The sequence below is a fragment of the Rattus norvegicus genome, chromosome 4 (assembly GCF_036323735.1).
Source record: "Rattus norvegicus strain BN/NHsdMcwi chromosome 4, GRCr8, whole genome shotgun sequence".
NCBI classification, from domain to species: domain Eukaryota; kingdom Metazoa; phylum Chordata; class Mammalia; order Rodentia; family Muridae; genus Rattus; species Rattus norvegicus.
Genome location: NC_086022.1, coordinates 170,975,735 through 171,046,105, shown reverse-complemented (window position 1 = coordinate 171,046,105; position 70,371 = coordinate 170,975,735). Strand labels below are relative to the sequence as shown.

At 46.0% G+C, this 70,371-nt stretch overlaps 1 protein-coding gene, 2 long non-coding RNA genes and 1 pseudogene across 10 annotated transcripts; 1 reads left to right on the top strand and 3 right to left on the bottom strand.

The window, feature by feature from the left end:
* Window positions 1–20,742: 20,742 nt before the first annotated feature.
* Window positions 20,743–23,308, bottom strand: LOC103692246 (uncharacterized). 4 transcript variants are annotated; one of them, XR_005504019.2, is made up of 3 exons: window positions 22,550–22,794; window positions 21,804–22,028; window positions 20,743–21,123 (listed from the first exon to the last, which is right to left on the bottom strand). It is a non-coding gene; the product is annotated as an uncharacterized LOC103692246 (long non-coding RNA). The 4 variants fall into 4 exon arrangements; XR_005504018.2 differs by having other exon boundaries at window positions 21,799–22,028; window positions 22,550–22,793; XR_005504020.2 differs by lacking the exons at window positions 20,743–21,123; window positions 22,550–22,794 and adding an exon at window positions 23,146–23,308 and having other exon boundaries at window positions 21,668–22,028.
* Window positions 22,780–26,817, top strand: LOC102546865 (uncharacterized). Of its 5 annotated transcripts, XR_005504016.2 has the most exons (5): window positions 22,784–23,019; window positions 23,114–23,210; window positions 24,171–24,402; window positions 24,824–25,268; window positions 26,618–26,817. It is a non-coding gene; the product is annotated as an uncharacterized LOC102546865 (long non-coding RNA). The 5 variants fall into 5 exon arrangements; XR_010066289.1 differs by having other exon boundaries at window positions 22,780–23,019; window positions 24,168–25,268; window positions 26,615–26,817; XR_010066288.1 differs by having other exon boundaries at window positions 22,786–23,210; window positions 25,034–25,268; window positions 26,615–26,817.
* A 9,823-nt stretch (window positions 26,818–36,640) lies between these two features.
* LOC134486894 (ATP synthase subunit d, mitochondrial-like) lies at window positions 36,641–44,930 on the bottom strand. The gene is made up of 3 exons (XM_063287015.1): window positions 44,882–44,930; window positions 39,793–39,935; window positions 36,641–37,149 (listed from the first exon to the last, which is right to left on the bottom strand). Exons 1-3 carry the CDS (start codon window positions 44,928–44,930, stop codon window positions 36,790–36,792), a joined length of 552 nt encoding a protein of 183 aa, XP_063143085.1. The 3' UTR covers window positions 36,641–36,789.
* Window positions 44,931–45,111: 181 nt separating this feature from the next.
* LOC134486893 (zinc finger protein 84-like) lies at window positions 45,112–61,220 on the bottom strand (annotated as a pseudogene).
* Between the last annotated feature and the right edge of the window lie 9,151 nt (window positions 61,221–70,371).

Here is a 70,371-nt window from a genome sequence, read left to right as displayed (position 1 = left end):
CTTCCCCTATTCGAGGGACTAGACGCCCCAATACATACCGTATCTGTTTTTTGTTTTGTTTTGTTTTTTTGTTTTGTCAATGGACCCTATTTAGGTTCATTAATGCCACATTTAGTATTTAAACGTCACAAACCCTAACTTAAACAGGGACGGTTAGCTCTGCTTAGACCCACAGCTCCTGTACTATATCTTACATTGGATTAGCAGTGCGGGAGGATCCGTCTACCTCCTTTCTGACCTCCACCCCTATAGATATCCTCTGCTCTTTGTCCGTGAGAAACAGGCCCGACATCAGAGGAACTAAGGGGGCAGGCACCTGTTTCAAGTCGGACAAATACCTGCTACAAACTTCCCCCTACTCTGCCATTTGTAATGACACAGCCTCACCAAATGGAGCTTAGTAAGTCCCACCAACCTGCTAGCAGCAGGAAAACCCACCTGGGTTGCTTGTTCCTATGGAATTACCCCTAGTTTGTCCCTGAACCATTTCCAAGCTACCGAATCACACGAAATACATGTTCTTGTACGTACTGTCCCCCGGGTTTTATATTACTCTGGGAAAGTCTTCCCAGAGTGGCTGGACATATGTGAAGACTGGCTCCCATGCCAATGCCTGTGCTAATTGGGACAGGGAGAGCTGGCTCAGCTGCCTTGGGAACCACAGCCTTGATAACCAGGAACAGAATCCGAGGCTCCAAAGTGAGCAGGTGGACCGAGGCATCTCCAGCTTACATTCTCCCATCTCCTTCCTGGACACCCAAATTGATTCATTGGCTGAGATGGTCCTCCAGAACTGGTGTGACTTAGATCGGCTGTTTTTAAGGCAAGAAGGCCTCTGTATAGCCCTAGAAGAGAAATGTTGATTTTATACTAATCATTCAGAGGTTGTTAGGAACACCCTCTCCAAAGTTGAGAATCTCTCACAGAGAGAAAGGGACAGAGTGAATGACCCAAACTATTTTGAGTCTCTTTTTAACTGGCCCCCATGGCTAAACAGTTCATTTATTAGGATGGGTTAGGGTATTTATACCCCATGAAGAATGGCCAGTTGGGTCCATGTGGCTGTATGTTATTGGCTGGGGCAAGAACGTTGAGGGTGCTTTATTTGCATGCTTGGGAGCGGCAGAAGCCAGCAGAAGGAAATCTTAAAAGTGATATAGAAAAGAAGTTCACCCTGGGATGTTTTCAGGCCCTTGCCAGGGTCTGTTGGCACCAGAGCAAGGCTGGAGAGCAGCCAAACTCCTTTCCTCTTTCAAGATGAGAAAATCTGGGGGTTTAGGCATGCTTTAGCCGCTCCTCAGCTCCAGGCCAGGCCCCTACCTATACCACTCTTGTCTGTTGCCTGATTGGGCCTTTAGTTGTGTTTCTCTTAGTCATTGCACCACACGTAATAAACGTCATTTGATGTTCTGTCCAAGACCACATTAATGCTATCAAACTTACGAGTTTTGAGGACACAATGCAATTCCTTGTATAATGGACAGGAGGCATAACATCGAAGATTGGATTCAGGAGCATGAAGAAAGGGGAATGTAGGTAGACAGTTGTCTGAGGACAGTTGTTGTCTGAGTTCAGCCTTCTCAAGGACTTCTTGCTGGCAGGGTCAAACTGAGCTCATGTTCCCAGGCCTAGGAACCACCTCCTATGCTGTTGTTCCAGATGCTTCTCGATTGTTTGTTAACCAGTAAGGAGAATAAAGAAGAGAGTTAACTAAACTAAGGTGACCAGTTATAAATGTATAAAACTGACTGCCTGTCAGGACCTAATGGGCTGTGCTGCTTGCCCATAACTTTACTCCCTTCTCAGTTTTGAGTTCTAGGCCAAAGGTCCAGTATGGGGCCTCACCACCAAGGCTCCTGAGTCGAGGACTTTAAAACCAGGTGGTCCAGATAAGGCCCAACCCCCAACATTTACTCCCTTCCTGTGACTACCAGACCTAAGTTGGGACAGAACGACCATGGAAACTCTCGTACTCACCTCCTCCTGTAGAAAGATGATTGACTCATGCTACAGTCTACCATGCCCCCCCCCTTCAGCTTTTGGTCTCATCTTTTTAATATGCTATACAATTTCCCTTTAGGGATGAGGTTCAGATCCGGAGCTGGTCACCTCTCTGTGTGCTCAGAGGATAAGCCTTTGGTTTAAGCCTCTGTTCTTTGAAGTGGGTTTGTCCGGCTTCTCTCCAAACCCAACAGACATAGGTAGTAAGATTAGAAAAAAGTTACTTTTCTATTATATGTTCATGAACTTCCAGTCTGTGCATCTTGCATTCTACTCTTGTGTCTTAGGTTTTGTATTAGCATATGTTGACTACCCATTATAATGAGTTTCATTATAACATTTTAAAAGATATATTTACTTATTTTATGTATGTGAGTACACTGTAGCTGTCTTCAGACGCACCAGATGAGGACATCAGATTCCATTGCAGATGGTTATGAGCTACCAAGTGGTGGCTGGGAATTGAACTCAGGACGTCTGGGAGAGCAGTCAGTGCTATTAACCACTAAGCCATCTCTCCAGCCCCTCATTATGACATTTTCATACATGTATACAATGTACTTGGATCACCTTCCCCTCACATTACAATCTCTTGTCTCCTCCACTCCCATTGGTCTGTCTCCGTCTCAACTAATTCCTGTCTCATTTTTATCTCATCTGTGCATGTATGTGACCCAGTGAGTTTCGTCAGAGCTGTGCACAGGACCATGGGTGAGGGGTTATTTACTGGAGCTGGGGCGACTTGCCAGTGATCACACCACTGAGGAAAACGTCCTTCCTTCCCTAGTTCTATATTGCCTCCAGATCCTCAGGGATGAATGAGGCCTCACAAACCCCTCCCCCAACCTCTGCCCCACTGCCACTACAGGAGTTAGACCAGTCTCATCCAAGTCTTGGGCAGGCAACAGTTGCTATGCAGAGTTTAAGACCATGGGATAAAAGACTGTTCTACAGGACCCACCCCTCCCTCCCTCCAGCACGTACGTTCTCTCTACTCCCGGTTCTGAAACGTTCCACTAGCCTCGGACATAGATGTCCCATGTATGGCTGAACAGTCAACCTGGTTCTCATGTCTCTGTAGTCTCCAGCATTCACTGTGGAAGGAAGTTTCTCTTACCAAAGGTGACGGCAGCATTAATCCATGGGCAGAAACCTAGTCCTATAGAAGACACATGTCTTTCAATAAGCAATCGGGCCCAGAGCCCACGACCTCCAAGTTTATGTAGCAGGCATGGTTTTTCTCCTGGGGAGTCAAATCCAATCAGAAAGTGGTTGGTTACTCACGAAACAGATTTGCCACTAGTGCACTAGTGGTGAATCTTGCCCTGCTAGTTGGTGGTGTAGCATACAGGACATCTACATAGCACTTTTCTGAAACTGTGAAAGCTAGCAAGCAAGGAAGAGACCTCCAGATCAGTTCTACATTGATTTTTTTCTATACCCTGTGACCAGAATGTACTCTAGCAATAGGCCTTACCGTCTAGTTCTGATCTTCTTCCCGCCTCTTGTAACCACCTATGAGAGAATTATAATGGGGGATTTTCTTCAAGAACTCTGAAGATCTCATTTCCTTTCTGTCGCTGTGGTAAAGTACTCTGATGAAGCAGTTTAGGCTGGGAGATGGGTTTATTTCAGCTTAAAGATTGCAGTCTCTCCTTGGGAGCAAGCAGGGCAGGAACCCAAGGCAGAAATGCCGCTTCCTGGCTTGCTCCCTGGCTCTCTCACAGGGCCATGCTTAGTTAGGCTTCATATACATCTCAGAATCACATGCAAATGGGATAGCCCCATCCACAGTGGGCTGGGCCCTCCTACCTACCCCCAGTCATGCCCACATGCCAATCTGATCTGGGCAATTTCCTAATTGAGACTCCCTTCTCACGTGACTCTGAACTGGGACAAATTGACAGTTAAAGCTAATTAGGAAAAAATTGTGTGTGTGACTCTAACAGGGATATTTGTTTTGTTTAATAATTTTCTTTACGTGTCTATCTGGCGTTCTCTCTCTTCCCACGCCCCCCTTTCTGTGTGTGTGTGTGTGTACACATGTAAATGCAGATGCCAGAGAAAGCCAGAAGTCAATGAGTTCTCCTGTGTCTAGTCCCAAGAATCCCTTTTCCCAAAGTCTGCCTTTTAGACAAAAACCCACCATTCCCTCTTGGTCTTGAGAAATAGTCTCTACCGGCTAAAAAGAAGTTTCTCCGAATCTCTGGCTGAAGGGACCTCTCTTTAGCATCTGCCTGTGGTGCCTATTAGCATATCAAGGTTTGTGCTAGCTTCTAGCCTCCTTCAATCCCTACTCACAAGTATTCACTTCAAAGCCCTCTTCTCCAGCTCACAGCTTCTCGCCTTCCAGGTCCCCATCCCATAAAACCCTGGAAACCTCCACCGCCACCACACCCCACTGCTTCTTTCCGCTTTCCCGAGAGACGGCCTGGGTGGATGGGAACAAACTTTTCTTTTTCCACCCACGGAGCGGCTCCTTTTCTGGCTCCATTTCATTCACCACGGAGCTGGCGGTGCAGGTAGCTGTGAGCCTCCCGACGTGGGTGCTGGGAACTGCACTTGAGTCTTTCGGAAAAGAACGAATGCTTGCTCTTTGCTGCTGAACCAGTCCTGCATATCCGCCTTTTCATCTGGCCTCTGCGGGCATCAGGCATCAATGTGATATACAGGCAACCATGCAAGCAAAAATAATAACACAAAAAGATTAAAAAAAAAAAGAAAAGGAAAAAGGAAAGCCACATGTGCTGGTACAGAAGCAATCCGTTCCCTTGGAAGGCAGAGTATTGCTGCAACTTTGGGGTCATCCTTGTTTAAACAGCCAGTTCCAGCCCAGTCTGAAGCTCCGAAGGAGACCCTGCCTCAAAACAAACACACATTTGTTGACATAACCAGGAAGTTGGTTCAGCGTAGCTGTGCTGTTCAGCTGTATCATTTTGTTAGAAACTTTCTTTCCCATCCTTGGCTCCTCCCCCAGCTTTAGCTGAAGTACTTCCTGACTCCTAGCGGCACACATAACTAAATAACTAAAGACCACAGTGCTCCCCGCGTCTATTTCAAACCAGAACTCCTTGCTGGGAGGATAGAAGATGGGGGTGGCTGGACCCGGTTGGTCAGGCGTCTGCTGTGGAGCTAAGGCGCCCAACCGCATCTACTCCCCCGCATCTGGCTTCATTCCAGGGACTGCTGTCTGCAATTAGAACAGTTGCCCTCCTTGTCTGCTAGGAAATGAATAACAGGAAGCGAGTGGGTGTGAGCTGTGGGTATCAGGATACAGGCTTTGCTGGCTCTGGCTTCTGCTGGGGAGCAGTATCTGAACACTTGTAATCTTGAAAAAACGAAGACACTCAGCCATCTTGGATTAATAGTTAACATCAATCCTGTTTGTCTTTTTTTTCTTCTTCCTCTCCTCCCCCTCCCTCTCCTCCGCCCCCCTTTTCCCTCCTCCTCCTTTTCCCTCCTCCTCCTTTTCCCTCCTCCTCCTCCTCCTCTTCCTCCTCCTCTTCCTCCCCCTCCTCCTCCTCCCCCTTCCCCTCCCTTCTCCTTCTTCCACTTTTCTCCTCCTCCTCCTCCTCCTTCCTGGTTTGAAACAAACCAGATTCAAAGTTTACTTCTTTTTAGTTAAACTTTATTACAAGAAAAGCAAGCATGGGGTTGGGGATTTAGCTCAGTGGTAGAGCGGTTGCCTAGCAAGCGCAAGGTCCTGGGTTCGGTCCCCAGCTCCGGAAAAAAAGAAAAAAGAAAAAAAAAATCAAGCATTATAAAGGAAAGACTGTACCATCAACCAAGTTTTTTATTTTAGTGCTGGGAATTCAACTCAGCATACCCTATGTCACCATGTCACCAATCACCAATCAAACCCATATCCAGTCCTGGACTTTATTTGACATGTGGAGAGTCCTAAATAAGATAATCAGTAATTTAAGCACATGCAAATTCTACATTTTAAGGGCTGGTATGTGTGTGTGTGTGTGTGTGTGTGTGTGTGTGTGTGTGTGTGTGTGAGAGAGAGAGAGAGAGAGAGAGAGAGAGAGAGAGAGAGAGCGCGCAGATATGTGCACATATGTGTACTTGTGTGTGGAGGCCAGAGGACAACCTTGAGTACCATGCTTCCAACACCATAGGAACATTTTTTTTTAAAGATTTATTCTTTATTATATATGAGTACACTGTAGCTGTCTTCAGACACACCAGAAGAAGGCATCGGATCTCTTTACAGATGGTTGTGAGCCACCATGTGGTTGCTGGGATTTGAACTCAGGACCTCTAGAAGAGTAGTCGGGTGCTCTTAACCGCTGAGCCATCTCTCCAGCCCGGCACATTTTTTTTTTTTTAAGGCACATTATTTTTATTTTTTGGTTTGGAATTCAGACCAGTAAACCAGGCTGACTGGGCAGTGTACCTTTCCTCTCCTCCCCACCACATGCCACCACACTTAACTTTAAAACTGTGGATTCTTGGGGATAGAGAGATAGCTCAGTGGTTAAGAGCACTGACTGTTCTTCTACAGGTCCTGAGTTCAAGTCCCAGCATACAACCATCTGCAATGGGATCTGATGCCCTTTCTTGGTGTGTCTGAAAACAGCTACAGTGTACTTATAGACATAAAATAAATAAATAAATTTTAAAAAATAAATAAAAAAAGGATTCTGGGGATGATTCTTGGGCTTGCAAGGAAAGTACTGTATAGATTGAGCTCTTTCCAGGCCCTAGTGTTTTGGGAGCCTGACATAGATGACCATTTACACATACTTCATAGCCAGTTGAACGCCTTTATTCCAGCTGGTACTACATTCAAGTATTTGGGACCTAAGTATAGCTCTGAACATTTAGAACAAGGGGCTTTTAAAGGCAAACCCACATCCTGGTATCTTACTCTGCATCTGGAGGTGGGGGCAGGGTGGAGTTGTGCAAGCAAGCAGTTCAACAGAAGCTAAAACAAGCAATTAGCTATAGGAGGTGGGACAGTTACACAAGCAGGCAATTCAACAGAAACTAAGATAAATTAACTAGGAAAACTTAACCTTAGGTTCCTAGAATAGATTTGGATAATTTTCCATGGGATTCTCCATCAAAGTAATCAAATTCTAGTCCAACCTGAAATGGCTTCAGCAAAAATACAGAACATAGGAACCTCTGGACTGTCTTGCCCTATCACAATCTCCACCGGTTCTATGGGCATGGGTCAAATCATTGTTGTAAGGGGACATTGGTTGGTCTTAAAGAACAGTTGCTTAATTGAGTTTATTCTTTGTTTGATGTAGTTGGCCATGCAGTTAAGTATGCAGGGTCCAACCAATAGCCAGATCCAAATACGCATCAATAATCAGGCTAAGGGTGACAGTCAGGTTGTTAGTCATGGGAATCATGAAAACAGAACTGGTACCAATTATCTGATCTATGTCTTCTTTTTTTCTCTCCTTTCTTTGAGGTTTTCTCTGACCATGGCAAGGTTTTCCCTAATTACCTCTGGTTGGTTGGCATGAAAACAAGTAAGTTTCTCCTAAGACCATGCAAAGTCTTCCCTGTTTTATATAAAGGATTTCTAGCATCCTTTAGTTCTGCAGGAGTACCTTCATGAGGATATCAACTTGACTCTCCAGGCTGGAAATAGAATTCTGCAAATGGCCTGGGTCTAAGTCTCTCTGGGAACTGAGTTCCTCAAAGTTGTGTTTCCCAGTGATCAAGGCTGAGCTGTACCTGCTATTTCTACCCCTTCTAGAATGAGGACCAGAGCTGGGGCCTGTTTGACCTTTGTTAACATTGAATAAATCAAGGCCAATATGAACTCTTGGTTTTCTCCATTATAGACATATACCCAAAAGATAACAGACAAGTATACATAGAATGGGGGGGGGGTGAGTTTCCAGCTAGTTGGAGGAGGCACATTTAGTGAAACCATTAGTGCAAGCAAGCTAGGTAATCTGAGGACATGATGCAGGTACAGTGTCCTTGGCAGGACAACTCGCCATTGGCAGGCATGCATGAAATTATAATTCCTGACAGCATTTTTCTAGCCAGTCTTCATACCTGATTTACTGACCCCTGTCCATCTCTTAGACCCATATTATTCCACCCCTAGAAGGGACATGAGAGTCCAGAGGTTCACCTGAAAGATAGTTTCCTACCCCCCCTTTTTTTTCTGAATTCCTAAGTCCAGGTTTGGGGCTGGTGGGAATTGTGTATCCCAGGTTAGTAAACTATAGTCAGTCTTTAAGGGGTTCCAGGTCACTTGATGGGATCTGTCATCATCCTCAGTGGCCTTTTTTCATGAGTTGACCCCAGCAGCTTTGACAGCAGTTGGGGTTATAAGGATAACAGGGTGGTGTCACTTTTAGACAGATTCCAGGGTCCAGGTAGAAATCCTCCTTATATAACTTCCTCCCAATAAGGAATATGTCCGGCCCTGAAAGAGGAGGAGGTTGACCTAATTTTTGCCCATTTCCAGGACCAATTTGGTCAGAGTCTCCTGAAGAACTCTATTTATCCTTTCTACTTGACCTGAGCTCTGTGGTCTATAAACACCATGTAATGTCCAATTAATGTTTAATGCCGCTGTCAGAATTTGAGACGCTTTGGCTGTGAAGGCTGGGCCACTGTCTGACCCCAAACCTAGGGATTATTTTCTAAAGTAACTGCTGGAGCACTGTTTAAGTGAGGTGGGTCTCCATCCGTCCTGAGGGGTTATCTGAAAACACCAGCAAATGTTTATAGCTAAAAGCAATAGGCCTGAGTTCAGCTAAGTCCAACTCCCAATGTCCCGGGTCCATTTCCTCAAGCCTGGCTCCCTTGTAGATCTTCCTCCCTTCTTTGGGGTTTACCCGATCACAGATGGCACATCTAAAAGTGGTGTCCTTAATCGGGCTCTCCAAATTTGGAACATAATACTCAACTCTGAGGAGATCTGGAGTTTCTGTGGCTTCAGGTGGGTGGCTTGTTGGAGGCCCATAACCTGTCACTTTCCTCAACTTACAGGAAGGGATGATGGGTCTACGGTGTATCCTCTCTGCATCCATCATCCTTGTTTATCCTGAAGACAGTTCAGAACCTGTGACCCTCCCTGCCCTGGGGGATCATTGGAAGTGGAGCAGAGACAGCGGCTGGGGGTGGCTGGGGGGAATGGGAGAGTTTGGAAGCCCTATGAGTGTGTACAGTAATGACAACATACTGGTACCAGCCTAGCTGCAGGGAGACAGGCCAACTTTACTAGGGGTGATTCAAGGGTTATTCAGTTTTGGGGTCTGTAGACCACACTGGCCTCAAACTTACAGAGAGCCAGCTGCCTCTGCCGCCCAAGTGCTGGGCTTAAAGGTGTGTGCAACAGCCACCTGGCTGTCCCCTCTCCCTCAGCCCCTTTTAAGACAGGATCTCACTGTGCAGCTCTGGTTAGCCTGAAACTCACTAAGTAGACCAGGCTAACCTCAAACTCACAGAGACAGGCTTGCCTCTGCTGGGAATAAAGGTGTGTGCTACCTGCCTGGCTCTTTACTGGCTTTGTAAGGATGTTATTAAGCAGGATACAGATAGGTAGGTGTGTGGAACAGCATGGTGGGAAAGGGTGCAGAGCTTCCATGCCTCTTGAGCGCCTGGACTCCAGGGACTTGAATATGCTTAGCTGTTGGGATGGTCTGTGAACCCCGACTTTGGAGTTTCGAGGGGCATTTACTTGTATAATAACAGCATAAGCATAGACAGCCATGTTGAGATGTGACTGCACAGAATAGGACATGATAGGTCGTGAAAGAGTCAATGAGCAAAGGGCTGTTTCTGAAGGTATATTATCTAACTGGGTGGGCAGATCCAGCCAGGCCTGTCCCAGTTAACATTTGGCCTCTCTAGGCTGTGAAGTTCCCTCCTGGGTTTGGGGCAAGATTCCTCTGGTATGAAATAAGTTACATGTATGACCTTTTGTCTTACCAGACAGGTGGGCAGATGGTTCTTTATAGTTAGCCCCAAGGCAGAAAGGCAGGAGGGAGTGTTAGAGTTTCTGTGATCTGCTGTAGGGAATTTGTAACATTTTAGTTCTTATGGTCTGTTCTGAGGAGGGAGTTGTAAGCTAGGAACCATGAATGAAGACCCATATATGATGCATATGTATGTGATGTATATGTATATGACATATAGTATATGATGTATATATGATATATATGCATATGATGTATATGCACATGATGTGTATGCATATGTATATGATGTATATGTATGATGTATATATATCTTTATGTATATGATGTTTATTATATGTATATAAATACACGTACATATCTATACACACATACATAAATGTCATATATATCAATCATAATTTCATAGCATCTGAGTAACTTCACTTAGAAAATGTAGGAATCATACCGGTGTCGAGTATGTTTAAAAATGCCCTGAAGAAAATGATTGACTGGTTCTAGGTACTGAACGGAAATGTGGAAAACTTGAGGATGGCCGTTATAATACGGGTCGGGGAGGTGGGAGAGACCCAGGGAGGCGCCTCATCTGTTGATATCCAAGGGCAGTTCTGGCCTTTCTGTTTACCTTCAACATCAAATCCCTCTTTCCTCCCCAGTCTGTCAGAGTGAACAGATCTGAGCCGTCAGCGTGTTTAGGCCAGCTCTCACTGGTAAGCTCTGACTGTCTGCCATCATTTCTTCCAAGCTCCGTGTGGGGTGAATTTCATCATGGTGTCACGGTGTCTTACTGGCAAATGCTCTAAGTCACGCCTTGTGTTTGCTCTTGAGAGCCAGTGCAACGTAGCCATGCATTCCAGCACACTGTTGGAGGGACGTTTCCTTACTGGAATACTACAAATTAAAAACAGGAAGTATGTCCTAGACAGTGTTTCATGGGGGTCAAAGGTTATGGAGGAAGAGGAAGGACGTGTAGAGAAAATGGACAGACATCTTGGAATGTAGTTCCGGGTAGTTTAACTTAGCTGAGACTTTTGACAGACAGGAAAAAACTCTGACTCTCCCCTTACCCCCCCTCTTCTTATTTTAAATTTATTTATTTTTATTTTATGTATATGGGTGTTCTGCCTGAATGTGTCTGTGTACCACAGACAAGCAGTGTCCTCGGAGTTTGGAAGAGATGTTGTGAGCCCCGACCTGGGTGCAGGGAGCCTAACCCGGGGTCCTCTGCAAGAGCAGCCAGGGCTCTTAAATACTGAAACGTCTCTCTGGTTTCATCCAGTTTTGAATTTTAGTTAAATTAAATATCAACCTACATAAAAGACACTGCAAAAATCAACTCCGGTGTGAAAATTGAGCAAATTACTAGTAAATAGTAATTTAGTATTTAGTAGTTCATAATTAGGTATCCATAATAAAGAATATCCATTTAAGATTTAGTTATTGGAATTCAAGGATAGTTCAATATCAGAACTATCAATATTAATAGAATTTTTTTTCTTTTCTTTTTTTTTTCGGAGCTGGGGACCGAACCCAGGGCCTTGTGCTTGCTAGGCAAGTGCTCTACCACTGAGCTAAATCCCCAACCCCCACTAATAGAGTTTTAAATAGTCAGCTCTTTTGAAGAAATAATTGATAGGTTATTGTAATCATTTCCAATAAAACACTGGAAAAATTGAGATTTTTGATTCTATTAGAATTAATTCCTCTTCATCAAGATGCCACATATTAATTAGACATATAATCCAGGGACAGAGAAGAATTTTGCAATGTGAAAAATATTTTTTTCATACTTAGAATTTAAAGCACACACACAAATCAGTACATATATATTAAAAAAAGGGGCTGGGGGATTTAGCTCAGTGGTAGAGCGCTTACCTAGGAAGCGCAAGGCCCTGGGTTCGGTCCCCAGCTCCGAAAAAAAGAACCCCCCCCCCCAAAAAAAAGGAAAATGTTGTAACAGGTCGTAGGGGGTGACAGCCAGCCCTAACCTGATGGCACTGCGTTATATTGCTTGCGCTAGTGACAGAGTGCTCAGACCCTTGTAATAATTTATAATTAATCCTGTTGTGATAGCTAAAGAAACTTAACTTGGTACCAGGCATCCCGGAGGGCCGCTGACCTTTGCCCCGGAATTCCTGTGAAGCCTCAGGCCTGCAGGTGAGATTAGAAAAGGATGTGTTGTTCCTGCTGGGAGGCATTTAACTGCTTGCTTTCTGCTTTTGTAAACTCACTGTGGGAATGCGGCGAAGTGGTCTTTTTGATTTCTGTTCAATGGGAAAGAAAGACAACTGAGGGCAGTGATATTTTTTAACCAAATCTCAATCGCTCGATTTTTTTTTACTGATGAAGACTTGGGAGCCAGATGCTGTGGTGAAAGCCTGCTAGCTCAGAGAGGCAGAGAATGCACCCAGCAGACCTTCCTCCTCCGCAGGCGTCCCACCGGAAATGCCTCCTCCCATCCGGTCTCAAGCAACCTCCTTCGAACTGAACTTCCCTCCTTTCTACTTCCTGTGTGTCTCTGTATCCGTCCTCCCGACTCCCTCTTACTCTCCATGTTTTTTTCTTTTAATCCTATGTTCGCCTCCTGTCATCTGGTTGTTTGATTCACCTCCTGACCTCTGGTTGATTTATCTAATCCTGCTTACAGTATTTAAGCAGAAAGCTCTTGGATTAAGGTGTGCGCTAGGGTTGAGGCACACCACAACTAGAAAGAAGTTTTTCCAGTAAATAACATAATCTCGGGGTTCACAGCGTCATCAAGCATTCTGCCATAGAGTAAAACAATTTTCTTGCTAAGCTATGCATTCAGTAGATAATTGTAACGTTCGCCCTTGTTATTCACCTTTATGTGACCTTTAGCCACGGTGGTACCACCTGCTGTCTGGCTCTAAGGCTGTAGTAGTCCCGGTAGCAGTAAGAATGAATTCATTTACTCTATATTTAAATTGAGTCTAAGTCGTTGGTCGTTCCCTATAGATTCTAACACAACAAGGTAATTGATTGAGCAATGGGAAAAACACAGTTTCATTGACAATGAATTAAATAATGCCAATTAAAATAAAAATTTAAAAAGGTTTATTTATTTAATGTGTATAGTGTTCCTCCTGCACGCATGCCTGCAGGCTAGAAGAGAGCACCGGATCTCACTACAGATGGTTATGAGGCACCAGGTGGTTGCTGGGAATTGGAACTCAAGACCTCTGGGAGAGCAGCCAGTGCTCTTAACCTCTGAGCCATCTCCCCAGGTCCCAACTAAAATCGTTTTAACGCCACCACACAGCAAGTCAATTAGTTAAATTTACGCAACAGGATAGATACCACGTGTTGGCAAAAATATGGAGCAGTGACTGGACAGATGGCTCAGTGGTTAAGAGCATCGGCTGCTCTTGCAGAGGACCTGGGTTCAATTCCCAGCATCCACAGGGCAACTTACAACCACCTATAACTCTGTAAGACTCCGCCCCTCGGTCAGTGATACTAACTTTGATACACCCCACCCCACCGACCCTGCCCAAGTGAGACACCAACATGCATATTGATGCAAAAGCAAGAGGTTTATTTTCCAAAGTGTCAGGGTCGACCCTCCATCAGTCCCTTGTAGTGAGTGACAAGAAGGCTATCCTGAATGGCTACTACAAGCAGTTTTCATACGTTTTAGAGGCACAGGCTACCTCAGCAAGGTTACAGTTCAAACTTACTGGCTAAGCGTATTGACCTTTAAATCTATTGGCAAGCAAGCATGGGCAGATCATGACCTGGCACTTTCCAGAGGGTCAGGTGACTACCAATCAGTACATTCTGAGGAAGTTTTACTCCAGAATGTTCCTGTGGGTGGAGGATGGAAATTGGCCTAGCCTTAACCCGAGGCAGGTGGGTGAAAGGCTGGCGAGAGCCTTTTGGGTCCTTCAACTCTGGTACTAGGGTGTCAACCTTTGTCACTGTAAGACACACGTGTGGTGCACACTGGTGCATGCAGGCAAAATTCTTATACACAGTAAACGAACAAAAGCAGCTCCCCACCCAAGGAAACAAAGACCGGAGGAAACAGTTAGAATTTAGCTGTAGGGTGGAATTGTGATTGTGTTGGAGAACAGTTCGTTAGCACCAAGTACAGCTAGGAACATGCATATGGTTTATTCAGCACACACTGGTTCCTCAGATCCTGTAACTACTTCTTCCTGCCTCTATCCTGGTTTCAGTGGTCGACCACGCAGTCTTTACTGGCATCCTTCCTGAACTTCCTGGGCTGGTGGGAATCTAAACGTGAGGCCCAGACTTTCGGGAAGTTTATTTAGCATAAATTCTGTTTATAGAAAAGGAAGGCTTGGAAACAATGTTATACAGGGGATAATGGGATTTGACTGCCTACGTGTCTGGCAAGAAGCCAGATGGTACAACAGACGGGGGAACTCAAGTTTATGGGGTGAAAAGGGAGAGGGGAAGGGAGGTAGGCAGATAAGAACCCTTCTCCAGTTCCTTGGGTTCTGCTAGGGCATCGTTTCCTCTTCAAACACTTGTTCAAGAGTTGCCTGCTGTCACCCATCTTTTTGTGATTTATGATTCAGGAGCCAGCATGTTGCAGTGTGGCGTTGTGTGTGCCTTATATCTTCTTACCCGAGCTGCATGTTTCCTTCTGCTGGCTGCCCCAGGCTTGTGCCTCTTCAACCACACATCAATAACTTAATCTTCACTTCGCGTGCTGGTTTTTTTGTTTTTGTTTTTGTTTGTTTTTGTTTGTTTTGTTTTAGAGGATTCAGACCAAGATAGTTATGATTTTGCCATAGAGAGAACCTTACACATTTCAGAAAGGAGAAATCTATGAAAACCTTCACTGTAGCCTTTGTGTAAAAAGTGAAGAATTATAAACCGTTAGGTGTTACTGTATTGGTTTTTATAAACAAATAACATAGCTCATGAAAACAGAAAACAAAGGCCTAGAGCCAAATATATAATGAAAATTGTTTAAAAAAAGTAAACATTGAAATGGCAGAAAAAACATTACTGAATAATCTTTTAGTAAAGCTTTAATTTCATTATTCTTGTAAGATAAAAATTTTTAAAAAGATTTGCTTTTTGTGGGTTCATGTCTCTGTGTAACTTTGCAACCCTGAGCAGGTGGAGGCCAGAATCCTCCTGGAGCTGGGGCTTCAGGTATCTGGGAGCTGCCTTCTAGTTGCAGGGAAAGAACTCCCATCTCTGAAAGAGCAGCAGGCACTCTTGACTGTCGAGCTATCTCTCCATCTCCAGCCCCATTTATAGAACGCTTATAAACATAAAGGGAACATCAGGTAATTCCCCAAATTTTTGAGGTCTGAGTCTGTTTGGTAGAAAGGTGTGAGTTTTCAGGAGGAAGAAGCACATGTTTCAAGACAGTCGATGTCAGGTGGCAGAGGCAGAAGGAATTGCAAACTGGAGGTTTTTTGTGAGTTACAGGGTGAGTTCAAAGCCAGTCTGCTCCATAACTTAGCAAGACTTTGTTTCAAAATCAAAATAAAAAGGGTTAGGGATGAGCATTAGTGCCAGAGTGATTCATGTGGGACAAGTGGAAGGGTCTTGGCTTCTGGTAAGATTGAGTGATTTCTGTCTGTCCATCCATCTGTCCATCCCTCCCTCCCTCCCTTCCTCCCTCTTTCCAGTGTCTCCAGTGGCCCAGGCTGATCTCCAAGTTGCTATGTACTAGAAAATGATCTTGAATTTCTGATCTCCCTGCCTCTACTTCCCCAGTGCTGGGAGAACAGGTGTGCCACCATGCCCAGTGTATGTGGTGCTGGGGATTGAACCCTTGTACAGGCTGGACAGGCACTGTAGCAGCTGAGATAAACTCACAGACCAATAGTCACCTTTAGGGAGACAGGAGAGGAGGGGAGGGGCTTTGAGAACATCAGTAATCCTTTGCTTTTTTGTTGTTTGTCTTTCCAGACAGGGGTTCTCTGTGTAGCCCTGGCTAATCCTGGAACTTGTTCTGTACAACACAGTCAGCCCTCTGTAATGCCCAAAGTTAACCTGTAAGCCCTACCTGCCAAGACACCAGGTCACTTCCATGAATGCTGGGAATTTGTAGTTCTCGGGAAATAACAAAGCCTCATGGGAAAAGTACAGTGGCCTATTGGTTTGTCCATATGAGCCCCTGCAACATCAGGCTGGAGGCCATTCTCAGGTGGGAAAATCTGAGTAACAGACCTAACCAAAGTCTATCCCTTGGTCAGTATTTAATATTTAATAAAGTTTGCTTCAAATTTGACCCAAAATGCTGGAGTTGATTTTTTTCTGGCGAATCTCAGGATCAACATCTCCAACTCAAGAGATCCACCTGCCTCTGCCTCCGAGTGCTGGGGATTAAAGGAATGTGCCACCACTGCCTGGGTACTACTTTACTTCTCTACCTCAGCTGCACAGTGTTCTGTGCTGAACAGTGCAGAGAACAATCTGTGGCAGATGCATTTTTTATTTCGTATGAGTGAGTTTGATGAGTCTACAGCAAGCCAAAGAAAAAGTCAAAACAGTAAGTGTTGGATAGATGGACAGTAAACCATCATCAAATCAGGTGCTCAAATTATCCAGGAGAAATTGACCGGGAAGACCCCGTTAAGGTAGCCCGCTGGAGTTCTTGATAGCTACAGGTTTGTCAGAGTAGGGTGTTTCCCTCCACCGGGCTTCCAAGCAAATAATTTCGGGAAGGTGACATCATCACACAAGGTGCTCACAACATCCAAAAGAACCTGGGGTGGTTGAGGCATCAGCTGGAGTCCCAGGTTGAGCTTTCTGTCTGTGGGCAAACGGTGTGTGTCCCCGCCCCCCGCCCCCGCATCTTTATATAACGGGAGAAAAGACAGTGGCCTCTGTAGGAAACGGTTCATCTTCCAGCTGTTCTCAAGGACACAGTGTTTTCACTTTGGGGCTGTTTGCTGCTCTCTGTCGCCATGCCACATTTTTTTTTTTTTTTTTTTTTTTGGTTCTTTTTTCGGAGCTGGGGACCGAACCCAGGGCCTTGTGCTTCTTAGGCAAGCGCTCTACCACTGCGCTAAATCCCCAGCCCCGCCATGCCACATTTAATGGAACCATCTCACACTCAGACAAGGGGCCTTGAAGAACACTTTGAGACAAATATACTCTGAAAACCCGATTTCAGGAGTCGGGATTGCAGCGAGCTTGAACAACGCATGACGATTTTCCACGAAGTATCTCACAGGTACAGAGGTTGGGAAGGGGATTTACGGATTTCTCTCCTTGTCCAGACTCAAGTCCCTCTCTTCTTGCATAGGTTGGGTCTTGGGTAGGCTGAGGCTGGACTATTTCAATGCACTAGTGAGCTTGTTTCTTGCTAGATTCTGATTGGATCCAGCTAGTGGGGAGCAGCCAAAGACCGTGGGGTGAGGTGGGGTGGACTGGAGGAGAAGAAAGCTGGGAGAGCATTCTTAAGTTTCTGTTTTGCAATATTTCCTTAGTCCACACAAGTATGCAGGAAATACCTCAGATACACATGGTGGTTGGCCTGGAATGTGGTGTGTGGCTGTGGTGCTGACTTGGCAGGAGAGAGCAGGAAGGAGAGAGAGTCAGACACAGAGGGGAAGACAGAGCCTTTTCCAAAGGGATAAAGGAAGTGATTTCCAAACCTTGCCTTCTCCTCTCACCCTCTTTTTGTTTCTTTAAAAACTAAACATTTATTTTTTAATTGGAGTGTGTGTGTGTGTATGTGTGTGTGTGAGTGTATGTGAGTGCGTGTGTGTGTGTGTGTGTGAGTGTGTGTGTGTGTGTGTGTGTGTGTGTGTGTGTGTGTGTGTAGGTGTCCAAGGAGGCCAGATGAAGGCATCAGATCCTCTAGAACTGGAGTTATAGGCATTTGTGAACCACCAGTGCTGGGATTTGAACTCAGGTCCTATGCAAGAGCAGTACTTGCTCTCGACTGATGAGTCATCTCTCCAGTCCTGTTGCTTGTTGTTTTTGTTTGTTTGTTTGGGTTTTTTTTTTTTTTTTTTTTGTGAGACAGGGTTTCATGTAGCCCAGGCTAGCCTCAAACATCTAATTCTCCAGCCTCCACTTACAGGAGTATGTCATCTTGGTGAGTTTATGTTGTGCTGGAGATCACACTGAGTTCTGTACACGCTAAACAAGCACTCTAAAGTATATCCCAAGTGCCCCTCCCCAAAACTCCCCTCCCCCCGCCCCTGCCCCACAATCTTTTTTTTTTTTTTTTAAGGAGTTAGCATCTAAAGGGCTAAGGAGTGGATCAGTTCCGACCCTGTCTTGGGTACAGAGGGCTAGAGTGAAATTTCAAAGACAAAACTAGAGGAACAGGTCACACTGGGCTGCCAGTCTAGTAGGGCAAGTGTAAGAACTGCAGCTGAAGTCTGGTATTCATAAAGAAGGAGGCTGGGCCCGAGTGAGCAGAAGCTGTGGTGAGCGGAGTGGGGGGGAGGGAGGGAGGGAGTCAAGAACAGAGGTACAGCTGGGGTTTCACTTAATCCTCACCTGGACTCTTGAAGCCATTAGATCACACAGGTTCTCAACCCGTGGGTTGTGACACCTTTGGGGGACTGAATGCCTCTTTCACAGGGGTCACATATCAGATATGCTGTATATCACATATTTACATTATGATTCATAACAGTAGCAAAATTACAGTTATGAAGTAGCATCAAAAATAATTTTATGGCTGGGTCACCACAGCGTGCTGAACTGTATTACAGGGTCACTATTGGGGTGACCTTCCTCAAATTGTATGAAGGTGTGCCCTTGTCTTTTCAATTATTAATTCTGTGCCAGCAGGGAGCTGAGTGCCTGCAGGATTTTGGTAGTGTCATTTCTCTGGCCCATGGCGGGGGGGGGGGGGGGGGGGGGGGTGTGGTTCTTTTGTGTCTTTCTCACCTGCCTAAAGGCAAGCTAAGAGATGTATCAGGCAGATGTATCAAGCACTGTCTTACCGCTGATTGGTTACAATAAAGATCTGACAGGGAATAGCTGGGCCAGAAAGTACAAGGGCGGAATTTTTGGATAGAGAGTGTGGCGGGGAGAGGCAAACTGAAGCAAGAGATTTGGAAGCCGACCCAGAAGGGAGCAGGGAGGTATAGAGCAAGTCACCATGAAACAGGTCGCAGGCTAGAATAGTCAGGTTAAGTTTAAACTGTAGGTGGGTGACTGCCCCAGCAAAAGGCCTAAGCTTTAACTCTATAAAAGTCTCGGAGTCATTCTTTACACTGCCGGTGGTCTGAGAAGGTCAGGGAGTAGTTGCAGTGTTAGGAAGGTGAGAACTACTGCTTTAGACAGTCAGCTACCGCACTTTCAATCTTGAAATCCAATTTCCCCTCAAAACATTCTCTGTGATTAAAACAAAAACAAAACAAAACAAACCCAAGTGAATTGTTACAACGTTTCTTTCTCAACCCAGACATCTCTAACCCATTCTTGTCCTGTAGCCATTTTTCTCTGTTGTGCAAACATGATCAAGTTCAGCTCTCTCACATCTGGAAGGAAATCTCAACTCTTCCTTTTGAGATGAGGCATCTTTAATTTGTTCCTTCTGTTTTTGGGACTCTACACTCTCCCTGGGCCCCTAACCTTGTCAATCTAAGGTTATAGTTTCCTTAGAGCAGTTTCTCACCCTGGCCCTGTTCCGGTCAGACCATTTATTTGCTGAGGGAGGCTTTCTGTGTGTTGAGGGTGTTTCCTGTCTCGCTGGCTTCAACCTCTAGCCCCGGCTATTAACATTGCAGCAGCTGTGACAACCAAATCGTTTTCTGGTCACCCTAAAATCTTTTTAGGGTCGAAATTGTCTTTGATTAACCACAACTTGGGGGCGGGTAGAGTGTGCTATTCCCCAACTTTCCTTTCCTCTTCCTCCCAACTCCCCACCCCTTGCATGTTCATGGGTTTACCACAACCTGCACTTGACTCCCTCCCCTCCCCTCTGTAGGTTGGACAACCTTGAATGTAGGTCCTTGCCTTCTAGCTTGTTTGAGATGGATCCACTATTTTTATGCCAAGCTGACTACAAAGCTTCCAGGAATTTGCTCTATCTTTTTAGAACAATGGGTACTGGGCTAAAGAGATGGCTGCTCTTCCAGAGGTCCTGAGTTCAAATCCCAGCAACCACATGGTGGCTCACAACCATCTGTAATGAGATCTGATGCCCTCTTCTGGTGTGTCTGAAGACAGCTACAGTGTACTCATGTATAATAAATAAATAAATCTTTGGAAAAAAATGGATACTATTGCAATTGCTTTACCTGAACTCAGATCCTCCATTTATTTGCTGAGCCGTCTCTATAGCCCATCTGTTTTTCTTCTTCACAGGGTGATGTTTTCACTGTGGCCAGCTCCACAAACATGGCCTCCACTCAGCCCTCTGTGACTCCGTGGAGGAGGCAAGCTTGGCTGCAGGAACACAGCACGGTACCTTCTTGGCTGCATATTCAACCATATTCTAATATATTACTTGTCTCCAAGTTAGACTGAGGGATCAGGCCTTCACAATGTCATGGTTTGGTGTTCCCATTTTAAGTGCTATCCTGTGTCCTTAGCTAAAGCTGGCCTAGAGTGCTGGCAGTGTTGGCTTTTCATCTAGGCTCCGCCCCACAGTTACCTGGCAACAGCCAAGTGTGCCTGACTCACTATAAAAGGGGCTGCTTGCCCCCCTCCTCTCTCTCCTGCTCTCTCCTCTTGCTCCCACTCCCCTTCTCTCCCTCCCTCCTCTCTATGGCTGGCCTCTACAGCTCTTCTCTCTCTCTCTCTCTCTCTCTCTCTCTCTCTCTCTCTCTCTCTCTCTCTCTCCCTCCCTCCCATCCTCCCTCCCTCCTCTCCCTTTCTCTGTCTCTACCACCCCTTCAACTCTCCTCCCCATTCCCTGAATAAACTATATTCTATATTATACCATTCCATGATGGCTGGTCCCTCAGGGGAAGGTATGCCTGGGCATGGGCCCGCAGAGGCACCCCCTTCCTCCACACCTGACGACACATCCACCAAACACACTCCTTCTCTCTATATGTATTTTTATAAAATACAACAGACAGTAACCATACATGATTTTAAAATGTCTCAATTTTGAATATTAGTAAAACAGTTTTTAAAAATGACATTTAAGGGTTAGCAAGATGGCTCAGCAGGTAAGGTGTTTGCTGCTAACCCTGCCAGCCTGAGTTGTATTCCAGGATTCTACACAGTGGAAGGAGAGAACCTGCAGGTTGTCCTCTGACCTCAAATGCACACGTGCATACATGCACTGTAAAAAAAAAAAAGTAAAAATGACATTTAAAAGCCAATCGATATTTTCTTTTTCCATAGCTGATGTGATGTCTGTGACGGCCAGATTTGATTTACTGCATCTACAGTGGGTGTGTGCATGTGCGTATGCACCTCTGTGTGCAGGGCTGGCCCCTAGATCTGCCTGTCCTCATTATTGCTGGCCTCATAAGCAAGCACCGACACACTCAGCTCTTTGATGTGGGTTCTGAGTCTAACTCAGGTCCTCCTGCCTGCGGGGCAAGCTTTCTTCTGAGTTATCCCCCCAGTTCCCAAAACATCATGTTTTATATGCGGTTTGTGCACGGTTGTTTCTAGTTCTCCAACCTGGTGTTCCTCTTATTACACTGGTTATCATGGAGCCCAGGCTGGCTTCAAACTCATGTGACTAAGGCTGGAAATGAGCTCCTGACATTCCTGCCTCCCCTTTCCCGTTACTGGGATTTCAAGTGTTTGCCGGCACACGTTGCTTCAGTGTTCGAATGCAGTTTATAGATTACTTGTCCATATCTACAGTGGAAGACTTTATAGCTTTATAACATATAGCCGTTTAATATCACAGTATTTATAGAGTACGTATCATTTGCCTCTGATGATATCATCAGGCAGCACAGGACATGTGCATGCTTTAAAACACACAGAGCTGTATAATTACTCAACAGTGAGCTCAGTACTTCATCGAGTTACTTAGGACCATCCACGACTTAAAATGTATTCTGGCGGCTGGAGAGATAGCTCAGTGCTGAAGAGGACTCGTTGCTCTTCCAGAGGACCCAGATTCAGTTCCCAGCTCCCAAGTCCGGCAACTCGCAGCCTTCTGAGCTCCACCTCCAGAGGCTCCAAGGTCTTCAGTGTCTGCAGGCGCCTGTGCTCACGTATGCCTACCTGCGCACAGCCAGAGAAGCACATATGGAGTTAAAAGATAATAAAACAAGCGAAACCTCTCAAAGTCATTCTGTTCAGGAAGCTTATTGTCTATCGATGATAATTGTGAAAAATATTTTTGTAGGTTGGAGTTCTTAAGTGGTGGCTGGCTTGCCAATGCTGCCATCTTCTGGATGGTGCTGCGCACTGCACCATGCAGGGAAGAATCAAGTTCTTCCTGAAGAGTGAGAAATTTCACTCTTTTTGTTTTGGAAAAGCGTGGTCACTCTTTTTCCTATTTCCCCTATTAAATTCTTGGCTATTTGTCACGGTTCCAGCCACCTTCTGGAACCGTCAGAGTGTGAACTGGGTGGACTGCCTTCATTTTGTCCTTCAGGACTTGTGTTCCCCCTTCTCTACCCTTGTAGCATAGGCTAGCCTATAGGAGGCACATCCATAAGCCTCCTGTGTCCTTAGCGTCCAGGTAGATCAGAGCAATGGAAAGCATTAGGGCAAGATCAAAGGGAGAGGAAGGATCCGACCTGGAGCATCTCCCCCATTAGCGCCATTCCTGTGAGGATGCTGGCTCTGTCCATCTAAGGCCATTACCCAAACAGCTTGTTCTCTAGAAACGTGGTAATTACTTCCTATTCATGTCATTAGGAGCCAGAGCCAAATGTGGAGACAGCCCCATTTGAATGAGAAATGCCCCATAAGCTCCTGTATCTGAACATGTGCTCCCTAGCTGCTGGTGCCGTTGGGGACAGTTATGGAACCTTTAGGATTTGGACCTCGCTGGGGGAGGTGCCACTGGGGGTGGGCTTTGAGGGTTTATAGCCTCTCTCTACTCCCTGCTCCGTCTCCCTGTCTCCTGGATGTGTGGATGAAATGTCATGCCTCTGTCATGCCTCCTTTGCCACATGGACTTTATCCCCTTGGGACTGAAGCCAAAATTACACTTCCTTCCTTAACTTGCTGTTGGTCATGAGACTTTTATCACAACAACAGAAAGGTAACTGACACAAGTACCCGATTATTCACATGGCTAGAGGGGGTCCCCTCTGCGGTCACCTTTTATACTGACCCGTCTGTTCAATATCCCTAAGGCCCGCTGAGAAAAAGGGCCCAGAAGAAGTACCTGAAGGGAAGAAGGGCTTATCTTGGTTTGCAGATCTACGGGATGAAGCCCATATGGTGAAGAAGGTATGGATTCTGGATGGCTCTACCCATGAGACCGTGAGGCAGCTGGTTTATATCTTGGTCAAACGAGAAGCAGACTCCCAAGGCCAGAATGGGGGGGGGGGGCGGGTATGGATGAAGGGCTGCCCCTGGTGGCCTCCAATCAAAAGGTTTTATAACTCCTCCAAGCACTACCGCTAAGCAGCTGGGGACCAACTGTTCAAACGCACGTCTGTGGAGGACACCATACATTCGAATCCTCACAGTCATTGAGCACAGCAATGGGAAAGAACTGTTACCTCATAGTGCTGTAGTCTGGATAGAGAGTATCCCCTAAATGCCCAGGTGTTGGAGGTTCGGGCCCCAGCATGGGAGGAAATCGAACCTTCAAGAGAAGGGACCTCGTGGGCACAAGTCCCAGGAGCTATTCTTGAAAGGAATTTTCTGGCTTTAGGTTCGCTCTACTCAAGCTAGAGTCATCAGAGAGGAGGAGATCCTGATTGAGAAAATGCCTTCATAAGCTCTGGCTATAAGCAAGCCTGTGATTTTCTTAATTAGTGATAAATGGGGGAGGACCCAGCCTGTTGTGGGTGGTGCCCTCCCTAGGCTGATGGTCCTGGGTTCTATAAGAGAGCAGGTTGAGCAGGCCAGTAAGCAGCACCCCTCCATGGCCTCTGCATCAGCTCCTGTCACCAGGTTCCAGCCCTGTTTGAGTTCTGGACCTCACTGTTTTTGATAAAAAAAAGTTTTTATTTACTTTATGTATATGAGTACACTGAAGCTGTCTTCAGACACAGCATCAGAGGGTATGGGACCCCATTACAGATGGTTGCGAGCCACCACGTGGTTGCTGGGGCTGGGGTTGAACTCAGAACCTCTGGAAGAGCAGCCAGTGCTCATAACCACTGAGCCATCTCTCCAGCTCCTGAAACTCCTTTTTAAATCATTATTTTATGTGTGAATGTTTCCCCCTTGCCTGAGGAGGTTGGAGGAAGGTGCCGGATTTCCAGGAAGTGAAGATACAGATGGTTGCCGACTGCCAAGCGGATGCTAGGAACTGAGCGTAGGTCCTCCAGGAGAGCAGCCAGCGCTGGTCACTGCTGAGCCATCTCTCCGAAAAGTTTTATCACTGTACGACTGAAGAGGACTTCATGGGACCTGCACGTCTCATTTTATCCTGTTATTGTCACGTTAACAGCGAGCAGTGAACAAGGGTGTGAGTCCTGACAACTGGTTTCATTTCTTCTGGAGACAGTGGTGGGGTTGCTGTTCCTATGGTCACCCTATTTTTAATTCTTGAGAGTCCCCATAGTGCTTTCTAAGATAGGTCTGAGCGACCTCTCCCACAGTGTTTGAGAATTTGACTGTGCACCCTCGCCAGCACCTACTGTAATCATTTCGATCATAGTTGTCCTTCCTGGGGTCACGACAGGGACACGGGCTGTACTTCCTAGAGATGCTGACCTTGCCCTGGGCCTGCAGATGTCTAATGGGTAACTAGAAGAAGAGAAAACTTGGCACCTCTGCCTCCATTTTGTATCTGCTTCTTCTGCTTTTAACTTTGGAACAGATTCTTGCCCAACTCTACACGTTAATCATTGAGGTAGTGTTTGCCCTACGGTCTCCTCTGCTTCAAGGTTCAACGCACGGAGATCAATATCCAAGGGCTTTTGAAGATTTTTCTGGAATGTCCTGAATTCCTGGAGGGACATCCCTAGAAGTCTATATCCGTGGCCCTGCACCTTCCAGGAACAGGATTTTTGCAGGCCGATCATCCCCACGTGGATATTGTCCCACTGAAGCAGGAACCATCTTCTCGTGTGAACGGAGTTGTGTCTCCTTCCTAGGATGACGAGTCAGATGGAGAGACAACATGCAAGGCAAATGGCGTTTCCTCAGCACCAACAGGAGGTTGCCCTGATGCCAGCTGTAGCCACTGCTCACTCTGGCAAGACCGAGTGTGCAAACTTGCCTTTGCTCTTTTTGCTCCGAACAAACCCAGGCCACTCCCGCTGCTCAGGAGACAACCCTTGGACCTGTTTTCCTCCTATGGTGACACTGACTTTCTTGTCTGTTTTTGAGGTATGTCCTCACATAGCCTTTCCTGGCCTCAAACTCATTTGTCAAACTAAACTACTATGACTACAACTACTACTCCTCCTTCTCCTTCTCAAGATTTATTTATTTATTTATTTATTTATTTATTTATTTATTTATTTATTTATTTATTAGTACACTGTATCAGTCCTCAGACACACCAGAAGAGGGCATCAGATCCCATTACAGATGGTTGTGAGCCAACATGTGGTTGCGGGGGTTTGAACTCAGGACCTCTGGAAGAGCAGTCAGTGCCCTTAACCACTGAGGCATCTCTCCAGCCCCAAACTAAACCTCTGACACCCCAGCCTACACCCCCATGCCCTGACAATGCTGGGCTTACAGGAATATACCACCTGCCCTATTTATACAGCACTGAGAATGGAACCCTGGACTTGTGCCTGCTATGCAAGGTCCTGTGCCAACTGAACTACATCCCCAGCTGAGGGAGTAGGAGTTAGATCCCTCATAGGCAGATAGATAAGAGGGGCCATGAATAGATTTTAAAAAAATGGGCATTTTCCACTTTCTTCTCATACTCCTGACTCGAGACAACGATCTAAATGTCTGGTGGACTTTTTCTCCTACCACTAGGGCTCCCCTGCCCCTGGGATTAGAGTTGAAATGAACCTTTATCATGAGGGGGAGGCCCGGGTGGATTTCTGTGTAGTGGAGCATCAAATGCATGCATTCTAAAAGCTTGGTTCCTGGGGGGTGGTACTGGAAGATGGCGGAACCTTTAAGAGAAAGGTCATTATTAGGTCACCGAGGTCATGCTCTAGGTCAAGGCAAGGCTGAAGAGGAGGGCTTTAGTGTAGATCTGAGGGACAGATATGAGGGAGAACAGCCAGAGGCATCTGGAAGAGTCCAGACTGAACCAGATCATGAGAGGAGAGAGAGAAGGGAAAGCGAGAGGGGAAGAGAAGAGAAGAGAAGAGAAGAGAAGCGAGGAGAGAAGAGAAGAAGAGAGAGAGAGAGAGAGAGAGAGAGAGAGAGAGAGAGAGAGAGAGAGAGAGAGCGCGCTTGAGCAAGTGGACCAAAGGAGGAGCCCAGGACCAAGAGCGCACAGGGCGGAAGTGGCAGGCTGATGGTAGGAGGAGCAGAGGAAGGGTAGGGGGCGGGGTGAGAAGTGCTGGGCGGAGCTACAGAGAGCTCACAGGAAGGAGCCTCACGTAGGGGTTTTTGGGTCCTGACAGTTGGCGACCCCAAACAATAGGGCACTCAGTTCTGTACTGACCACACAAAGCTATGACTCAAAAGTAAACTTGCTTTCTTTTAATTTACTTTAAAGACATTCATTATTATTTTTTTATGTGTATGTATGTTTAAAGCAGAAGAAGCAGATACGAAACGGAGGCAGAGGAGCCAAGTTTTCTCTTCTTCTAGTTACCCATTAGACATCTGCAGGCCCAGGGCAAGGTCAGCATTTCTGGCAAGTACAGCCCGTGTCCCTGTCGTGGTAAGGACAACTATTGTTGAAGTGTTTGTATGTGTCAATAATGTCTAAAATAAATAAATCTTCACTTGACAGACAGTCCAGGAATGCTGTGTTCAGCCACAGTGTATGAGAGGAGAGGCTGTGTCATGCGCGATACATGAAGCAATGCACATAAATACTCTCTACTGGTACTGATACCGAAAGACCTAGACCCTTCGACTTCATAGAAGCCAGTTCGCCTTCCTTGTTAACCCTTTCCTAACCCGCATCTTCCAGTTCTCTAACCTTCTACATTTTGAGGCCATACTCCACTCTCGGGTGATTTTTTATTGCCTGTTGGCCTATCGTTTTTGAAGCCAAAAGCGAGCTAGCTTCCTCAGATGTGCATGTCGGCCATCTTTCCTCCTTTTGGTTGGTGTTCACGGTGAGAATGGTAGTAAACATTGCCCAAGGGAAATACTCAGGGAGAGACATGTGTGTCTGCTAGCTGTGACCTTAGACACGAGTTTTCTGACTTGAGAAAAGTTGCACTCCCTCCCGCAACATCCGGGATTTTGTGGGGAGAAAGGAAAGGAATGCTGGGATGAGCTTAGGATTCCTTGGGCTCAGTTAGACTCTAGGAACGAGTGTGTGACCTTCGGTCACGTCATCTTGCTTCAGTGTCCTGGCTAGTTTTATGTCTGCTTCATACAAGCTAGGGTCCTTAGAGAACACGCCTCCATAAGATCAGACTAGAGGCATACCCGCAAGGCATTTTCTTTTCTTTTTTCTTCCATTTTTATTAAATTAAATATTTCTTATTTATATTTCAAATGTTATTCCCTTTCCCGGTTTCCTGTCCATCAGCCCCTTAACCCCTCCCCTCCCCATCCACCCCCATTACCGCCCCCCTCAACAATCCCCTACACTGGGGGTCCAACCTTGGTGGGACCAAGGGCTTCACCTTCCACTGGTGCTCCAACAAGGCTATTCACTGCTACAAATGAAGTTGGAGCCCAGGGTCAGTCCATGTGTACTCTTTGGGTAGTGGTTTAGTCCCTGGAAGCTCTGGTTGGTTGGTATTGTTGTTCTTATGGGGTCTTGAGCCCCTTTGGCTCACAAGGCATTTTCTTAATTAGTCATTGAAGTGGGAAGTCTTAGCCCATTGTAGGTAGGGCCATCCTAGGTCTGGTGGTCCTGGGTTCTATAGGAAAGCAGGCTGGGCAAGCCATGGAGAGCAAGCCAGTGAGAGCAGCATCCCTTCATGGCCACCACATCAATTTCTGCCTCCAAGTTCCTGCCTGTCAGCCCCAGCACTGACACGGTACCGAGAATCGGGCGAAAGCCTGCAGGATGAAAGAAACACACACACACACACACACACACACACACACACACACACACACACAGGTTATCGTGTCAAGCCAGGAGAGGGAGGGAGAGAGAGAGAGAGAGAGAGCAGAAGAGAGGTAGAGTGGAAGAAGGAGTGAGAGAGAGAGATAGGAAGGAGGAGAGATTCCTGTAGCTTTATTCACCACTTATATACCCAAGTTCTCCAGGTAGAAAATATCTGGGAAGCACAGTGGGAAACCCTGGCTAGTGACTTCGGTAACAAAAGACCGAGACCTGAATTAATTCAGGAGAAATCCGAGAAGACCAGCCTAAATCTCAAGGATAAAGGCTGCGGAAGCAAAAGGCAGAAGTAAATTGACCACCACCCAGGTGTGGTCCAGGTGTGTCGGTTCCACGTGCATCAGCCGGGCTCAGTAGAGGTCATGCAGTGGAGACACCGGGTGTTTACTACTTGGTCTTTTCTTCCTGTGCCGTAAATACATGGGAGAGGCCTCTGTCCAACAATCCCATGACTTTCCAGGCCCAAATCCAATATGGCTTACTACACCTGCCCTGTTTTGAGTTTCTGTCCTGCCTTCCTTTGGTGATGAACAGTGATGTGGAAGCGTGGGACAAATGAGCCCTTTCCTCTTCAACCCTTTGGTCATGTTTTACCGCAATAGTAGTCCTAACTGAGACATGTTGGTACCAGGAGAGTGGGCATTGCTGTGACAGGACTGGCTACATGTTTTGGGATGATTGTGGAAGAACTTTGGGTTAGGAAGGCTATCGAGTTTTAAGAGCTCAGCGGGCTGCTCTGTAGGAGCTTTCAAGATAAGAATGCTGAGAGCAGTGCAGAAGATGGAGGCTTGTAAGATGGGGCATTTGCAAGAAGAATCTGTGGTATTTGGTCAGCTGGAACTGAAGAATCAGCTGTGATTAATAAAGAGACCAGAATCACTAAAGTAAAATGTTTGCTCTGCTGGGACAATGGGTGCTGGTCAGCTAGGGCTGAAGAATCAGTCATGATTAAGAAGAGACCAGCATCATGGAGGTGAAATTTTTCTGGGAAGCATTACCTTAGGGCCAGCACACAGAAGCTGTGTTCTAGAAGTGGCCACGTTTGTGCTGCCTTGTGTGATAGCAGCTGAACTTGGCAGTTTAAGCCACACAGGTGGTACTGGTTTTGAAGGCAGAAAGGGGTCATGGAGAACAGCTGAGGTTTGGCACTGGGAGAGGCCAGGAGGAAGGCACGGCCCAGAAACAATAAAAGCCCCAGGATGCACGAGGTCATGCAGAGAAGTTGAGGCTCGGCACCTTGAAGAATGCCTGTGTAGCCCAGTTTTAGCAGGCGACTTCAACATTTTGGAGATTCCAGTACCATGCATGGCATGACCACCACCAACAGCAGTAGCTGGCACTAGAAGACACAAGCTGTGTGTATTGCAGAGAGCAGAGCAAGGGAAGGAGCCCCGATGGTGAGTAACTCTCAGATATTAGACCCTGAGTTATTTATACTATTGGAGTTTTGATTTTTTGTTCAGACTGTGACTGTGCCCTGGTTTTTCTTGAAGTACCAAAGCACTTATTTTCGATTTTTACAAGAGCCCGCACTTGAGAGACTTTAAACTCTCTAAAAAAGAGAATTTTTCTTTTTCTTTCTTTCTTTTTTTTTTTTTAAGAATTTGGATTTTAAAAGAGACTGGATTTTTTTTTCCTAAAAAAGAGACAGCCTTTAAAGTGGTGAATTTGTAAGGCTGCAGGACTTTTCAAGTTTGTTAAAATGTTTTTGTCTTAAGAGTTTCTATCGTGGGGCTGGGGATTTAGCTCAGTGGTAGAGCGCTTACCTAGGAAGCGCAAGGCCCTGGGTTCGGTCCCCAGCTCCGAAAAAAAAGAAAAAAAAAAAAAAAGAAAAAAAAAGAAAGAAAAGAGTTTCTATCGCTATGAAGAGACACCATGACCACAGCAACTCGTAAAGGAAAACGTTGAATTGGGGCTGGCTCACAGATTCAGAGGTTTAGTCCATTACTGTCATGGTGGGAAGCATAGTGGTGTCCAGGTGACACAGTGCTGGAGGAGCCCAGAGTTCTACACTGGGGTGTGTGGGCAGCAGGAAGACAGAGATACTGGGTCTGGCTTGAGCAGAGGAAATCTCAAAGCCCATCCTCAGTGATACACTTCTCCAACAAGGCCACGCCCTCTCCAACAAAACCGTACCTCCTAATACTGCCTAAGAGCCTTGGGAGCCATTTTCATTCAAACCACCATGGTTTTCTCTTAATGTGTTCATCTTGGGAATGAACAAGAAGGAAAAGGTTGTGGCTTCACAGTGATGTGCTTGTGTATGAAATTGGCAAGAGTTCAGCCATCCTGGTTAGTTTATGTCAGCTGAACACGAACCAGAGTCATCAGAGAGGAGGGAGCCTCAACTGAGAAAATGCCTCCATAGGGTCAGTCTGTATGCAGGCCTGTAAAGCAACTTCTTAGTTAGTGATTGATGTGGGAGGGCTCAGCCATTGTGGCCATTGTCTTGGTTAGGGTTTTATTGCTGTGAACAGACACCATGACCAATGCAAGTCTTATAAAGGACAACATTTATTTGGGGCTGGCTTACAGGTTCAGAGGTTCAGTCCATTATCATCAAGGCAGGAGCGTGGCAGCATCAGGCAGGCATGGTGCAGGAGGAGCTGAGAGTTCTGCATCTTCATCTGAAGGAAGCCAGGAAGAGATTGAGCATCCTCAGGCAGCTAGGAGTCTCCAAGCCCACCCACAGCAACACTTCCTCCAACAAGGCCACACCTTATAATAGTGCCACTCCCTGGGCCCTGCATATGCAAACTCTCACCTTCCACCCCTTGGCCTCCTTGGGCTTGTATAAACACATGAGTCTATGGAGACCACACCTAAACTTAGCATAATAAAGTACATTCAATCCAACTTTCAAAGTCTCCGTAGTCTATAGCGGTATCAACAATGTTAAAAGTCCAAAGTTCAAAGTCTCTTCTGAGATCCATCCAGTCACTTAACTGTAATCCCCAAATTAAGACCGGCAACCAGCTGGGCAAACTTCACACTGCCATCTCCATGTCTGATGCCAAAGCGGTCTTCAGATCTTCAACTCCTTTTTCATTTCTGTTGACTGCAACAAACTTCTTTCTCCTGAGCTGTTTGCACTCCCTGTTAGCAGCTTGTTTCAGTGTCTGGGATCCACACACAATCCTCCAAAGAGCTGGCTTCACTTCTCCAGTTCTGTCCCCTGTAGTACTCAGGTTGATCCACTCGACTGCCTCAGCTGTTCTTGGTGATCATCCCATGGTACTGGTGAAAGATCACAAGGGTGGGGATGACGCAACCCCCAAGAACTCACGAGAAACCGGTCTTGATGTAATAAACAAGAGGTATATTAGAGGAACCAGAGCTCTGGGGATGAAACATATCTCACACAAGAGACAGAGGAGTCGACCCCGAGCCCAATTAGAGGAAGGTATTTATAGGGAAAATTACATAGGCAGTTGGCAACAGTCACACAAAGCAATTTCATTGGTTTGTAACTTAGGTTCAGTTCAACTCTAGGCTGCCCCGCTTCTGGGGCAAGCTGACCCTAGTTCTTGTTTTCCTCAGGACTGTTGAGTCAGGCCTTATCAAGGCCAGATGGTTTGTGGTAGCTATGGCCAGGCTACCTTCCCATAACATGTTATGTTATTCTTTGCTGTGAGGTGCACTTGTCCTCTCAGCAGGGTCAGTGGGGGCTAGTTTAAAATCTTTATTCTTTCACTGGCATCTCCAATACACTGGGGTTTTCTGTTGCAACTAGGCTTCACCAATAGCCTCTCAAGGCTCTCTTCATGGTGTCAAGCCTCAACTCCTTTGCATGACCCCTTCAGTCCTGGGCTGTGAACTGTAACTGAGGCCTTTCATGGCCTCCCACAGTGCCAAGCCTCAGCTGTTCTTCATGGCCCCTTCATGCCTTCAAAACCAGTACCACCTGGGTGACTCTTACACATTACCAAGTACAGCTGCAGCACGAGGTACAACCTTGGCTATCTCTGGAACACAGCTTCTTTGTGCTCTCAGAAAACACTTCCCAGAAGATTTCACCTCAGGGCTGCTGGTCTCTTTTTAATCACCACTAATTTCTTAGCTCCAGCTAGCCAGCATCAATTGTCCCAGCAGTCCCTTCCATTATGGACTTTAAGTCCAGAGTTAAGTGGCCAAAGCTGCCATGTTCTGCTGCTTGCAGGAGCTGGAACACGGTCCCCTCGTTCTGTTATATTATCATTAGCTTCCTCTTTTCCAACTCCTTCACTGCCTAAGTTTGGCTGTCCTGGGTCTTGCTCTGTAGATTGTCCTTGAATTTAGAGATCTGCATGCCTGTCTCCTGGGATTAAAGGTGTGTACTCCTATACCCGGATTTAAGCTTTTCTTTACCTAGAACTTGCTCTGTTCTAGGCTGGCCTTGAACTCAGATCAGCTTGTCTTTGTCTCCTGGGAATAAAGGTTTGTACTAAGTTGCTTGGAGCTAACTTAGTTGGGTGGAATCTTGCCCCTGAAAGACTCCCGAAGTGGGGAGACCCTCACTCAAGTCTCGGGATGATGCAACCCCCCCAAGAACTCACCTAAGACCGTTCTTGCTGTAATAATATGAGGTTTATTAATAGGAACCAGTGCACTGGGGTCAAGACTCGTATCCCACTCAGGAGCAGAGGAGTTTGACCCCCAGTAGCTGAGAGAAGGGATATTTAAAGGAAAAAGCCACAACCCAAGGGGGTAGGGATGGCGTCATTAGAAAATGTCAAGAATACCAGAGAAAAATCACAAGGAGAAGCTTCCTGTCTCTCAAGATTGCTTTTAAGATTGTAATCTACCTTTACGCTCAGCTAGTTCCTGGAAGACGCTTCCTGTTATCTTTACTAGGTCGGGATCATGTACTAAAGGGCCTTATCCTTAGCCCTTTTATCTAGTTCCTGGGAGAGCAGGCTCAAGAAATGTGACCTTTTACCTACTTACAGGCAGAGAGCAGGGTCTGGAATTTGAGGTTTCTTAGGGGTGAGATAGCATTTCTAAAGTTCTGACTTCTTGGCTGCATTTTTTATTCTTTCACCCCAAGGTTATTTCTCCCTTCATTCAATTTAATATCCTCGAACACAGGATTCGGCTCTATTTCACTTCCTGGTGTCCCTTTAATACTCGAACCATATGTTTTGTACTTTTCCTTTCTCAACTTCCTTTTTTCCATTAAAATGCTCTTCCTAAGCGTGAACTTTAGCAACCACACAACAGAGGTTACACTAGGCCATTTTGAGATTTCCTTTTTCAAAGCAATTAGTCTAAATCTCTTCACCTTACCCTCAGGCACACTCTTTGGGCAATGGCAAGAAGCAGCCACATTTTTTCCCCAAAATACCACAAAAACAGTCTCTAGGCTACATTCTGAAATTCTTCTTCACTGAACCATCATGGGCCAGTTCTGAACAGTTCAAATTACTCTCAGTGATAAGTCTTCCCCATTCCTACTAATATAGCTAGTGACTGGTCCCCTAACAGGGCTGTCAGCTAGGGACCTAACTTGCCTCTTGCTAATAACTCTGTTCTGTTTGGTTTCTGACCCCAGGACAAGGGACTGAGGTGCATATTTCACATACCAAAGCCCACCTGCCTTCCAGCTTCTCCCAGAATCCCTTAGTCCTATCTGGCACACCCTGTTTCCCACCCAGAACTTTCTAGCCGAGGAGCTGGGCTGCCCTTCCCCCAGAGACTCTTCCCTATATAATCCAGACATTTTGCTCTCTCTTCTCTCTCACCTTTTCTCTCCTCTCATCCTCCGTTCACTCTTTTCTTTCTCTCTTCCCCCTCTCCTTTCTCACCCTTCCCATGTTGACTTCTGTAGTCTCCTTCCTTGGAGCCAGTAAGCTATCCTGCTGGAGAGAAACCTGCGTGTATATAAATTCACCGGTGAATTGGCTCATTTCACCGGTGGAATCACTTATCGTTGTTGTTGATATTCTGGGTGACACCTTCACCCCATCTTTTCCAATCCCCATTTTCTCAGAGAATAAGCCTCATGTTGTCAAGACTGTGTCTCATTTGACTCTAGCTCAGGCCAGTAACTGTCAGGAACTGGGCCTGTGAGAAGTTGGTCTATAGACAATCTGGGTAGGGATACTGATCTTTGGGGACTGTAGTGATGGGTATAAACTTGAAACAGAAAGAAAGGAGACCCTGTCATCCTGACCTCTTATGTTTAGCCATTAAGTGTTTTTATAAGTTCATGATGTAAGATTGAGATAATGATTGCGATTTCGTAGTACATGGAGTGTGTAATTTGATTGAGCCAACTCTGAATACTAAATCTTGAAAGACCTCCGGAGAGGACCTTTCCCTCAGGAGGAGACCCCAAGCGCCCAATGACCGAGCCGAGGCCACTCGGATGCAATCAGCAAGAGGGTTTATTGGAAAACACAGGTACCTGCGGGCACACAGTCCCTTCGGAGGACTTGTGCACCCAGCAGCTCCAGCATGGGGCTTTTATAGGGTTTGGGGAAGCAGAAGCGGGCGTACAGAAGCAGATGCATAGTTACGGGGATTGGTGGATTCAAACGAGGCACATAGACATGTTCACATATGATTGGCTATTTCACATGATGAGGTAATAAGGTATAGCTACACACATTGGCAGGTTTGGGGCGTCCTGAATGTCGGGGGCTGGGAGCTTATCTCTTCCTGCCAGGTGGCCTGTGAGTCAGATCCGGTACTCCTGATCTGTTCTGCATTCCTTTCCTTTTATGGTCTGTTAGTTCTAGCGGCAGGGCGGGGCTGCCTGGACTTGCTTTTCACAGTGTTTAGTCCTGAGGTTGTGAATTTTGAAACATACTCTTTTAACTTCATATTTTTAAACCTTAAATCTGTATAATTTTCCTTTCAATCTAACTTCATAATCCTGGTTCCTTTCATTCTAACGTACGCTTAGTGTCAGCGACCAGTGGTACAGCCTTTGGGGGAGTAAAGTTATTTATTGCTGCAGATTTGGGGGAAACAGAACCGACTGTGTTTGGAGTGCAGAAAATCTCCATCAGAGCTGGCCACCCATGTGACAATGATGTTATCAGAGTTATCTGGTGTCCAGTCCTACAGCTTCAGAATGGAGACTGGTGCAAGGGACAGTGGGGGATAGAACGTGGGTCATACATTTTCACCATTAATTCTCTCCTTTCCCCTCTCCAGTGCCTCAAAAAAATCCTCTACCACCTACTTCTGCTCTTCCCTTCCTCCCTCTTCCCCTCTCTATCCTCTTCCCTCTACCTTCCTTGATCCTCTTTTCCTTCCCCTCCTTTGTGAGACAGGACCTGTAACTAGGTTGGCCTCAAACTGACCCCCCTTCTCTCTCTGTCTTTCCACTGTCTTTCTGTCTCTGTCTCGTGGATGTGAAATAAGATACCTCATTCAATATTTTGCTTATAGGAATACTTTTTGAAATAAAGGGACCCAAGAAAGAAATAGATGAGAATGCTACTGTTGGAAACATCAGCATGGGGATGTGCTGCCCAGGTGTCCCTGTGGCTGAGGGGACAAAGTTCTAGGATAGCATGGGAAGCTACCAGCAAATGCTCCGGGAGGCAGCAGGGGCTCAGCCCTGTTTGAGGCCGAGGTGGAAATGTGGGCTTTTCTGTACCTTCTGGGACAATCCTGGGCAGTGTACCTTCCTTTCAGGAACTGAGCTGCAATTTCTCTAATATGTCTTTTATAAATGACATGCATGTTTATTAACACATTATGAATCATTATGACTTGATCTAGAAATATTTTCGGCCCATTACCTCATTTAAACAAATTAAGAAACACTCCTTTAAGAACATCTAGAATACCATCTCTCTCCCATTCTCTTCCCCTTTCTCTCCCTGCCCTCTTCTTATTCCTTTTCTCCTCCTTCTTTGTTTTTAAAAAAATATTTATTTTTATTTAAAATTGTGTATATGTGTGCCTTCGTGCATGAGGAGGCATTTCCAAGATAATATTTTGTGTTTTCTCCAGTTAAGAATTCTAAAATATAGCTCCTACCTTGTCTGTCTATCCATCCATCTAATTCATCCATCTACTATCCATCCATCCATCATCTACCTATGTATCTATGTATCTACCTATGTATGTATGTATGTATGTATGTCTGTCTATCTATCTATCTATCTATCTATCTATCTATCTATCTATATGTAAGACAGGGTTTTACGATATGGTTCTGGGTGGCCTGGAAATTGCTGTGTAGACTGGATTGGCCTTGAACTCAGATATTAGCCTGGCCTGCTCTTCAGAGTGGTAGGATTACAGACATGTGCTCCTACATTTGGCTCAAATTTATCTTTTTTAAAATTATTTTTAATTTTCTATGCATTGGTGTTTTTCTTGCATGTATGTCTATGTGAGGGTGTTGGATCAGCTGGAACTGGAGTTAGACAGTTTTGAGCTGCCATGTGGGTGCTAGGACTTGGACTCAAGTCCTCTTAAAGAGCATCAAGGGCTCTTAACTGCTGAACCATCTTTCCGGCTCCTCAAATTGTCTCTTAAAATGAAAATCTGATTAGTCAACTGTGGTGGTTTGAATAAGAATGGCTCCCACAGATTCATATATTTGAATGCTTTGTCATCAGGGACTGGCACTATTTGAGAAAGATTAGGACATGTGGCCTAGTAGGTGTGACCTTGTTGGAGGAAATGTGTCACTTGGAGGCAGGCTTTGATTTTTCTTCTTCCTATGCAAATGTTTTATTTTATGTTGGCCAGGGCCTCTTCCTGACCTGCTTCATAGGTTCTCTCTTGATGGGCTAGTGGGGCCATCTTCTTCTTGTCTAGCTTAGTTTCTGGGAAGATCTCATCAGTGATCATCTGGTCAGAGGGAATTATGTTCTTCATTTTCTCGAGCTGCTTCTCATTCTTCTGGATCCTGGCCTGAGATCCAGACAGAAACTCAGCACAGTTGTTCACATCCTTCTCCTCATCCACCAGGGCTGTGTGTTTATCCTCAGGCACAGGGATCTTCGGGGCATTAAACTGCTTTTCACAATCATCCGCCAAGCCAGCCTTGGCCACACTGGCCTTGTGGTAAGCCCAGTCAATTGCTGGTGGCTTCTCAGATTACCCAACCTGGTGTGGAGGGTCTCATTCCAGACATTAGAGAGTTTGCAACCGTCGTCTGGTCTTGGGGTATGATCTTCACAAAAGCTATCCAATCAATGGTTTTTAGAGCAAGTTCACGTCCAGCCATCTTAGGATGCGTCACTCTGACCCCTGGCGGAGTGCTGTCTCCAGCAGCAAGGAAGAGCGGCTTTGATTTTTCAAAAGGGGCTACCAAGCCAGTCTCTCTTCCCCACTTTCATCTTCCCTCCTCCTTTTCTCTTCCTCTCTTCACTTAAGATTCAGATGAAAAACTCTTGAGCTCCTTCTCCAGCACCATGTCTGCCCCCATGCTGCTGTGTTCCCCGCCACAACAAAATGAAAGGAAAATTATACAGATTTAAGGTTTAAAAATATGAAGTTAAAAGAGTAAGTTTCAAAATTCACAAACTCAGGGCTAAACACTGTGAAAAGCAAGTCCAGGCAGCCCCGCCCTGCCGCTAGGACCAACAGACCATAAAGATAAAGAAAAGGAATGCAGGAACCAGCCCGAGTTATCAGGACTGACCCAAACCATCTGGCAGAAGGGCACCTCCCCCAGCTTACTCAGAGTCACACCTTAACCAGACGTCCTTCAAACCCTGATACTCGCTTAGCTTCTAAAATCCTGTACGCTCCAGTCAATACATACTCTCCTGCTGTGCTGTAATCTCACTGCCATGTTTAAATGAGCCAATCACTTATAGCCGCGCCAGAAATTAGCCAATTGTGTGTAACCGTGCCAAACCCCCTAGCCTTCCCTATATAAACCCCTGACTTTTGAGCTTCGGGGTCGACACCTCTGTCTCCTGCACAGGATACGTGTCGACCCGGAGATCCCCGTAATAGATCTCCGTAATAAACCTCGCCTTTGCTTATTACATCCAAAATGGTCTCTCTGTGTCTGGGGTCTGCGATTTCCCGCGACTTTAGAAAGGGTCTCTCTTCGGGGATCTTTCAAATAATGTAATAACCCCTGAAACTGTAAGTCAGCCCCAATCAAGGGCTTTATTTTATTTTAAAATTTTTATATAAAGAGCTGCCTTGGTTATGATATCTTCTCCCATCAATAGAACAGAGACGGAGATGTTCACTCATCTTCTAAACCCCCAAGACTTTCTTTCTGTTACTCTTAAGATGAAGACCAGACTTCTAAGGCAGAGGTAGCAGGATTGTAGAGGGTTTTGTTGTTTGCTTTTGTTTTCTGAGATAGTGTCTCATGTCTCTCATGAGACTGGCCTCACATTTGCTGTTCAACTGATCCTTCTGCTTTTACTTCCTGAGCCCTGAGATTATGGTGTGCACCCTTGTCCTGGCTAGATTTCTGTCAGCTTGACGAAAGCTGCAGTCTTCTTAGATGAGGGAGCCTCGACAGAGAAAATATCCCCTTTAGACTATCCTGCAGGCCAGCCTGTGAGGCACTGTTCTGACTGCTGATTGATGTGGAAGGGCCCAGCTCACTATGGGCAGTGCTAGTCCTGCATGAGTGGTCCTGGGTTCTATAAGAAAGCAGGCTGAGCAAGCCACATGGGGCAAGCCCAGTAAGCAGCAACCTTCCATGGCCTCTGCTTCAGTTCCTGCTTGAATGCTCATCTTGACTTCCTTCAGTGATGGGCTGTGATCAGGATGTGTAAGCCCAATAAATCCTTCCTTCCCAAAGTTGTTTTCTTACCCGGTTTGTTTAACTATGGGAGCTAGAGTCAAGCACCATGTCCAACACATTCTAATTTAAAATTTTCTTTTAAGGCTAATGACCGTGAATGATCAGTTACATAATTACACACAGACATGCACACAGGTATATGTCCCCGCCAGCGGGGACCCAGTTATTTAGGGTCCCGAAGAGGCTTTCTACCTGTGGGCAAAATGGGGGTGAAGAGGAGACCAAGCAAGATTCTGTTGTCAAGGTCTCATTTATTGGGATGAACGTTACAGCTTTTAAGGCTTTCAGATAGGGGGAGTGTCCTTTGTGAAACACAGAGGAGGGGGAGATGAGGATATAGGCAGTGATAGCTGGAGGTAAAGAGGTCAGGCGGTAGACGATGAGGTCAGGCAGTGGAGACACCGGGTGTTGACTCAGGAGATAACTGGTATCTACTCGAGCTGAGGCATCCCTTGAATGTTATCTTCTTGTGCCGTAAATTCATGGGAGAGGCCTCTGTCCAACAATCTTAAGACTTATGGCAGCCATCTTAGGGGTAAATATCTGTGGCCAAACAGCCCAGAGTCACCTAGCCACTTTGAGCCATGCAGTCAAAAAGCGGCTAGGCCCAAATCCAATATGGCTCCCTACAGGTATACACATACACAGACACATCCAGATACACACACAGACACACACAGACATACATGGATGCACAGACATACACATGCACGCACACATTTTTACTTTGGGATAACTTCTTTCATTTTAGCCAGGCTGAACAGGAAGTACTACGAGGGAATCTTTGGGTGAAGGAAGCATCCCATTGACATGTTGCCATTTGGAGAACAGCTAGGCCCCGGGGCTTTCCCGGCTATCCCCGTGCAGGCATCAGGCATACAGTGCGGCTGCACTTGGGGAAGGCAGTTCTGCTTTGGTTAGTGGCAGAGGAAGTTGGAACTCATCCCTCGTACCTTCCTTTCCTTTGTTCCTATTAGTGCTACTTCGCAGGCCGAGCAGTGCGGGGCTTTGGCTTCCTTGAGGTGATATTGAAAGGTAGGGGTGGGGTTCTTCAGCAAGGGAAGCTGAAGAAAGGAGTTCTTCACGACATCAGGGGCTGGGAGGGAAGACAAAGCTTTCAACAGGCTCTGCTGCGCCCACTGGGAATCCTTAGAGCAACCTGCGTCAATGACACGTCTACAGGCTGAGTTTCCCAATCACAGCGTCTTTCTGTTTAGAGACAAAAGGCAGCTCAAGCTGGCCTAGAACTCATGATGTAGCAAAGATGACCTTAGAGTTCTGATCCCTTTTCTTCAGCTTCATAACTGTCATCATCAGGTTGTGGGGTCTTGGGGATCGAACCCAGGTCTTCATGCATGCTAGGGAATAACTCGGCTGGCTGAGTTACATCCTCCTCTGCCTTTTTCAGAGACAGCTTTTCACTACAGTACCCTGGCTGGTTTGGGACTCAGAGGTCCATCTGACTCTTCTACCAGGTACTAGGGTTAAAGCTGTGTGCCAATCACACCTGGTCCAGCCTTTTCTTCCCCTCCCCTCTCTCTCCCCTTTCTCTCCCCTTTCTCTCCCCTTTCTCTCCCCTTTCTCTCCCCTTTCTCTCCCCTTTCTCTCCCCTCTCCTTCCCCTCTCCTTCCCCTCTCCTTCCCCTCTCCTTCCCCTCTCCTTCCCCTCTCCTTCCCCTCTCCTTCCCCTCTCCTTCCCCTCTCCTTCCCCTCTCCTTCCCCTCTCCTTCCCCTCTCCTTCCCCTCTCCTTCCCCTCTCCTTCCCCTCTCCTTCCCCTCTCCTTCCCCTCTCCTTCCCCTCTCCTTCCCCTCTCCTTCCCCTCTCCTTCCCCTCTCCTTCCCCTCTCCTTCCCCTCTCCTTCCCTACCCGGACCTGCGGGGTTTCAGAGGAGACCTGGGAGTGGGGGAAAGAATGGGGGACAGGAGGCGCAAAGAAGGAGAGCAAGTCTATGTTCTGATCAAGCTCTCAAACTTTAATTAAAAAACAGCGGCTTATAAAGACAAGCAGGCGGGAAGGTTACCCAGGACTCAGGACCAACTTCTCTACCGTCATCACCCTCCCTATAGCCCTAAAGCGTAAGTTGCAGGTATAGACTGATAAGAACAGATGGCTGGAGACGGAAAAGTGATAAGAACAGACAACTGGCTGGGTGTCCCAGAGTGTGTAAGTGGGCTTGACATTCCTGAAACATTCCTGAGACAAGGTGTGTAAGTGGGCTTGGCTCCAGGCATCTCCTCCCTTTTTAACTCTTTATGAGGCCGATAAGCAGCCAGGGAGGATTGCACTGTGAGGATGGGGATTAACCAGAAGGGGGGAAGCGTTGACCTGATCCTCTCAGCACTTTGTGCAGCATTGGTGTCTTTCTTGGGAGGAGAGGAATTTTTGTCTTGGTGATCTCCACAGAAGTGTTATCTGTGAAATCCGACCAAGGGAGAGACTAACACCAACCTGTATGCAATCAGGGGACTCAGGACAGTAGGGTCCTCCCCTTGCAGTACCTCATCTCACACCCCTTGCAGGTACCCACGCCAATAAAGGCGAGCATAAATCTGAGTTTATGCTGCTCCTAAAGGACGCAGATCGTCCTAGGGCTCGGTCAGGCCTCTGTCAGCCAAATCAAGTCTCTGATAATGAATTTGTAGAGGTTTGGATGCCAGCGAGTCAATCTGCTGTCTAATAAAAGCTCTTAAGTTTGTAATGGCACCAACGGAAGGACTGGCTCTAAACCTTGTACTTTTAAACTTTTCTAGCCAATAAATTCTATACCAAAGTAAAGATATGATTTTAGCTTAGTTTATGCTAATGAGATTATGACCGTACAACACGATCTAACTAATTCCTCCTTGTTAAATTACAACCATTTCTAAATTCCTCATAAAAACAACCTTAAAATACCACTTTCAGTGCACCCCCCCCCAAAAAATACAGGGAATTGGGGCAACGACTCCTCTATAATTTTTTCAAGCTGTACATGGGCATTGAGATATCCTTGGGGGGTAGGAGGTAGGAAGAATGAAGCAAATGCTGTAGCCGGGTGCCTCCTTACTGGACCCAGCTGAAAGTCCTTGAGACTAGGAATCTAAGTAGGTACATTCTGCAAGATATAATTCTCAAGACAAAAGTTTAGAATAGGGATATCTTTTTGTTTGATTCTCTTGAATCTAGTTTTTCAGGTGGTTTTCCTCTCTCAAGTCTGGTCAGTATGATTCTGAGGTTTCCAGAGCCTAATCACACCTTTTTTTTTTTTTTTTAAAAAAAAACAAAACACAAAAACAAAACCTTTCTCCCAGAATACTGTGTTCCCTTAGTCTGTAACCAGAAGCTTGTCTCTTGCACTCTCTCCCAGAGTAATAATAGAACCATAAAACTCAAAGTCACACCCATATTGAAGATTAAACAATTTTAAAAAGTGAAGCAAGCTAAATAATAGTGTTTAACAATGAGCCTGAGAGGCCTTTGTACTCTGTACTATAAGGAAATTAACCCAAAATTCCTGTGGAGCCCACGTTAAGAGAATCTGAGCTTCCTGTTGTGGAAAATATAAAAAATAACCACAAACCCTCGCCAGCCGGTGTCAACCAACCATATGGCCTTTAGCGGGGTAATTCATAAAGCAAATTCAATACCTTTTATCAATTCCAATACCAATAAGCAATTTATCAAATTATTTGGACCTTAGCCCAAAATGTATCAATCAGTCAAGCTCTCTACCCAGAGTTCCCAAGGCAGGTTCCAGAAATATACATCCCGGGGTTGGGGATTTAGCTCAGTGGTAGAGTGCTTGCCTAGCAAGCGCAAGGCCCTGGGTTCGGTCCCCAGCTCTGGGGAAAAAAAAAAAAAGACAAAATAACAGAAATATACATCCCAAATCCATGGCGGCTTAGTGTCTCTGGACACCACAAGCCAGTTATCCTGTGATAACTTTTCTGACACCTCCTGCTTAAAACCCAAAAGTCAGAAGGATCTCAAGGCCCTGCTTTCACGGTCTGTATTGGTACTGAAAATCAAGAACAAGCGAGCTTTTGCTCTTCCACTCCATGGGAGGTTTCTGCCCTCCCCGAGCTCACATTAGGACACTGCATTACCATTTTACAAGTATACCATCCCAGTCAAACTCCCCACCTGTCCTTGTCCCCAGAGCAGGTCGAGTCCACACATGCATGCAGACAGGCACTTGGCGCCAGAAGCGAGAGCCTCTTTGGACTCACACCTCCCCCCAGAGTCAGTGAAAAGTTGATGGGAGTAATGGTATTTCACCAGTGGCCCTAGAGGCGGGCAGACCCCGCCCTGACCCCTCTCAGGGAACTGGGGTACACTGGGTCTGGCACGATGATGGAGACAGAATCACAGACTAAAGGAGCTCTAGACAGGCACTGTAGGACCTTTTCTCCCTTTGTAACTACCTCTTGAATATCTTGTAAACCCTAAGTATTTCACTAATGAAGTTCCAGTAGGAAAAGGCTTGAACAAGGATTTTTTTCTGGGCCAAATATCTTATAAAAATCTGAAACGTTCCTGAGACAGAGGGTATGTAAGCAGGCTTGGCTCCCCACACTCCCCATCCCCTCCCCTCCCCTTCCTTCCCTTCCTTTCAGCTCCCCTCCCCTTCCCCTCCCTCCCTCCCCTCTCCTCTCCTCCCTCCTCTTCTAGTCTCACCTACTCCATATGTGGTATTTGAGTATTTCCTTCTGCATACCACATGCATGTCTGGTGCCCATTGAGGTCAGAAAACAATATCAGATCTCCTGGAATTAGAATTTTCAGACAGTTGTAAGTTTCTGTGTTGGTGCTGGGAATTGAACCCTGGTCCTCCGAAAAAGCAGTCAGTACTCATAACTGTTTAACCTTCTTTCCAGCCCTGTCTTTTTTTTTTTTTTTTCTTTCAGAGTCACTCTTATTCTATAGTCCAGGCATATCCATGATGTAGCCTGCATGGGTGGGTCTTGAACTCATAGCAATCCTCCTGCTTCAGCTTTGCAAGTGCTGGGATTATAAGTGTGTACTGCTCACGGAGCTCAGCCTCCACTCACATCTAACTTCACGGTTCGCTGAGTATGGTAGAACACATCTCCAATTTCAAAACTTGGGAGGCAAAGGCAGAAGGATGAGGGGTCCAAGGTCAGCCTGGGTTATATCATTACCGTAGCATTGGAGAACCATTAAATGAGAAAATTATTTCCTTCTCATGAGGAAAATGAAATCTCTCGCCTGGGTGGAGAAGACCCCACATCCATTTGGGCTGACCCATTGCCTAGCTAGAGAAACCTCTCAGGAAGATGGATTTGCCATGCTAAAGGGATGGCAAGAATATTTATCCCTTCATAAGATGATACATTTTTCCTTCCCAGAATTCCTGCTCTTGTGCAGTTGCTGCAGCATCACCTGTTAGGCCTGCCCATCCTTTCAAATCCTGACTCAGACAGGTACAACTTCATCTACCCACCTTCCCCTAGGTTACAGCTCACACAGGGGATGACTTCCTTTCTTCCTTACCTCTTTCCTCCTCCTCTCAGAAGCTCCTGGGTTGATTTTGTTGAATCTGTTCTCAAACTCCTCTACCAGTGAATCTGAGACCACCCAGAGGAGACCCCAGTCTCCCTAGTAACTGTTACCTTAGAGTTTCATTGCTGTGAAGGGACAATGTCCATAAGAGTAACATTTATAAAGGAAAGCATTTAATTGGGGCTAGCTCACAGTTTCGGGGGTTCAGTCCATTATCGTTACACTGGGAAGCCTGACAGCGTCCAGGCAGACATGGTGGTGGAGGAGCTGAGGGTTCTACATCTTGATCCACAGGCAGCAGGAAGAGCGACTGGGTTCCATGCTGGGTGTAGCTTAAGGATAGGAGACCTCAAAGCTCATTCCCACAGTGACACACTTCCTCCAACAAGACCACACCTCCTAATAGTGCCATTCCCTATGGGCCAAGGATTCAAACACACGAGTCTATCGGGACCATACCTACTAAGATCATCACAACAATTGAAGACCCTGTGTCCAAAGAGCAAAACAAACCAGAACCCCCACATTTGTATTGATTACCTGGGCTCCCCACATAAAAGACGGTGAATTGAGGGGTTTGCAGATTCATGCCTACAGTTGACTCCCCTCCCACACCTACCCTACCAGTAAAAAAAAATACAAAATACATGTTTTATTGTCACACACCTTCAGAAGAGAAGAAAGCCCACTGGTATGCTTTGAACCAGAAGTGGTGGGGAATGTCTGTCTTTAGCCACAGGGAGACATTTTCCTAGTCTGTAGACCTGGGGTTATTGCCCAGAAAGGAAAGGCAAGCCTCTAACTTCAGTGTTGTCTGGGATGGGTGCAGCATGAGCAGACTGCAGTTGGCGTGTGTTGATTTTCTCAGGCACACAGGAAGGGAGACTCAGGTTGAAGCAGAGCAGGGACGTGTCTGAGACCTGGGTTACCTGCAGCTGGTGTGTCTTGGCACAGGGTAGCCTCTGTCTCCTTCCCTCATCCCTCCTGGGATGCGCTTTCTGGGGTTCTTTTGCTTGCTGCTTCACAGAGCGTCTGGGGTCAGTTTTGTCTGTTCCGACTTCTAACCTTAAAGAGAAAATAGAAAAGACTGACGGACACCCACACGTGCAGTTCCAGAGTCTCAGAAGGGAACATCGGGTCGGTGCTGCTGAGGCCAAGAGAATGGGAGGCAGGAAGAAGCTGGACACTCAGGGTCCCGCTCAGGCCCTGCTGACACAGACACACGGCTCTCACCCAAAAGGGCATGAGAGCTGGCTTACTCGGGAGCTGAATGTGAATGAGCTGGGAACAGGGGCTCAGGTTGACCCAAATACCATGTTCCAGCACAATAGTTTCATGAAGGGTTTTTTTTTTTTTTTAATAGTAACAGAACAAAGTCATAAATCAATGTGCTTCAGAGTGTATTAGTAGAAACACCAGGTAGGTATGTTAATTCCAATTGGGGAAAATTTGTCTCCAGGCCTCATATACTTCTGATGTTCTTACCCTTCATGTTGCTAGAAGGTTAGGAGTCTGTTTGGATGTTCCAAGAGGATTTAATGTGATGTCCCCAAGCTGCCAGGTTGAACACAGAGGAGAGCAATGAATGGCTGGCTATTAAGGACTAAAGAGAGCCCAAGATAATTTGGCTCCAGACAGGCCACTTTCCAGAATGTCTCCAAAATGACGACAGTTCTAGTCAGTCAACCAACCTTGGAGCATCCTTAACGCAGATGGAGCTTTGTTCTGTGAACTGCTATTTCAGGAATGGGCACAGGGACGGGGGCATCTCTTTGGTAGGAGACACGGGGTTTTAATTCAGACATTTTGTCGATCACCGTGTTACTGGAACCTATCACAGAGATGATGAATGAAATAGAATTGAATTAAATAAAGATAGGCAGTGGGAGGGGTACAGAACAAACACTGATGTGACTTTTTTTTTGTTTTGTTTTGTTCTAAGTTTCTGGCTTATATAGTCAAGTCTGGTCTAGAACCCAATCATCCGGTTCTTTTAAAAACCTTCTTCCCCGGGCCCAGAGAGATGGCTCAGTGGTTAAAACCACTTGCTGTTCTTGCAGAGGACCTGGTTCAGGTCCTAACACCACGTGATGCCTCCCAACCTCCTGGAACTCCAGTTCCAGGGAGATCCCAGTTATTCACATGCCCATCCCCCAATACATAATTAAAAATGAAGGGGGGAAAAAAGCTGGAGTTGGCCCATGTCTTTGATTCCAGCATCTGGGAGGCAGAGGCCAGCAGATTTCTGAGTTCAAGGACAGCCTGATCTACAAGGTGAGTTCCTGGGACAGTCAGGGCTTCAGTGAGAAACCCTGCCTTGAATTCCCCAAAAACTAACCTAAACCAACTGAAACGCATTTTCCCATAAGGCCTGCCTGTTTCTTAATGGTTGTTCTGTTACGGTGCACCCTGCAGGCTCATCCGCCACTACTATGGCTCCCCCTGAAGGCTCCTTAGCGCTGTTCTGTAGTTCTCAAATACCAGCAGCTGCCGCCATCTTGGTTCTCCTGATTGTTTAAAAAACTGAGGCAGGGGGGCTGGGGATTTAGCTCAGTGGTAGAGTGCTTACCTAGGAAGCACCAGGCCCTGGGTTCGGTCCCCAGCTCCGAAAAAAAAAGAACCAAAAAAAAAAAAAAAAAAAAAAAAAAAAAAAAAAAAAAAACTGAGGCAGGAACTCTTGTCTTTTTGTGTCTCTGTCTCTCCTCTCTCCTCTCTCTCTCTCTCTCGCCTCTCTCTCTCTCTCTCGCCTCTCTCTCTCTCTCTCGCCTCTCTCTCTCTCTCGCCTCTCTCTCTCTCTCGCCTCTCTCTCTCGCCTCTCGCCTCTCGCCTCTCGCTCTCTCGCCTCTCTCTCTCTCTCTCGCCTCTCTCTCTCTCTCTCGCCTCTCTCTCTCGCCTCTCGCCTCTCGCCTCTCGCCTCTCTCTCTCTCGCCTCTCTCTCTCTCGCCTCTCTCTCCCTCGCCTCTCTCTCCCTCGCCTCTCTCTCCCTCGCCTCTCTCTCCCTCGCCTCTCTCTCCCTCGCCTCTCTCTCCCTCGCCTCTCTCTCTCTCTCTCTCGCCTCTCTCTCTCTCTCTCTCGCCTCTCTCTCTCTCTCTCTCGCCTCTCTCTCTCTCTCTCTCGCCTCTCTCTCTCTCTCTCGCCTCTCTCTCTCTCTCTCGCCTCTCTCTCTCTCTCTCTCGCCTCTCTCTCTCTCTCTCTCGCCTCTCTCTCTCTCTCTCTCTCGCCTCTCTCTCTCTCTCTCTCTCGCCTCTCTCTCTCTCTCTCTCGCCTCTCTCTCTCTCGCCTCTCTCGCCTCTCTCTCTCTCGCCTCTCTCGCCTCTCTCTCTCTCTCTCTCTCTCGCCTCTCTCTCTCTCGCCTCTCTCTCTCTCTCTCGCCTCTCCCCCTCCCTCCCCCCTCTCTCTGTACACGTTTGCTGTTTGTGTGCCCCTGGAGGCCAGGAGAGGGTGTCAGATCCCCTGGAACTGGAGTTAAACATGGCTGCCATGTAGGTGCTGGGGATCGAACCCTGGTCCTTTGGAAAAACAGTGTCCTTAACCACTGAGCCAGGATCTCACTGAGCAGCCCAGGTTAGCCTAACTCTAGACCTTCTGCTTCAGACTGACTGCTGAGTTTATGGATGTATGGCAGATCATAGATATATGGGTTTTGAGGAGGGAGGTCCAAAGCCGGGTGTTGGAATTGTAGGCTAGGTGATTTTAGTTTATATGGTACTACAAGAAAGAACTGTGCACAGAAAAACAATCAGGCTGTTCAAAAGAAGAGCTGAAAATGAAGAGAGAATTCAGAGCCATATTGAAAAGTACTGTCACTCTGTCTTTGTTAGGGTTTTACTGCTGTGAAGAGACACCATGACCAAGGTAACTCTTATAAAGGCAAACATTTCATTGTTGCTGACTTACAGTTTCCGAGGTTCAGTCCATTATCATCATGGCAGGAAGCATGGCAGCCTTCAGGCAGACATGGTGCTGGGGAAGGAGCGGAGGGTTTTATATTTTGATCCACAGGCAGCAGAAGGAGACTGCCTATCTCACTGAGCATAGCTTGAGGACAGGAGACCTCAAAGCCCACCTGCACAGTGACACACTTTCACCAAGAGGGCCACGCCTACTCCAGCTAGGACACACCACCTCATAGTGCCGTTCCCTATGGCCAAGCTTCAGGACAAAGAACATATCAGTGATGTAGCTACTGGATAGTTAGTTAAAACCTCTGGATTAAGGAACCATGGCAATGCCTTGAGCGGAAACAGTTTCTAGAAAGGAAAACCAGTGTAGGCCCTATTGATGTCTAGAAAGGACCTATAATTAGGTAAACAAACAAACATTCCTTGGGAGACCTCTAGCAAGTATTTTTCAGGTTACCATCATCCAAGAAATCACTCAGAAATAAGGAATTGGAAGGTTCAGTACTATATCACCAGTGCTGCACACACACAAAGTGTGTGTGTGTGTGTGTGTGTGTGTGTGTGTGTGTGTGTGTGTGTGCGCGCGCGCGCGCGCGTGTGCGCCTGCTCTTAAGGTAATCTACAAGATGGACAAACGTATTCACATGAATTGTTCCCGGTACAGATCTGACTCCCTCCAAATGACAAACGACTAGAACCCCCAGTAAAGTGATAATTATGCAGCTTCACACTTAGGGTGCATTCCAGGAAATCCCGAGTCTGAGGGCAAGAGCCCATTGGTGACCAGACGCTGAACAAGACCATGGTCCACAGAACCTCCTCTTTGTCAAGTTCTCCTATTGCAAAGGATGTGCTGTTTGTGCTTCTGAGTAATTAGAGACATCTGGACTAGGAGCCACTGCAGGCAAGCTTGGTGGCTGTGGAAATCCAGAGTGGTAGAAAAACCTAGAACTATAGTGTCTGTCTTAGTTGGCTTTTCTATCGCTGCGATAAAATATTCAGATTGCAAAGCAGCTTAGGGGAAGAAAGGATTTCTTTGGCTTACACTTCCCATTCATAGTCTGTTGTTGAGGGGAGTCCGGGTGGGAACTCAGGACCTAGCGACAGGAACCAAAGCAGAGAGCACAGGAAGAGTGCTGCTTTCTGACTTGCTGTCCTGGCTCACTGGGGCCCGCTTTCTTGCACAGTCCAGGATCCCTTGCCTAGTGATGGCTCCATCCACAATGGGCTGGGCCCTCCCACATCAATCATCAATCAAGAAAATGCCCTCTCCACGCCCCCAGACTTGACCACAGAACAGTCTAGTGGAGGCCGTACCCCAGTTAAGAGTCCCCCTTCCAAATACATCTAGCTTTGTGTCAAGTTGAGAAAACCCAACCATCGCCGTGTCTGTGGCAAAGAGCAGAAGCAAGGAGAGCCAGGCAGGCAGAGAGAGTAAGTGAAGGGCACCTGCAGGCGAGGTTTCCGATACCGAGGCCACCTTATTTTTTTCTCTTTTTGTCTTTCCTCAAAAGGAACAAAACTAAGGATAAAATTCCATGCCATTGAATCAGGTCTAGTTGTGAGCTCGGGAGAGTTGGGAACTCTCCCCATTCTATCACCTGTGTTTTCCTCCTCCTTTCATACTCGAGGCCAGAAAACCTACATACTCCCAGGAATAAAGCAACACGAGCCAGTCTTTGCTGTACCCATGGCCAACTGACTGCTTGTGAGCTTGCTGTTTAGAAGCTGGTGGGGGATCATACAGTCTTGCAGAGTGATTTAGTGAGGCTGTAGCGTTTCACAGCTCCTGCCAATGTGAAATACAGTTCTTCTCTCCTCGGGGAGGTTATCTGTCCTTGTTTTTCCTTCTCCCAGGAATCAGTCTTAGCCCCGCCTATTGTTCTCAAAAACACCATTTGATGATGACAGAGACTGCCTACCTTGACTGGTCACAGTGTCTGGACACTAGAAAGCCACCCATGGAGGACAGGCACCCCATAGGGCCTCTCTGCTTTGTAAAATTTGTCCGTGAAAGGCCTGGATCTATTGCTCAGGGTAGAGTATTTGCACAGCATGCATTCCTGGTGGCCAGTGCCTGGGGAAGGCAGCAGAGTTAAAGGTAGTTCTGAGCCACCATGTGGGTACTGGGTACTGAACCACAGTCCATTGGAAGAGCAGTCAGTGCTTGCGCGCTCTCTCTCTCTCTCCCCCCCCCCCCCTCTCTCTCTCTCTTAATGTATTTATTTATTCTCTCATATATTACACCCTGACCACAGTCCCCATCCCTCTTCTCCTTCAGGGTAAACGCCCGCCCTCCTTCAATCCCTGACCCCACTCCTCCTCCATTTCCCTTGAGAGAAGGACAGGCTACCGGTGGATATCACTCAAACATGACAGCCAGTGCTCTTAACCAGGGATTCATCTCGCTGCTTCCTGTGTAGTGCTACAATGTTTCTTTCTTTTTTTTTCTTTTTTCTTTTTTCCGGAGCCGGGACCGAACCCAGGGCTCTACCACTGAGCTAAATCCCCAACCCCGGCTATAATGTTTCTTAATGATAAAGGAGCCAGTTGCAAGTTGGTAGGAAAATGTAGCTATTGCTTAGTATAGGTATCTCCTTATTGTATACAAGATAAAAGGCTATAGAATTTGTGGGAGAAATAGAAGAAACTATAAACACATCTGAGATTTAAATGCTGCTCATTTAGGGAAAGTAGACACCAAGGTCAACTCTATTGACCAATCAGACTTAACTGACTTCTGTAGACCCACAGACAACAGAGGACACAGCCTTTTCAAAATCTACGAAATGCTCACTAAAATGATCCATATTTTTTGGCTGTTAAAAATGTCAGTACATTTTGGAGATCTTGACCAGTATGCAGTGTGTTTTTAGATCACACTGACTTAAAAACAAAACAAAAACAAAAAATCAGTAACGGGAAAATAACTGGCAAGTCTCTAAAAATAAATTGGAATAAATTTAAAGACCAGGGAATTAAATCCCTAAAGAAACTTAAATATTTTGAATAAAAAAAATGAAGTGTCATTTCAAAATCCTGAGATATGTAGCTAAACCGGGAGGGAGGCGCGGAGGGCAGGCAGTGGCTTGCACATCAGCTCAAAGAGGCCTAATCATCCACTGTAAGTAACCCGAGGGGGGGAAGCAAATAAAAGCCAAAGCAACAGTAGAAATGAAATAATATACAAGTGTATAGAAATCAATGAAACAGAAAAGAGAAAACTTAGTACAGAAAACCAATAAAAGCAAAAGCCGTTTCTTTCAAATTTAATAAAATCAATAGCGCCTCCAGCCAGACTTAAAGCCAGGAAGACAATTGCAAAAATTTATAACTAGCAGCCATGAGAGGGGATATAACTGTAGATCCCAGAGACGCGAGGGGGAAACGTTAAACACGATTTCATGCTGATAAACTTAATAAGTTACAGGAAATGGACACTCAACACTGCCAGAGCTCGCTCCCGGACTTGATGGCCCAGTGGCCCTAAACCCATTGCTAACATTGTTGTTACAAATCTTCCTTCCTACCCTCTACCTTCTCTTCCTTTTTTCCTTCTCTCTCTCTCTCTCTCTCTCTCCCCCTCTCCTTCCTTCCTTCCTTTCCTTCCTCTCTTTTCTTTCCTTTTCTCCTTCTTTCCTTCCTTCCTTCCCTCCTTTTTTTCTTTTTCCTTTATGAGACAGGGTTTCTCTGTGTAGTCCTGGCTTTCCTGGAATTGGCTGTGTAGACCAGGCTGGTCTTGAACTCAAGAGATTCTCCTGCTTCTGCCTCCTGAGTGCGGGGATCAAAGTTGTGTGTCACTACATCCTTTTAAAATAAAAACCATTTTAAAGTGTGCTTGTGTGTAAACAAAGCAAACAAACCTGGACATTTTTGTGTTCTCCTCAGCTAAGTCATATATATTTTATTCTAAAATCCAAGGTTAGTTTGCAAATTGCAATTTTCATGGGAAAATAAAAGCAAATGGCTTTCTTGATGGTTGGAGACCTCCTCCTCCACCACATTTTTTTTTTTTTTGACAAAATCATTTATTTATAACAAGAATGTTTTAAAAATCTTAACAAGAGTTGCACAGAGTTTTCCTCAGTTTGGTCAAAAGAACTTAAAAAACACAGTCAAGATGGTTTGCAGGTGGAGGCTGGTCCTCTTCTCCACAGTTGGGAAGGAAGGCCAACCTTTGTATTTCATCTCCCACCAGGCTGTCAGGTGAGAAAGTGAAGCAAAAGGAATGCGATGTTGGAAAGGAAGGAAAACTGTCTTCTTCTTCTTCCTTTTTTTTTTGTTTGTTTGTATCTTTTTTTTTTTCAATTTTATTTATTTTTCTTGGATATTTAAAAATTTTTAAAGATTTATTTATTTAATGTGAGTATACTGTTGCTCTCTTAGGGTATACCAAAAGAGGGCATGAGATCCTGTTACAGATGGTTGTGAGCCACCATGTGGTTGCTGGGATTTGAACTCAGGACCTCTGGAAGAGCAGCCAGTGCTCTTAACCGCTGAGCCACTTCAGCCCCTTCTTGGATATTTTATGCATTTACATTTCAAATGTTATCCCCTTTGCCCCTTCTCCCATAGCCTTCCCCCTCCCCCTGCTTCTCTTTTTTTTTTTTTTCGGAGCTGGGGATCGAACCCAGGGCCTTGTGCTTGCTAGGCAAGCGCTCTACCACTGAGCTAAATCCCCATCCCCCCTCCCCCTGCTTCTATGAGGATGTTTCCACTCTTACCCACCCACTTACACCTCAACGCCCTGGCATTCCCCTACATTGAGGAAACAAGCCTTCACAGGAAAATGCATCTACTGCTACATATGCAGCTGGAGTCATGGGTCCCTCCATGTGTATTCATTGGTTGTTGGTTTAGTCCCTGGGTCTAGTTGGTTGATATTGTTGTTCTTCCTATAATGTTGCAAACCCCTTCAGCTCCTTCAGTCTTTTCTCTAACTCCTCCATTGGGGTTCCCGTGCTCAGTCTGATGGTGATCAGTAAGCATCCTCATCTGTATCAGTAGGGCTCTGGCAGAGCCTTTCGGGGGACACCCATATCAGACAAGTACTTCCTGGCATCAGCAATAGTGACTGGGTTTGGTGTCCGCAAATGGGATGGATCCCCAGGTGAAGCAGTCTCTGGATGGCCTTTCCTTCATTCTCTGCTCCAAACTTTGTCTCCATATCTCCTCCCATGAATATTTTTGTTCCCCCTTCTAAGAAGGACTGAAGCCTCCACATTTTGGTCTTCCTTCTTCTTGAGCTTCGTATGATCTTTGAAGTTTTTCTTAGCTATTCTGAGCTTTTGGGCTAATAATATCCACTTATCAGTGAGTGCATGCCATGTATGTTCTTTTGTAACTGGGTTACCTCACTCAGGATGATATTTTCTAGTTCCAACCATTTGCCTAAGAATTTCATGTAGTCATTATTTTTGATAGCTGAGTAATATTCCATTGTGTAGATGTACCACATTTTCTGTATCCATTCCTCTGTTGAAGGACATCTGGGTTATTTCCAGCTTCTGGCTATTATAAATAAGGCTCATATGGACATAGTGGAACATGTGTCCTTATTATATGTTGGGGCATCTTTTGGGTGTATGCTCAGGAGTGGTATAGCTGGGTCCTAGGGGTAGTACCTATGTCTAATTTTCTGAGAAACCAACAGACTGATTTCCAGAGTGGTTGTATCAGCTTGCAAATCCACCAACAATGGAGGAGTGTTCTTCTTTCTCCACATCCTCGCCAGCATCTACTGTCACCCGTGTTTTTGGTCTTAGCCATTCTGACTGTCGTGAGGTGGAATCTCAAGGTTGTTTTGATTTGCATTTCTCTGAGTAAGGATGTTGAACATTTCTTTAGGTGTTTCTTAGCCGTTTGATATTCCTCAGCTGAGAATTCTTTTTAGCTCTAGCCCATTTTTAATAGGATTATTTGATTCTCTGGAGTCTAACTTTTTGAGTTCTTTGTATATATTAGATATTAGCCCTCTGTCAGATGTAGGATTGGTAAAGACCTTTTCTCAATCTGTTGGTTGCCATTTTGTCCTGTTGACAGTGTCCTTTGCCTTACAGAAGCTTTGCAATTTTATGAGATCCCATTTGTCGATTCTTGATCTAAGAGCATAAACCATTGGTGATCGGTTCAGGAAATTTTCCCCTGTGCCTATGTGTTTGAGACTTTCCCCCCATTTTCTCTTCTATTAGTTTCAGTGTATCTGGTTTTATGTGGGGGTCTTTGATCCACTTGGACTTGAGCTTTGTACAAGGAGATAAGAATGGGTCAATTTACATTCTTTTACATGCTGACCGCCAGTTGAATCAGTACCATTTGTTGAAGATGCTGTTTTCCATTGGATAGTTTTAGCTCCTTTGTCAAAGATTAAGTGACCATAGGTGTTGTGGGTTTATTTCTGGGTTTTCAATTTTATTCCATTGATTTTTACCTGCCTATCTCTGTACCAATACCATAAAGTTTTTATCACTATTGCTCTGTAATACAGCTTGAGGTCAGGGATGGTGATTCCCCCACAAGTTTTTATTGTTAAGAATAGTTTTCACTATCCTGGGTATTTTGCTTTTCCAAATGAATTTGCAAATTGCTCTTCTAATTCTATGAAGAATTGAGTTGGAATTTTGATGGGATTGCATTGAATCTGTAGATTGCTTTTGGTAAGATGGCCATTTTTACTATATTAATCCTGCCAATCCATGAACATGGGAGATCTTTCCATCATTTGATATCTTATTCGATTTCTTTCTTCAGCAACTTGAAGCTCTTATCATACAGATCTTTCTCTTGCTTGGTTAGAGTCACACCAAGGTATTTTATATCATTTATGGCTACTGTGAAGGGTGTCATTTCCCTAATTTCTTTCTCAGCCTGTTTATCTTTTGAGTAGAGGAAGGCTACTGATTTGTTTGTGTTAATTTTATACCCAACCACTTTGCTGAAGTTGTTTATCAGCTGTAGGAGTTCTCTAGTGGAATTTTTGGGCCATTTAAGTATACTATCATATCATCTGCAAATAGTGATATTTTGATTTCTTCCTTTCCAATTTATATCTCTTTGACCCATTTTTTGTTGTCTAATTGCTCTATCGAGGGCTTCAAGTACTATATTGAATAGTAAGGGAGAGAGCGTGTGCAGTCTTGTGTAGTCCCTGATTTTAGTGGGACTGCTTCAAGTTTCTCTCCATATAGTTTGATGTTGGCTACTGGTTTGCTGTATATTGCTTTTACTATGTTCAGGTATGGGCGTTGAATTCCTAAACTTTCCAAGACTTTTACCATGAAGGGGTGTTGAATTTTGTCAAATGCTTTCTCAGCATCTAATGAGATGATCATGTGTTTTTTTTTTCTTTCAGTTTGTTTATATAGTAAATTATGTTGATGGATTTCTGTATATTGAACCATCCCTGCATCCCTGGGATGAAGCCTACTTGATTATTTTGATGCATTCTTGGATTCATTTTGTGAGAATTTTATTGAGTATTTTCGCATCGATATTCATGAGGGAGATTGGTCTGAAGTTCTCTTCCTTTGTAGGGTCTTTGTGTAGTTTAGGTATAAGTGTAATTGTGGCTTCAAAGAATGAATTAGGTAGTGTTCCTTCTGTCTCTATTTTGTGGAATAGTTTGGACAGTGTTGGTATTAGGTCTTCTTTGAAGGTCTAATAGAATTCTCCACTAAACCCATCTGGCCCTGGACTTTTTTGGTTGGGAGACTTTTAATGACTGCTTCTATTTCTTTAAGGGGTCATGGGACTGTTTAGATGGTTTACCTGATCCTGATTTAACTTTGATGCCTGGTATCTGTTTAGAAAATTGTCTATTTCACCCAGAGTTTCCAGTTTTGTTGAGTATAGGCTTTTGTAGCAGAATCTGATGATTTTTTTTTTTTTAATTTCCTCAGTTTCTGTTATGTCTCCCTTTTCATTTCTGATTGTGTTAATTCGGATAGTGTCTCTCTGCCCTCTGGTTAGTCTGGCTAAGGGTTTATCTATCTTGCTGATTTTCTCAAAGTGCCAGATCCTGGTTTTGTTGATACTTTGTATAGTTCTTTTTGTTTCTATTTGGTTGATTTCAGCTCTGAGTTTGATTATTTCCTGTTGTCTATTCCTCTTGAGTGAATTTGCTTTTTGTTCTAGAGCTTTTAGGTGTGCTGTCAAGCTGTTAGTGAATGCTCTCTCCAGTTTCTTTTTGGAAGCACTCAGAGCTATGAATTTTCCTCTTAGCACTGCTTTCATTGTGTCCCACAAGTTTCTGAATGTTGTGCCTTCATTTTCATTAAATTTTAAAAAGTCTTTAATTTAAAATTAATCATTGAGTATAGAGCATTGCTCAGCTTCCAGGAGTATATGGGCTTTCTGTTTTTGTTGTTATTGAATACCAGCCTTAGACAATGGTGATCTGATAGGATGCATGGGATTATTTTAATCTCCTTGTATCTTTTGAGGCCTGTTTTGTGATCAATTATATGGTCAATTTTGGAGAAGGTACCATGAGGTTCTGAGAAGGTATATTCTTTTGTTTTAGGATGAAATGTTCTATAGATGTCTGTTAAATCCATTTGGTTCACAACTTGTTAGTTTCACTGTGTCTCTGTTTAGTTTCTGTTTCCATGATCTGTCCATGGAGAGTACGGCGTTGAAGTCTCGTACTGTTATTGTGTGTGGTGCAATGTATGTTTCTTTTATGAATGTGGGTGCTCTTACATTTGGAGCACAGATGTTTAGAATTGAGAGTTCATCTTGTAGATTTTTCCTTTGAATATGAAATATGCTTCCTTGTGTTTTTGATAACTTTTGGTTGAAAGTTGATTTTATTTGATATTAGAATGGATACTCCAGCTTGTTTTTTGAGACCATTTGCTTGGATTTTTTTCCCCACTGTTTTACTGAGGTAGTGTCTGTCTTTGTCACTGAGGTGTGTTTCCTGTATGCAGTAAAATGCTGGGTCCTGTTTATGTATCCTGTCTGTTAGTCTGTCCCCGCCAGTGGGGACCCAGTTATTCAGGGTCCCGAAGAGGCTTTCTACCTGTGGGCCAAAATGGGGGTGAAGAGAAGAAGGAGACCAAGCAAAAGTTCTGTTGTCAAGGTCTCGTTTATTGGGATGAACGTTACAGCTTTTAAGGCTTTCAGGTAGGGGGAGTGACCTTTGTGAAATATGAAGGAGGGGGAGATGAGGGTATAGGCAGTGATAGCTGGAGGCAAAGAAGTCAGGCGATGAGGTCAGGTGGTGGAGACACTGGGTGTTGACTGAGGAGATAACTGGTATCTGCTCGAGCTGAGGCATCCCTTGAATGTTATACTCCTGTGCCGTAAATTCATGGGAGAGGCTTTATCCAACAATCTTAAGATTTATGGCAGTCATCTTCGGGGTGAGTCTCTGTGGCCAAACAGCCCAGAGTCACTTTGAACCACGCAGTCAAAAAGCGGCTAGGCCCAAATCCAATAAGGCTCCGTGCATTAGTCTATATCTTTTTATTGGGGAATTGAGTCCATTGATATTAAGAGCTATTAAGGAGTGGTGATTGTTGCTTCCTGTTATTTTTATTGTTAGAAGTGAGTTATGTTTGTGTGACTATCTTCTTTTGGGTTTATTGCAGGAAGAATATTTTCTTGCTTTTTCTAGGGTGTAGTTTCCCTCCTTGTGTTGGAGTTTTCCATCTATTATCCTTTGTAGGGCTGGATTTTTTTTTTTTTTTTTTTGGTTCTTTTTTTCGGAGCTGAGGACCGAACCCAGGGCCTTGCGCTTCCTAGGTAAGCGCTCTACCACTGAGCTAAATCCTCAGCCCTGTAGGGTTGGATTTATGGAAAGATATTGTGTAAATTTGGTTTTGTCATAGAATATCTTGGTTTCTCCATCCATGGTAATTGAGAGTTTTGCTGGATATAGTAGCCTGGGCTGGCATTTGTGTTGTCTTAGGGTCTGTATGACATCTGTCCAAGATCTTCTGGCTTTCACAGTCTCTGTTGAGAAGTCTGGTGTAATTCTGATAAGTCTGCCTTCATATGTTACTTGACATTTTCACCTTACTGCTTTTAATATTCTTTCTTTGTTATGTGTATTTGGTGTTTGACTATTATGTGACAGGAGGAATTTTTCTGGTCCAATCTGTTTGGAGTTCTGTAGGCTTATTGTGTGTTCATGGGACATCTCTTTAGGTTAGGGAAGTTTTCTATAATTTTGTTGGAGATATATACTGGCCCTTTAAGTTTGGAATCTTTGTTCTCTTCTATATCTATTATCCTTAGGTTTGGTTTTCTCAATTGTGTCCTGGATTTCCTGGATGTTTTGGGTTAGGAGCTTTTTGCTTTGTTGCATTTTCTTTGACAGTTGTGTCAATGTTTTCTATGGTATCTTCTGCCCCTGAGATTATCTCTTCAATCTCTTGTATTCTGTTGGTGATGATTGTATCTATGACTCCTCATCTCTTCCCCAGGTTTTCTATCTCCAGGGTTGTCTCCCTTTGTGATTTCTTTATTGTTTCTATTTCCATTTTTAGATCCTGGATGGTTTTGTTCAATTCCTTCACCTGTTTGGTTGTGTTTTCCCATTATTCTTTAAGGAATTTCTGTGTTTCCTCTTTAAGGGCTTCTACTTGTTTACTTGTTTTGTCTAGTATTTCTTTAAGGGAATTATTTATGCCATTCTTAAAGTCCTCTATCATCTTCATGAGATGTGATTTTTAAATCCACATCTTGCTTTTCCAATGTGTTGGGATATCCAGTATTTGCTGTGGTGGGAGAACTGGATTCTGATGATGCCAAGTAGTCTTGGTTTCTGTTGCTTAGGTTCTTGTGCTTGCCTCTGACCATCTGGTTATCTCTGATGTTAGTTGGTCTTGCTGTCTCTGACTGGAGCTTGTCCCGCCAGTGAGCCTGTGGGCTTAGGGAGAGTGCTTCTGGCAGACGAGCTCTCTCAGGGCAGGTTTTAGGTCCTAGAGCTGTGGGACAGCCCAGCTCTGGGCGCAGATTGGAAAACTGTTTTCTTGGCAGGCAACATGACTATCTCTGCGAAAATTACTCTGAAGTCTTTAAAACAGCTGAGACAGAAGCGAGGCTAACGAAATCTCAGAAAAGAAGGCCAATGCACACCGCCAGAATGGAAGCATACTGCGAAGGCGCCATTTTTTTATGGTTCCTTTATGTGTGGGTGTCTTCTTGAATGCATTTCTGTGTATGCAGAGTCTCTGAGGATCAGAGGGGAGGGCATTGGGGAGCAAACCTGGGTCCTCTGGTGCGGCAGCCAGTTCTTTCAATTACTGAGTCATCTTTCTGGCCCTTAAAAACACCAGTTCTGGGGCTGGGGATTTAGCTCAGTGGTAGAGCGCTTACCTAGGAAGCGCAAGGCCCTGGGTTCGGTCCCCAGCTCCGAAAAAAAGAACCAAAAAAAAAAAAAAAAAAAAACAAAACCCAAAAAAAACCAAAAAACAAAAAACACCAGCCCCCCCCCCCGCCCCCGTCTCCCTCCCTCAGTCTAGTTAAGAGGAAGGGACTGGGGAGATGGCTCAGCAGTAAAGACTACACACTACTCTTGCAGAAGACCTGAACTTGATTTGGATGAACCATGTTGGATGGCTCAAAACAGCCTTTAATTCCTTCTCTATTTCAATTTCCTGGCAGAACTTCCTTGGAGACTTGCAAAGAGCGGCAATGGCTAGTTCAAGGACCATGCATATGGCCTCGGCTTGAATGTACCTGCTGTAGTTCTTCCCAATGGCTGAGAACAGGGGTCCACAGGAACATCTACACTTATTGCCCGTGAGTTCTCTGACATATCGTGAAAAAGCCCAGTGGCAGAAGCCCTTCCCACAGTGCTCATGCGCACAGAACCTCTTTGTCAAGTGCAGCCTCTGGTGGATGCTGAAGCCCTTTGGCCACCTGAAGACCTTTCTGCACTCACCACACGTGTCGGGCTTCTCTCCTCTGCTACTCTGCTGGGGGCGCTTGCCGTTCTCTTTGGTACGAAAGGCCTCGCCACCGTTTTCCACAGTATAAAGGCTTCTCATCGATATGAACAAGCTTGTGCCACAGGAGGTTGGCTTTCTGTTTGAAGGCCTTCCCACAGTTGCTGCACACCTAGGGCCGGTGATGAGTGGATTTTATGATGCTGTGCAGGGTGGCCCTTTAAGCTGAAGGCCTGTCCACATGCCTCGAGGCAGAAGGGCTTTTCACTTGTGTGATTTCTGTGGTGGCACAGAAGGTTTGAAACTCCGTGGAAAAGTCTGGCCACACTCGGAGCACTCAAAGGCCACAGATAAACGGATGCCCCTTTGTACCACGCTTACACTGCCTGGTTGCTTCCTGCGGGATTCTCCACACATCTGGTTCTGGGAAGCTTCGTGTTCATCCATTTTCCTCCCAGAGGTAGCTCTGGGGAAGCGCACTTTACCGGATATTTTACACTTTACAGGGCATTTTCCCTCAAGGCAGCCCCTTTCTTGGGTCCTGTCCGTGAATGGGTCCTCTCAGGAGCTGAAGCCACCGTATGATTTATAGACTTTCTGCCTCCTAGGCGGAAACCTTTGTGTCCTTCCAAAAACTCAGATCTGTCCCTGTCTTCAGCCCAAGGTTTATCCCACTGTTCCAGATAAGAAATAAGGCCTGGTCTCTGGCCACAGCACATTCAAGTTCCTGAAGTTCTCCAGAATCACAGGCCAGTAGAGAGTCCTCTGACTAGGACTGAGACACTCCCATTCTTCCCTGCAGAAGTACTTGGCCAGACCTCTGAAGATCACGGCACCTGACACGCAGATGGTTCCAAGACTGCCTGCCCTGTTGGAAACATCGCTCTTGTCTAGCCTCAGGCAGCCCAGAGCAGCATACCCTTCCAGCTCCTTTATTGTTTTAATGAGAAAAATCATGTTTTTAGCTTTTGAATATAGGATCTACATAGCCAAGGCTGGTCCTGAACTTCCAAAAATTGGATATTTTTATTTACATTTCAAATGTTTTCCCCTTTCCCAGTTTCTCATCCATAACCCCCTTATCCCATCCCCTACTCCTTCTATGAGGATGTTCCCCCACCCATCCTTCCCACTTTCCCCGCCCTGACATTCCCCTACACTGGGGGCAGGGTGGAACCTTGGTAGGACCAAGGACTTCTCCTCCCATTGGTGCCCAACAAGGTCATCCTCTGCTACATATGCAGCTGGAGCCATGGGTCTGTCCATGTGTACTCTTTGGATGGTGGTTTAGTCCCTGGGAGCTCTGGTTGGCTGGTATTGTTGTTCTGTGGGGTTATATGTCCCTTCAGCTCTTTCAATCCTTTAATTCCTCCAATGAGGACCCTGTTCTCAGTTCAATGGTTGGCTCCAAGTGTCTGCCTCTGTATTTGTCATGTTCTGGCAGAACCTCTCAGGAGACAGCTATATCAGGCTCCTGTCAGCATGCACTTCTTGGCATCAACAATATTGACTGGGTTTGGTGGCTGTACATATATGGGCTGGATCCCCAGGTGGGACAGTCTCTGGACGGCCTTTCCTTCAGTCTCTGCTCCAGACTTTGTCTTCATATCCTATGAATATTTTTGTTCTCCCTCTAAGAAGGACTGAAGCATCCACACTTTGCTCTTTTTCTTGAGCTTCATGTGGTTTGTGGATTGTATCTTGGGTAATCCGAGCTTTTGGGCCACCTATCAATGAGTGCACACCGTGTGAGGGTTTTTTTGTGATTGGCTTGCCTCTAGTTCCATCCATTTGCCTATGAATTTCATGAAGTCATTGTTTTTGATAGCTGAGTAGTACTCCATTGTGTAGATGTACCACATTTTCTGTATCTATTCCTCTGTTGAGGGATATCTGGGTTCTTTCCAGCTTCTGTCTGCCTCCTAAGTGCTGGGATTTCAAGTCCTCTGACCTCCTATTGGGCTCTTCTGGTATTTCCAAACACCACAGGGTGGAGTGATCCCCTTAGCCGTCCATCTCTCTTTAGCTACTTCCCTTCTCCCTGACAACCCCAGCTCCCATTGCTGCTTTCATTTCATTTCTTTCTTGTATGTGTATGTACAGGTGTACACACACGTGTGTGTGGAGGCCACAGGTCGACTTCCTGTGTCATTCCTCAGGCACTACATGTTGGCACTTAGTTTTGGCTCCTCCCTACAGTTACCTGGCCATCAGCCAGGTGTGCCTGACTCACTTATAAGAGGGGCTGCTTGCCCCCTCCTCACTCTTCTCCTGCTCTCTCGCTCCTGCTCCTTTCTCCCTCTCTTCCCATTTCCCTCCCCCTCTCTCTCCAGTCGCTCTCGACCGGCCTCTACCCCTCTTCTCTCTTTGTCTCTCTCTCTGACCTGCTGATTTGCTTAGGCTGGCTGTCCAGTGAGCCCCTCAGCACTGGGATAACAGAACAGCAAGCTTTTCACACGGATTCTGAAGACCAAGTCCAGGCCCTCGGCAAGCTGTGTAAGGACTAATCCCTCTCCTCAGCCCGAGCTGCTCTTATGAAATCTGACCATGTCAGGCTAAAACCATCCCACCCACTTCCTGAGGAGTGAGTTGTAGTACCCCTTCCCCTTGTTAGGGTTTAAATCTCCGTCTGTGCCTGGAGAGAGAACACCAAGCCAACATGTTTCCACGTGGGGAAATTTATTGAGAGAGGAAGAGGAGAGAGGAAAGGCCGGTTATGGGCACATGGGGGGGGGGGGATGGGGAAGGGGGCAAGAGCAGTGAAGAAAGAGTAAGAGGGGGTAAGAGGAGGAGGAGGAGGGGTCAAGCAGCCCCTTTAAAAGTGTCAGGCACAGCTGGCTGTTGCCAGGCAACTGTGGGGCGGAGCATACCTGGCTGTTCCCAGGTAGTTGTGGGGGCGGAGCTTAGACAGAATGCCAACGTCCCTCTGTTTTGGTTTAATTAAAAAGAAACATTAGAGGCTATGGTGGAGCAGGAATAGGGTCGTCATGATCTCTGACTACTTCCTGCTTGTTTGGGGGCGACATGTCTCGAGGGAACCTTGAAAAGTGGGTATGGGATGTTTGTCCAGTCTTAGAGTTTGCTGTTTCCTTGCTGTCCAGGGTCTGTGGAACCATCTGAGGACAGGTCAGAAGGAACAGGTCCAATAGAAGCGTCTGTGTCTGTGAGAGGAGATTGGAACATTTGGAGGTCACTTCTCTGGAGCTGTCCTGGGTGTAGTAAGCGCCTGGACTTGACAAGAATGCTGGAGCACACATATATTTATTATAGGCAGAGAATAAGATTAAGTGTATTTGGGAGCAAAGAAAACTTTTTCTTAGATGTAAATTTGAAACCCAGAGGAATCCCACCCTTTGGAATAGGTGGGAACTTTAGGCAGGGGTACTTATCTCGGTGGATTCTTTGGTCCATGAGAGGTAGGTCTGAGTGGGTTTCCTGTAGCTTCTAAGTTTACAGAAGAGATAACAACCTGGGTCAACAACATGAACATCTTTTAAGATCTGCAGAGCAAGGGAGAGGCTGGAGCACGTGGGCGCAGGCGCATGCAGCTGGGACACTGGTGTGCACAAAGAAAGCTCTCTTGTATGAGGGTCTTAGGGGTTGCACATGCGTGGGAAAGCAGGCCTCTCAGGCAGGGTTCCTGCAGAATGGGGTCAGACCTGCTTTTCATGGGCACAAGGGGGGGGGGGAGGCCTGGGGATGGGGCTGGACAGAGATACTGTTTTCTGCTTAGTGTAAATTAGACCAAAACATCCCAGGAAATGGGGACAGGCAGCGAAGACCTATAAACCAGTGGATGAGAATAGGGATTAATTGCCCTGACCAGTGCTGAGACCAGATTTAGAGCCGGTGCTCCTGGGCCAGAGAGCAGTCTATCTTGGCCCAGCCTGGCATCAACACCGTCTCAAAAAGAAAGAAAGTCTCACCCAAGGGAAAGGGTCCTAGAATGAGGCTCAGTGAAAGGATTCATCCCCAGAGGCAGCACAGGTAGCTCCGAGCTCACCTGAAACCATGTGTACACCATGGAAAGTCAAGCTCTGAGGTAAAGAAAGCACACCGAGGTTGAGTAGGTACATGCTTGAAGAAGGCGCTCTCTTTGGCAGGCAGCTGTTAGCAGGGCTTCATGCCGATGGAGAGGCCCACTGGAGTTGTGGAAGTCTTGAGTCCTACAGCAGCCAGCAGATGGTGGTGGCGGTGATCCGATAGCCTAGGTGGTGTGGCAGAGGCAGCAGCTGGGATCAAATTGTGCTTGTCGGTGAATGCACCCGCGACGGTGATCTCCAGTCCTCCTCACCACAGCCAGCACGAGTGTGCAGCCCATGGCCAGCGACTATGACTGCGCCCCAGGCCCAGGGCGAACTGAAAGTGAGATGGGACAGGAGTGCAAGGCTCCTCCATCCCTACCCACCTCAGCTTTGTGGGAGTGAGAGGCCCATAGCAAGCGACTGAGACCCTGCCCGCAGGAGCAGACGATGCCGGTAGCCACTACTGTGGCTTTTGGTTTGGAACACAACAGCGTAGCAGCGGGCCAGGTGGTCACAGGGAGATCATAAACCACTTCCGTGCCTCCAATGTTAGGGTTTAAATCTCAGCCTGTGCCTGGACAGGAAACACCAAGCCAACATGTTCCTACGTGAAGATATTTAAAGAGAGAGGGAGAGGAGAGGATCGGAAAGGCCAGCCATGGGCACATGGAGTCGGGGGTGGGGGGATGGGGAAGGGTGCAAGAGCAGCGAAGAACAAAGAGTAAGAGGGGAGTAGTAGTGGGGGGGTGTCAAGCAGCCCCTTTTATAGTGTCAAGCACAGCTGGCTGTTGCCAGGCAACTGTGGGGCGGAGCATACCTGGCAGTTCCCGGGTAGCTGTGGGGGTGGAGCTTAGACAGAATACTAACATCCCTCCCTGGATTCTAGATTTCCCAAACACACAGAGGTAAGGGCTAGAGTGGCAACCTAGCCTTAGCCTCAGCTCTTATTGACTGGGAGGGATTTGTCACCTCACGATCCATAAAATGCGATAAAGGTTTACTTAGCAAAGGTTTTAAAACATGGGTCACAGGGCTGTGTTTATGTGCTCAGCATTGGACATGCCATTATTGAATCCAGTCAACAGATCTGCTGGCCTTTCGGACCTTACGTTTTTATAGGGAAAACAGCAAGTAAACAAATACAGATACCGCTGTGATGACACTGTGGGTGAGCTTAGCAGCCCAGGGGACAGATGTTAACTAGAAGAGTTCACACACATCAAGAAGGATGTGTCTGAGAAGTGGCATTTGGGCCCAGAATAAGCCTTATCCCATGTGAGGAGATGTGATTGCTGGTTTTAGGGAGGGAGAGGAAAGTTCTAGAATATGCTGAGTCTTAGGATACTCCATCAGTACAGAGGTTTATGAACACTTACAGCATGCAATAGCCCCTTGGGAGATGAAGCCAGGCACTTTCTCTTTAAGATTTTATGGAAAGAGGAGGAATTATATCATGGGGAAGCAGGCCTAGTTAACTGTGTGGCTTATGCTACATGACAGACATACGGGGGTGTGAGTTAGGTTATATGACAGGGGTCCTTCTCTCTGGGTAGGGAGAAGTAGGACTTGTTTAACATATGACCCACATCAACAATGTGATTGTTTATATATACTTGGCCTAGTGGAATTGCACTATTAGGAGGTGTGACCTTGTTGGAATAGGCGTGTCACTGTGGGTGTGGGCTCTAAGACCCTCATCCTAGCTGCCTGGAAGCCAGCATTCTGCTAGCAGCCTTCAGATGAAGTTGTAGAACTCTCAGCTCCTCCTGCACCATGCCTGCCTGGACACTGCCATGTTCCTGTCTTGATGATAATGGACTGAACCTCTGAAGCTGTAAGCCATCCCCATTAAATGTTGTCCTTATAAGAGATGACTTGGTCACGGTGTCTGTTCACAGCAGTAAAACCCTAAGACCAAAATTGGTACCAGCGTAGTGGGGCATTCCTGTCCATGTTTTTGGGGAGGACTGTGAGCTAGAAGAGCCATTGGGTGTTGAGCTCTGTGGGATGTTTTGTAGAGCTTGGAAGATAACATTAAGAACAGAGCAAAGGATGAAGGCCTGGCTTGTGAAACTTCAGAGGGAAGATTAAAGACTTATCAGGGTATTGTTGTTTTGATTGTGAAGATTCTGGTTAGCTGGGGCTGAAGAATCAGCTGTGATCAACAAGATACCAGAACTCCTAAACAAAAGTTTTGTGCTACTGATACTGGTCAGCTGGAGCTAAGAAATTAGCAGCGATTAAGAGACCAGCATCACTAAGGTGAAGTCGTCTGGGAAGTGTTTCCCGAGAGCACAGAGAAGCTGTGTTCCAGAGGCAGCCACGTTTGTACCTTGTGTTAGCAGCTAGACTTGGTAATGAGGAAGACTCACCCAGGTGGTACTGGTTTTGAAACGTGAAGGGGTAGCAGCTGATGCTTGGCCCTGAGAGGCTAGGAGAGGCCATTGGTGAAGGTGCAGCCTTAGTGGCAGTTCTGAAGGGGGTCACGTGTTGTTGTAAAAATATAAAAATAATAAAAAGTATCGGTTGTCTTTTACCTCGCTGGGTGTACACCTCGGGTGCCCCAAGATATCTGCTAGATATCTTGGCGGAAACACAGCCCAGCCACACACTTTCTTACACTCAAACCCTCACATAAAAGAACACACAACACAATAATCTTAGATCCAATTGGTAAGATATAATTGCCCACTTAAACATACAAAGCCCGGTACCATCCATCCCTTGAGAACATTAATAACAACCTGTAAATACACAGAGCAGAATCTTAACATCACCTGTCATGGCTTCTCCCCTCTCTCCCTCAGTTTCCTCCTCCTTCAAACTTCTCTCCAGCCCATCCTTCCTTCTCCTCCAATGACAGGCCTCCTTCTCTCCTGTACCTGCCCCTCACCTGTACTTTACAAATTCAATGGAGAGGTGGTTCAGGTGAAGTCAAGTCACCTGAGTCCTGACTAGACAACTGTCCTTGGGGCAGTGGAATTAGCATCAAAATACAGTAACTTCAGGGCAAACCACAACAGTCATGCAGAGAAGTTGAGGCTTAGTGCCATGAAAAGAGCCTATGAGAGGCTACTTGTGAAAGTGCAGTCCAGGTGCAGCAGAAGACAGCAGTGTTTTGGAGATGTCAGTACCAAGAGATGACCACCAAGAACAGCAGGAACAATGACGTACAGGCATCTGGAGCCTAGAAGACAAGGTGTGTGCTTGGGTAAAGCTGGAGAAGTGACCCAAGCCCTTGGAGGATCCCAGAAGAAGATTGTGAGTGAATCCCAGACGTTGGACAGTTAGAGTTTGATTTTGCTTTTGATTGTGACTGTGTCCTGACATTTTTCCCTCTTGAAGAAAGAAAGTATTTTAGTGGAACCCACAGTTAAGAGCCTTTGAATTATAAAAAGACTGAATTTTTAAAAGATATTAGATATTTTAAAGGGACTGAAAATTTAATATGTAAAGACTGTAGGACTTTTAAAGTTAGATCTTGGGGATCAATAAGAAAGTAAGGGTTAATATTGATGTGCTTGTGTGTCAGGTTGACAAGGGGTCAGTTGTACTGGCTGGTTTTGTGGGTCAACTTGACACAAGCTGGAGTTATCACAGAAAGGAGTCTCCATTGAGGAAATGCCTCCATGAGATCCAGCTTTAAGGCATTTTCTCAATTAGTGATCAAGTGGGGAGGACTCAGCCCATTGTGGGTGGTACCATCGCTGGACTGGTAGTCTTGGGTTCTATAAGACAGCAAGCTGAGCAAGCCAGGGGCAGCAAGCCAGAAAGTAACATCCCTCCATGGCCTCTGCATTAACTCCTGCCTCCCAAGTTCCTGCCCTGTCTTGACTTCCTTTGGTGATGAACAGCAATGTGGAAGTGTAAGCTGAATAAACCCTTTCCTCCCCAACTTGCTTCTTGGTCATAATTTATTTACTTATTTTTGTACAGGAATACAAACCCTGACTAAGACACAGTCTCAACAATGATTAAATGTCCGAAGTTCAAAGTCTTTTCTGAGATTCATGCAATCTTTTAACTGTAGTTGCCTATAAATCAAAATCTAAAAGCAGATCACATACTTCTAACGCATCATGACTCAGGATATACATCGCCATTCCAAATTGTTAGGGAGGGAGCGCAGTGAGGAAACACTGGACCAAAGCCTTGCTGGGAAAACTCGGAACCCTACATCTCCATGTCTGATGTCAAAATGCTCTTCAGACCTCCAAGTCCTTTCAGCTTTTTGGCTGCAACAGACTCTTTCTCTTGGGCTGGTTCCATTTTCTGTTACCAGCTTTCCTCAGCAGGCATCCCATGGCTCTGACATCTCTAACATCTTGGGTCACGAAGGCAATTCAGGTGTCAACCTTCATAGCTTCACATAATGGCCTCTCTGGGCCTCCACGCAGGGACACCTCTGTCACATAGCTAGTCTTAGCAACTTTGCTTAGTCACAGAGGAAGATTCCATAACCCCTTTCACACAATGGTCTCTCTGGGCCTCCATGCAGAGACACCCCTTGTCGGCGCCAGCACCGACACAGTACCGAGAATCCGGCGAAAGCCTACGGGATGAAAGAAACACACACACAGGTTATCCTGTCAAGCCGGAAGAGGAAGAGAGAGAGAGAGGGGAGAGTGGAAGGAAGAGTGAGAGTGAGGAAGAAGAGTGAGAGACTCCTGTAGCTTTATTCACCACTTATATACCCAAGTCTCCAGGTAGAAAATAACTGGGAAGCACAGTGGGAAACCCTGGCTCTGGCTCGTGACTTCGGTAACAAAAGACCAACTACGAGACCTGAATTAATTAGGGAGAAAGACCAGCCTAAATCTCAAGGATAAAGGCTGAGGAAGCAAAAGGCAGAAGTAAATTGACCACCACCCAGGTGTGGCCCAGGTGTGGCCCAGGTGTGGCCCAGGTGTGGCCCAGGTGTGGCCCAGGTGTGGCCCAGGTGTGGCCCAGGTGTGGCCCAGGTGTGGCCCAGGTGTGGCCCAGGTGTGGCCCAGGTGTGTCAGTTCCACATGCATCAGCCGGGCTCCGCAGAGGTCATGCAGTGGAGACACCCGGTGTTTACTACTTGATATTTTCTTCCTGTGCCGTAAATACATGGGAGAGGCCTCTGTCCAACAATCCCATGACTTCTTAACTGTGGCCATGCAGTTACAAAGCAGCCAGGCCCAAATCCAATATGGCTCACTACAACCCCTGACCTACTGGCCTTAGTGACTTTTCTTAGTCACAGATAGAAGTTCTACAACACTTTTGAGTCTAAAGCCAGAACCACGTGAACCTGCCTAGTTCTGCTGCTTGCTGGGGCTGGAACATGGCCCCTTCATACAATTACAGCTTCACCAGCTTTCTGTTTCCCATGGTGTCCTTTACTGCCTAAGCTTGGCCGTCCTGGACCAGGCTGACCTTGTCAGAGCCTCTGTCTCCTGAGTGCTGACATTAAAGGCATACATCATGCTTGGACCTAAGTTTTTCTTTAATTCCCTGTCACAAGATGGAAATTTAACTGGGTGGGATCTTGCCCCAAGGTCACCACTCCCTTAATTTCATTTACTATCCTTACACATAGGATTCAGCTCCATGCCACTTCCTGGTTCCCCTTTAATCCTTGAACCATACATTTTGCATTTTTCCTTTCTAAGCTTGTTCCATTTCATCAATATGCTCTTCGTAGGCATGAACCACAGGACAGAATCTATGCTAGGCCGTTTTGAGATCTCCTTAGCCAATTCAACTAATCTAAATCTCTTCACCTTAGATTCAGGCAGACTAGGGCAAAAAGCAGCCACATTCTTCACCAAGATATCGCATGAATGATCTTTAAGCAGTTTATAAAATAATTCTCCTCTGGTACCTCTTGAGCCAGGCCCCCACAGTTCAAATCACCCTCAGCACCACTGCCTTCCTTGCTTCTACTAGTATGGTCCAGTAAGCCCCACCTAACGCATTCCATTCCTTTCCTAATCCAAAGTTTCAGACCCCACATTCCTCCAGACAGAAGCACAGACAGCCTACCTCAGCAACACCCCAGTCCCTGGTACCAACGTTCTTAGGGTTTCTCTTGCTATGAAGAGACACCACGACCAAGGCCACTCTCACAAGGGCAAACATTTAATTGGGGCTGGCTTATAGTTTCAGAGATCCAGTCCATTCTCACCATGGCAGGAAGCATGGCAGCATGCAGATATGGTGCTTGAGAAGGAGCTGGA

Bases quoted from the DNA above. Each gene is read 5' to 3' on its own strand.
- LOC134486894 (XM_063287015.1), bottom strand. From the start codon at position 44,930: ATGAATCTGCAAACCCCTCAATTCACCGTCTTTTATGTGGGGAGCCCA. The intron at 39,936-44,881 runs GTAATCAATACA...CTTCCCTCCCAG, and splicing joins CTTTTATGTGGGGAGCCCAG to CCCCTGATGTCGTGAAGAAC. The intron at 37,150-39,792 runs GTACGAGGGATG...TAATCTGAGAAG, and splicing joins TAGGAACAAAGGAAAGGAAG to CCACCAGCAATTGACTGGGC.